Here is a 72089-nt window from a genome sequence, read left to right as displayed (position 1 = left end):
CTATGGGGCAGTACTGAACGGCACACAGCACTATATGGCAGCTATGGGGCAGTACTGAACGGCACACAGCACTATATGGCAGCTATGGGGCAATACTGAATGGCACACAGCACTATATGGCAGCTATGGGGCAGTACTGAACGGCACACAGCACTATATGGCAGCTATGGGGCAATACTGAATGGTACACAGCACTATATGGCAGCTATGGGGCAATACTGAACGGCACACAGCACTATATGGCAGCTATGGGGCAGTACTGAACGGCACACAGCACTATATGGCAGGTATGGGGCAATACTGAACGGCACACAGCACTATATGGCAGCTATGGGGCAATACTGAACGGCACACAGCACTATATGGCAGCTATGGGGCAGTACTGAACGGCACACAGCACTATATGGCAGCTATGGGGCAGTACTGAACGGCACACAGCACTATATGGCAGCTATGGGGCAATACTGAACGGCACACAGCACTATATGGCAGCTATGGGGCAGTACTGAATGGCACACAGCACTATATGGCAGCTATGGGGCAGTACTGAACGGCACACAGCACTATATGGCAGCTATGGGGCAGTACTGAACGGCAAACAGCACTATATGGCAGCTATGGGGCAATACTGAACGGCACAGAGCACTATATGGCAGCTATGGGGCAATACTGAACGGCGCAGAGCACTATATGGCACAGCTATGGGGCAATAATGAACGGCGCAGAGCACTATATGGCATAGCTATGGGGCAATAATGAACGGTGCAGAGCACTATATGGCACATCTATGGGGCAATAATGAACGGTGCAGAGCACTATATGGCACAGCTTTATATGGCACATCTATGGGGCAATGATGAACGGTGCAGAGCACTATATGGCACAGCTTTATATGGCACATCTATGGGGCAATAATGAATGGTGCAGAGCACTATATGGCAGAGCTTTCTATGGCACATCTATGGGGCAATAATGAACAGTATGGAGCATTATATATGGCACAGCTTTATATGGAACATCTTATGGGGCAATAATGAACGGTATGGAGCATCTATTTTTATTTTTGAAATTTACCAGTAGCTGCTGCATTTCCTACCCTAGGCTTATACTCGAGTCAATAAGTTTTCCCAGTTTTTTGTGGCAAAATTAGGGGGGTCGGCTTATACTCGGGTACTTAATTTTTCACAACTTCTACATTACACCACATGAAGACAAAAAGGCGATATAGTGTCACTCTGCACAGTAACAGGACTGCCCCCCCATTTAAAACAGTATACTCAAAAAATAAAGTAAATACATCACTGCAGTAATGATATCCCTTAATTAGCCCCTATGGTAATACTATTCCCCACCCTGGCCCCGTGTATCTCATTCCTCACTCCAGCCATATGTTCTCCCATCCCGCCCCATATGATCTCCCCATCCTGCCCCATCTGTCTCTATCGTATCCATCCTGCCCCATGATCCAATCCTGCCTTATGTCTTTCATTCTACCCCGTGTCTCCAATCATGCCCCGTGTCTACATTCTGCCCATGCCTCCAGTCCTGCCCCCAGTGCGTCCAGCAATCTGCCCCAGTGTGTCCAGCATATTACCCCCAGTATGTCCAGCATATTACCACCAGTGTGTCCAGCAATCTGGCCCAGTGTCTCCAGCATTGCCCCAGTGTCTCCAGCATTGCCCCAGTGTCTCCAGCAATCTGCCCCATTGTCTCCAGCAATCTGCCCCAGTGTCTCCAGCAATCTGCCCCAGTGTCTCCAGCATTGCCCCCAGTGTGTCCTCCAGCAATCTGTCCCACTCTCTCCAGCATTGCCCCACTGTCTCCAGCATTGCCCCACTGTCTCCAGCAATCTGCCCCACTGTCTCCAGCAATCTGCCCCGCTGTCTCCAGCAATCTGCCCCACTGTCTCCAGCAATCTGCCCCACTGTCTCCAGCATTGCCCCCAGTGTGTCCTCCAATCTGCCCCAGTGTCTCCAGCATTGCCCCCCAGTGTGTCCTCCAGCATTGCCCCCCAGTGTGTCCTCCAGCAATCTGCCCCACTGTCTCCAGCATTGCCCCCCAGTGTGTCCTCCAGCATTGCCCCCAGTGTGTCCTCCAGCAATCTGCCCCACTGTCTCCAGCATTGCCCCACTGTCTCCAGCATTGCCCCACTGTCTCCAGCATTGCCCCACTGTCCCCAGCATTGCCCCACTGTCTCCAGCATTGCCCCACTGTCTCCAGCAATCTGCCCCACTGTCTCCAGCAATCTGCCCCACTGTCTCCAGCAATCTGCCCCACTGTCTCCAGCATTGCCCCACTGTCTCCAGCAATCTGCCCCACTGTCTCCAGCAATCTGCCCCACTGTCTCCAGCATTGCCCTACTGTCTCCAGCAATCTGCCCCACTGTCTCCAGCAATCTGCCCCACTGTCTCCAGCAATCTGCCCCACTGTCTCCAGCAATGCCCCCAGTGTGTCCTCCAGCAATCTGCCCCAGTGTCTCCAGCATTGCCCCAGTGTGTCCTCCAGCATTGCCCCCCAGTGTGTCCACTGTTAACTGATCAAAAAAAAAAAAACAAACAGTCTCCTTACCTGTCCGTGCTCCAGGCGGCGAGCTCCCTTCAGCAGCGCACACTCGCCGGCGACTGACAATGATGTCAGACGCCGGCGACGTGTGTGCTGCGGCCGACTTCAGCTGCCAGCCTCCAATTGGCTGGCGGCTGTTGTTGTTAACTATTGACGTGCGGGCGCGTGCCCGCACGTCAATAGGAAACCGCCCCAGCGCCGGAAAGGGCCCGGTGAGCAGATGAGAAGGGGCCCAATGCGGGCCCCCTCTCTCTGCCCACCGGGTCCGAGGGCACATAAACGCCGCCCGGCGGGCATTCACAGACGATTATCAGAGGGTTAATCTGTGCAGTAGCCCAGGTCCCCCCCAGACCACTGGGCCCTGGGCTACCGCCCATATTGACCCTCTGATAATCCGCCCCTGCCCCCAGTTTCCATATTAAAGTCATGATGCGATGGTGGATGGTGTCCTGGAGATATCCACGGAGTCGTGGATCAGGGACCAAGTGAGCTTTTGGACAATCTTTATCTCTACTTGACTGCATTGGATGCGCTGATACATAATACAGGTACCATCTTACGCTACCAGAAGTATCAAGGACAATAGGAAATCACAAAATTAGAGAAGAACAAGTCAAGAAGGACAAGGCCAAAGCCTGAGACCACCAGTTGAAAAAAAATTCCTTTTGGGTATTTTTTTGCTGTTCCTCTCCAGTGCTCCTGTTGTCACTTTCATTTTCACTATAGAAGGTGACAGTAATTCACAATTATTTACACTTTCAAACTCAACAGATCAAAATCCTTGAGTGTAATTAACTTTGGGTTATACTTCTATGATTAAGGGTTCGTGCCAACGATCAGGAAATAGCATATTATCGCTGCGTTCAATCACGCAGTTAAATCAGCATGTGTTTTGGACGCAACGGAGGTGGCCTGTGTCCAAAACACTGCTATTCCGGATTGTGGGCACATATCCTTAGTGTTCCCTTCAGAGCAATAGATACATTGAATATATATATATATATATATATATATATATACACACACACAGTGTTTAACTTAAATTAGTACACCTCTTTTGAAAAGTAAGATTCGAACAAATATCTCACTTAACACAACAATTTCCAAAACTTTGACAAGACTGAGTTTCCTTAAACATTTTCTGCACCCTTTAATGCCCAATGACGAATATATCCGTCATAGGGTGCCTCCCACTTTTTGGTGCTGGCTCTGGTGCTGAGCCACCACCTTTTCCGGCACATTACAGCTGATGTGACCAGCTGTCATGTGCCCCTAACAGCTGCAGGTGGAATCGCGATCCATATGGCCCTAACATTGTCATATTGATAGATAAATAAAAAAAGTTATGGCTCGAAGAAGGGGAGCAAAAAATGGAAACGCAAAAATGGAAATACCCCTGGTCCTTAAAGGGACACTGTCACCTGAATTTGGAGGGAACAATCTTCAGCCATGGAGGCGGGGTTTTGGGGTTTTTGATCTTGCCTTGCGCAGGCGTGTACTATGGAGGACAGAGAATGAACTTCAATCCAATATTGCAGCCAGCATGCAGCCAGCGGGTAAGGAAAGGGTGAATCAAAAAACCCAAAACCCCGCCTCCATGGCTTAAGATTGTTCCCTCCAAATTCAGGTGACAGTGTCCCTTTAAGAGGTTAATTAAAATAAGCTTAATTATATAAATTCAATTACAAAATCTTCAGTTTTACTGAAATTAGTCGATGAAAAAGTGAGTACACCTCACAACAAAACTACTACATCTAGTATTTTGTACGGCCTCCATGATTTTGAACCCCTTTCCGCCATCGGGCGTAATAATAGTATGCCGATGTTGGATTCCCTCCCTTTGATGTGGGTTCCGGAGGTGACATGTGCCTCTAACAGCTGTGGGTGGAATCGCAATTCACCTCTGGCTGTTAACCCATTAAATGCTGATGTCAATCTCTGATAGACGCATTTAACTCGCGCTTCCAGCGTTAAAATAATATAAAAGTTCAAATCACCGAACATTCCCCTATTCAAAATAATAACAATAAAAAAATCAAACATACACATATTTGGTATCGTTGCGTGCAGAGTCGCCCGATCTATCAATATAGAAAAAGAATTAACCCGATCGCTAAACGGCGTAACAAGAAAAATAGTACAAACGCCAGAATTACTTTTTTTTGGTTGCCGCAACATTGCATTAAAATGCAATAACAGGCAATCAAAGGATCGTATCTGTACCAATATGGTATAATTAAAAACGTCAGCTCGGCGCGCAAAAAATAAGCCCTCAACCAACCAGAGATCATGAAAAATGAGGACACTACGGGCATTGGAATATGTCGCAATTTTTTAAACAAATTTGGAAAAAAATTTCACCACTTAGATAAAAAAGAACGTATACATGTTTGGTGTCTATGATTTCATAATGACCTGGAGAATCAAAATAGTAGGTCAGTTTTAGCATTTAGTGAACATGGTATAAAAAAAACAAAAAAACAACCGTGGGATTGCACTTTTTTTGCAATTTCACCGCACATGGAATATTTTTCGTGTTTTCCTGTACAAGTTATGTTAAAACCAATGGTGTCATTCAAAAGTAAAACTCGTCCCACAATAACAAGCCCTCACATGGCTATATTGACAGAAAAAAAAGTTATGGCTCTGGGAAGAAGGGGAGCAAAAAATGAAAACACAAAAGCGAAAATTTCCTCCCGGGGTGGTTAAGGACAGCACCAAGTCTTTTCGGTGTGGAATGAACAAGTTGGTGACATATTTCAACATCTATCTTTTTCTATTCCTCAAGAACGAGTTATTTTAGAGCCTGGATGCTGGATGGAGAGAGATGACAACTTGTCTCTTCAGAATTCATCCTAGGTGTTTGGTTGGATCAGGAGACACTTGGACACGGAATCACTTTCACCCTGTTATTTTTCAAAAATGAGGCAGATGTGTTTTGGATCATTTTGGAAAAGTGCACGTCTGCCAAGGGCACATAGTGATGGTGACATCTTTCAATATAGAGCAGTACATCTATTAATTTATACCATGAATTAAATGTAGCTCCCTGACACCAGCAGCCTTCATGTAACCCTACATTAATACACTACCCCCACCATGTTTCACTGTATGTATTTTTCTAACTTCATTTTTCCAACTGCAGGCTCCTGCTGTCATGGAGCTATATTTCATTGATTGGGGTGTACTCGTTTATGCTGAGCACTCTATACGTAAACACATATAAATATATATATCCATGATGAGGAGACAAGAAAAGCAACAACATCCAAATACCATCAAAGGGTAAGACAGGTCCCGAAGAGCCAGCTCAATGGGAAGAATAAAATCTGTGTCATTAATACATATGCCCTGCCAGATATCAGATACCCTGCTGGCATAGTGAGCTGGCCAAAAGAAGAGATGGAAGCTGCAGATGTGAAGGCACGAAAGCTCCTCACAATGCATGGAAGTCTCCAGCCTAAGTCTTTTTTTTCTTTTTAAATTCTTTTGTATTAAATTTTCAAGGAATTAAACAGTGAAAAATAGATGATGGAGCCATGTATATGAACATAACATTGACAATATGCCTGCATATACTCATAATGTACACATATCTAAATGGATACCAAATCAACATCTCTGAACAGTGTGTTTTGTAAGATACAGACAATTGTATACAACATAAACTTACGAAAACTTTATGAAAAAAGAGGGGATAAAGATAGAGGTGGGGGAAGAAGGAAGAGGAGTGTGTGTAGGATGGAGCCTTTGAGTAGCGTTAGAGTTTGGCTCCGAGAGGGATGGTGGTCACTGTGAAGAGAAACTTATGGTATATTAGCTTATTGCTTTATCGCTTGTACATGTCTTGAGTAGTGATGAGCGAATATACTCGTTACTCGAGATTTCTCGAGCATGCTTGGGGGTCCTCTGAGTATTTTTTAGTGCTTGGAGATTTAGTTTTTCTTGCCGCAGCTGAATGATTTACATCTGTTAGCCAGCATAAGTACATGTGGGGGTTGCCTGGTTGCTGTACTTATGTTGGCTAACAGATGTAAATCATTCAGCTGCAGCAAGAAAAACTAAATCTCCGAGCACAAAAAAATACTCAGAGGACCCCCGAGCATGCTTGAGAAATCTTGAGTAACGAGTATATTCACTCATCACTAGTCTTGAAATTTAGACATTGCAGGCCTCTTTAGTAGTTAGTATATGGTTAACATGTGAGTAAGGTGTTTTGGTTTACATAACTCAAACATTATAGGGCAATAGTTTCCGATATAAGTTATAAGTGTTTTTATAGGAGTACATCCCCAATGTTATGACTTTGCTCCCTCTATATACCTGAGGCATCTTTGTAAGGCTACGTTCACATTAGCGTCGCGTCGCCGTTGCGTCGGCGACGCAGCGGCGACGCAGCGGCGACGCGCCCCTATGTTTAACATAGGGGACGCGTGCGTCTTTTTGCACGCGTTTTCCGACACGTGCGTCGTTTTAGACGCTAGCGTCGGACGCAAGAAAACGCTACAAGTTGCATTTTTCTTGCGTCCGATTTCGTCAAAAAACGACGCGTGCGTCGCGCGTTGCGTCGCCGACGCAGGGCGGCGCAACGCTAGTGTGAACGTAGCCTAAGTGCGCCATGGGGACCATATCTCCTTAAACTGCAGATGTCTCCTGTTTTCCCAACTAGTTAGCTCCTCCAGCCTATAGAGCTGTTCCATCTTATGCTCCCATAGGGAAATTCTAGGGGCCTCGGCTGATTTCCACTCAGTTGGAATCAGTATTCTGGCTGAAGCCATTAAATGCCTGAGAAGAGAGAGCTTATTTTTAGGTAATGTTCTTGGGAATAAATGAAGAAGGCATATTTCTGGAGAAGCTGTTAAAGGGGTCTTTAAAACATGTGAAATATGCTTAACGATTTCTGACCAGTATTTTTGGATTTTCGGACAGGTCCACCACATGTGCAAGTATGTGCCATTATTTTTTTTGGCAGCTCCAGTCGATTTGAACTATAAGCTTTGTTGTCTCTGTGGAGTTTATTCGAGGTGTTGTGCCATCTAGTGATCAGTTTGTACCCACTTTCTTGTATGCAGATGCATCTAGAGGAGAGTTGGTGTAATTTCAATAATTTATCCAAATCTGGGGAGGAAAGGGATATGTTCAAGTCTCGTTCCCATTTTTTTGATAAATAGGAGGGATTTTGGTCCTCAAAGGGTTATAAATCTGTCTGTAAGAAGTGGCCACAAGGCAAGTTAGCTGTCTGTCTTTGCCAGTCGTGCATATTATGGGTTTAGAAGGGAAAAGGTCTCTAATCTGCAATACACGCAGGGTATGGGGTGCAAGATTCTCCTATGTGAGACTGTGACCATATTTTCTTCATAATGGACGTAAAAGGGTTTAGAATATGGGGACTAGCCATCGCCCTCATTTCAGAACATATTAGTTGTCCAAATGGGAAAGATAATGTCTCCTCCTCAATCTGCACCCTCCACCCTAAGTCTAACAACCAAAGATTGTATACCAACAGAAAGGAGGGTGGTCAAGGCTTGATAAGCATCCAAGCCTCCATCACGGATGAAAAAAGGAGTATCCAGGAATACATCAGGAAAATGGCACCAAAAGATGAGATGCTGAGAGAAAGCCTAATGCAGCAACAACAGCAGATCTGGAAGGAAGAATAGGAACATGAAGCGCCATGGCAAGACAAGTCGCTGCATAGAATGTACCATCAACAGATAATGGAGGTGACTGGCATGGAGAAATCCTACCAATGGCTGGAGAATACACAAAAGAGAATAGTAAAACCAAAAACACTCAGTTTGAAAAAATGTTGCAGTAATCCGCAAGTGCTAGTAAAAGATGTAAAAAACAGGGTATTTGGTTGATACGTTTTTTGCAAAAAATGTATACTAAGCTGCTCTACCAATCTTCACGGTATACCCTTATCAGAGCAGTCCTAACTAATGTATGCAATCCCTATCTGATGTATTTAAAAACCTGATCATCTGTATATAACCTGTGTGAACAGGGTTCAGAGAGGAAAAATCCATGTGTGCATACAGGGTAGAACAGCTTTTGTGCAGATAGCCCAAGAGGAGTGGCGGAACTCCCCAGTCTTGTAGACACAAGAGAACAATTATGGAAACAGGAACACATGGGCTACTTGCACAGTGAACAAGTCTGTATGATCATGTTCACACACCACCAAGAAACCTGAAGACACAAAAGAGAATAGTAAAACCAAAAACACTCAGTTTGAAAAAATGTTGCAGTAATCCGCAAGTGCTAGTAAAAGATGTAAAAAACAGGGTATTTGGTTGATACGTTTTTTGCAAAAAATGTATACTAAGCTGCTCTACCAATCTTCACGGTATACCCTTATCAGAGCAGTCCTAACTAATGTATGCAATCCCTATCTGATGTATTTAAAAACCTGATCATCTGTATATAACCTGTGTGAACAGGGTTCAGAGAGGAAAAATCCATGTGTGCATACAGGGTAGAACAGCTTTTGTGCAGATAGCCCAAGAGGAGTGGCGGAACTCCCCAGTCTTGTAGACACAAGAGAACAATTATGGAAACAGGAACACATGGGCTACTTGCACAGTGAACAAGTCTGTATGATCATGTTCACACACCACCAAGAAACCTGAAGACACAAAAGAGAATAGTAAAACCAAAAACACTCAGTTTGAAAAAATGTTGCAGTAATCCGCAAGTGCTAGTAAAAGATGTAAAAAACAGGGTATTTGGTTGATACGTTTTTTGCAAAAAATGTATACTAAGCTGCTCTACCAATCTTCACGGTATACCCTTATCAGAGCAGTCCTAACTAATGTATGCAATCCCTATCTGATGTATTTAAAAACCTGATCATCTGTATATAACCTGTGTGAACAGGGTTCAGAGAGGAAAAATCCATGTGTGCATACAGGGTAGAACAGCTTTTGTGCAGATAGCCCAAGAGGAGTGGCGGAACTCCCCAGTCTTGTAGACACAAGAGAACAATTATGGAAACAGGAACACATGGGCTACTTGCACAGTGAACAAGTCTGTATGATCATGTTCACACACCACCAAGAAACCTGAAGACACAAAAGAGAATAGTAAAACCAAAAACACTCAGTTTGAAAAAATGTTGCAGTAATCCGCAAGTGCTAGTAAAAGATGTAAAAAACAGGGTATTTGGTTGATACGTTTTTTGCAAAAAATGTATACTAAGCTGCTCTACCAATCTTCACGGTATACCCTTATCAGAGCAGTCCTAACTAATGTATGCAATCCCTATCTGATGTATTTAAAAACCTGATCATCTGTATATAACCTGTGTGAACAGGGTTCAGAGAGGAAAAATCCATGTGTGCATACAGGGTAGAACAGCTTTTGTGCAGATAGCCCAAGAGGAGTGGCGGAACTCCCCAGTCTTGTAGACACAAGAGAACAATTATGGAAACAGGAACACATGGGCTACTTGCACAGTGAACAAGTCTGTATGATCATGTTCACACACCACCAAGAAACCTGAAGACACAAAAGAGAATAGTAAAACCAAAAACACTCAGTTTGAAAAAATGTTGCAGTAATCCGCAAGTGCTAGTAAAAGATGTAAAAAACAGGGTATTTGGTTGATACGTTTTTTGCAAAAAATGTATACTAAGCTGCTCTACCAATCTTCACGGTATACCCTTATCAGAGCAGTCCTAACTAATGTATGCAATCCCTATCTGATGTATTTAAAAACCTGATCATCTGTATATAACCTGTGTGAACAGGGTTCAGAGAGGAAAAATCCATGTGTGCATACAGGGTAGAACAGCTTTTGTGCAGATAGCCCAAGAGGAGTGGCGGAACTCCCCAGTCTTGTAGACACAAGAGAACAATTATGGAAACAGGAACACATGGGCTACTTGCACAGTGAACAAGTCTGTATGATCATGTTCACACACCACCAAGAAACCTGAAGACACAAAAGAGAATAGTAAAACCAAAAACACTCAGTTTGAAAAAATGTTGCAGTAATCCGCAAGTGCTAGTAAAAGATGTAAAAAACAGGGTATTTGGTTGATACGTTTTTTGCAAAAAATGTATACTAAGCTGCTCTACCAATCTTCACGGTATACCCTTATCAGAGCAGTCCTAACTAATGTATGCAATCCCTATCTGATGTATTTAAAAACCTGATCATCTGTATATAACCTGTGTGAACAGGGTTCAGAGAGGAAAAATCCATGTGTGCATACAGGGTAGAACAGCTTTTGTGCAGATAGCCCAAGAGGAGTGGCGGAACTCCCCAGTCTTGTAGACACAAGAGAACAATTATGGAAACAGGAACACATGGGCTACTTGCACAGTGAACAAGTCTGTATGATCATGTTCACACACCACCAAGAAACCTGAAGACACAAAAGAGAATAGTAAAACCAAAAACACTCAGTTTGAAAAAATGTTGCAGTAATCCGCAAGTGCTAGTAAAAGATGTAAAAAACAGGGTATTTGGTTGATACGTTTTTTGCAAAAAATGTATACTAAGCTGCTCTACCAATCTTCACGGTATACCCTTATCAGAGCAGTCCTAACTAATGTATGCAATCCCTATCTGATGTATTTAAAAACCTGATCATCTGTATATAACCTGTGTGAACAGGGTTCAGAGAGGAAAAATCCATGTGTGCATACAGGGTAGAACAGCTTTTGTGCAGATAGCCCAAGAGGAGTGGCGGAACTCCCCAGTCTTGTAGACACAAGAGAACAATTATGGAAACAGGAACACATGGGCTACTTGCACAGTGAACAAGTCTGTATGATCATGTTCACACACCACCAAGAAACCTGAAGACACAAAAGAGAATAGTAAAACCAAAAACACTCAGTTTGAAAAAATGTTGCAGTAATCCACAAGTGCTAGTAAAAGATGTAAAAAACAGGGTATTTGGTTGATACGTTTTTTGCAAAAAATGTATACTAAGCTGCTCTACCAATCTTCACGGTATACCCTTATCAGAGCAGTCCTAACTAATGTATGCAATCCCTATCTGATGTATTTAAAAACCTGATCATCTGTATATAACCTGTGTGAACAGGGTTCAGAGAGGAAAAATCCATGTGTGCATACAGGGTAGAACAGCTTTTGTGCAGATAGCCCAAGAGGAGTGGCGGAACTCCCCAGTCTTGTAGACACAAGAGAACAATTATGGAAACAGGAACACATGGGCTACTTGCACAGTGAACAAGTCTGTATGATCATGTTCACACACCACCAAGAAACCTGAAGACACAAAAGAGAATAGTAAAACCAAAAACACTCAGTTTGAAAAAATGTTGCAGTAATCCGCAAGTGCTAGTAAAAGATGTAAAAAACAGGGTATTTGGTTGATACGTTTTTTGCAAAAAATGTATACTAAGCTGCTCTACCAATCTTCACGGTATACCCTTATCAGAGCAGTCCTAACTAATGTATGCAATCCCTATCTGATGTATTTAAAAACCTGATCATCTGTATATAACCTGTGTGAACAGGGTTCAGAGAGGAAAAATCCATGTGTGCATACAGGGTAGAACAGCTTTTGTGCAGATAGCCCAAGAGGAGTGGCGGAACTCCCCAGTCTTGTAGACACAAGAGAACAATTATGGAAACAGGAACACATGGGCTACTTGCACAGTGAACAAGTCTGTATGATCATGTTCACACACCACCAAGAAACCTGAAGACACAAAAGAGAATAGTAAAACCAAAAACACTCAGTTTGAAAAAATGTTGCAGTAATCCGCAAGTGCTAGTAAAAGATGTAAAAAACAGGGTATTTGGTTGATATCAACCAAATACCCTGTTTTTTACATCTTTTACTAGCACTTGCGGATTACTGCAACATTTTTTCAAACTGAGTGTTTTTGGTTTTACTATTCTCTTTTGTGTTTAAAAGATGTAAAAAACAGGGTATTTGGTTGATATCAACCAAATACCCTGTTTTTTACATCTTTTACTAGCACTTGCGGATTACTGCAACATTTTTTCAAACTGAGTGTTTTTGGTTTTACTATTCTCTTTTGTGTCTTCAGGTTTCTTGGTGGTGTGTGAACATGATCATACAGACTTGTTCACTGTGCAAGTAGCCCATGTGTTCCTGTTTCCATAATTGTTCTCTTGTGTCTACAAGACTGGGGAGTTCCGCCACTCCTCTTGGGCTATCTGCACAAAAGCTGTTCTACCCTGTATGCACACATGGATTTTTCCTCTCTGAACCCTGTTCACACAGGTTATATACAGATGATCAGGTTTTTAAATACATCAGATAGGGATTGCATACATTAGTTAGGACTGCTCTGATAAGGGTATACCGTGAAGATTGGTAGAGCAGCTTAGTATACATTTTTTGCAAAAAACGTATCAACCAAATACCCTGTTTTTTACATCTTTTACTAGCACTTGCGGATTACTGCAACATTTTTTCAAACTGAGTGTTTTTGGTTTTACTATTCTCTTTTGTGTCTTCAGGTTTCTTGGTGGTGTGTGAACATGATCATACAGACTTGTTCACTGTGCAAGTAGCCCATGTGTTCCTGTTTCCATAATTGTTCTCTTGTGTCTACAAGACTGGGGAGTTCCGCCACTCCTCTTGGGCTATCTGCACAAAAGCTGTTCTACCCTGTATGCACACATGGATTTTTCCTCTCTGAACCCTGTTCACACAGGTTATATACAGATGATCAGGTTTTTAAATACATCAGATAGGGATTGCATACATTAGTTAGGACTGCTCTGATAAGGGTATACCGTGAAGATTGGTAGAGCAGCTTAGTATACATTTTTTGCAAAAAACGTATCAACCAAATACCCTGTTTTTTACATCTTTTACTAGCACTTGCGGATTACTGCAACATTTTTTCAAACTGAGTGTTTTTGGTTTTACTATTCTCTTTTGTGTCTTCAGGTTTCTTGGTGGTGTGTGAACATGATCATACAGACTTGTTCACTGTGCAAGTAGCCCATGTGTTCCTGTTTCCATAATTGTTCTCTTGTGTCTACAAGACTGGGGAGTTCCGCCACTCCTCTTGGGCTATCTGCACAAAAGCTGTTCTACCCTGTATGCACACATGGATTTTTCCTCTCTGAACCCTGTTCACACAGGTTATATACAGATGATCAGGTTTTTAAATACATCAGATAGGGATTGCATACATTAGTTAGGACTGCTCTGATAAGGGTATACCGTGAAGATTGGTAGAGCAGCTTAGTATACATTTTTTGCAAAAAACGTATCAACCAAATACCCTGTTTTTTACATCTTTTACTAGCACTTGCGGATTACTGCAACATTTTTTCAAACTGAGTGTTTTTGGTTTTACTATTCTCTTTTGTGTCTTCAGGTTTCTTGGTGGTGTGTGAACATGATCATACAGACTTGTTCACTGTGCAAGTAGCCCATGTGTTCCTGTTTCCATAATTGTTCTCTTGTGTCTACAAGACTGGGGAGTTCCGCCACTCCTCTTGGGCTATCTGCACAAAAGCTGTTCTACCCTGTATGCACACATGGATTTTTCCTCTCTGAACCCTGTTCACACAGGTTATATACAGATGATCAGGTTTTTAAATACATCAGATAGGGATTGCATACAATAGTTAGGACTGCTCTGATAAGGGTATACCGTGAAGATTGGTAGAGCAGCTTAGTATACATTTTTTGCAAAAAACGTATCAACCAAATACCCTGTTTTTTACATCTTTTACTAGCACTTGCGGATTACTGCAACATTTTTTCAAACTGAGTGTTTTTGGTTTTACTATTCTCTTTTGTGTCTTCAGGTTTCTTGGTGGTGTGTGAACATGATCATACAGACTTGTTCACTGTGCAAGTAGCCCATGTGTTCCTGTTTCCATAATTGTTCTCTTGTGTCTACAAGACTGGGGAGTTCCGCCACTCCTCTTGGGCTATCTGCACAAAAGCTGTTCTACCCTGTATGCACACATGGATTTTTCCTCTCTGAACCCTGTTCACACAGGTTATATACAGATGATCAGGTTTTTAAATACATCAGATAGGGATTGCATACATTAGTTAGGACTGCTCTGATAAGGGTATACCGTGAAGATTGGTAGAGCAGCTTAGTATACATTTTTTGCAAAAAACGTATCAACCAAATACCCTGTTTTTTACATCTTTTACTAGCACTTGCGGATTACTGCAACATTTTTTCAAACTGAGTGTTTTTGGTTTTACTATTCTCTTTTGTGTCTTCAGGTTTCTTGGTGGTGTGTGAACATGATCATACAGACTTGTTCACTGTGCAAGTAGCCCATGTGTTCCTGTTTCCATAATTGTTCTCTTGTCTCTACAAGACTGGGGAGTTCCGCCACTCCTCTTGGGCTATCTGCACAAAAGCTGTTCTACCCTGTATGCACACATGGATTTTTCCTCTCTGAACCCTGTTCACACAGGTTATATACAGATGATCAGGTTTTTAAATACATCAGATAGGGATTGCATACATTAGTTAGGACTGCTCTGATAAGGGTATACCGTGAAGATTGGTAGAGCAGCTTAGTATACATTTTTTGCAAAAAACGTATCAACCAAATACCCTGTTTTTTACATCTTTTACTAGCACTTGCGGATTACTGCAACATTTTTTCAAACTGAGTGTTTTTGGTTTTACTATTCTCTTTTGTGTCTTCAGGTTTCTTGGTGGTGTGTGAACATGATCATACAGACTTGTTCACTGTGCAAGTAGCCCATGTGTTCCTGTTTCCATAATTGTTCTCTTGTGTCTACAAGACTGGGGAGTTCCGCCACTCCTCTTGGGCTATCTGCACAAAAGCTGTTCTACCCTGTATGCACACATGGATTTTTCCTCTCTGAACCCTGTTCACACAGGTTATATACAGATGATCAGGTTTTTAAATACATCAGATAGGGATTGCATACATTAGTTAGGACTGCTCTGATAAGGGTATACCGTGAAGATTGGTAGAGCAGCTTAGTATACATTTTTTGCAAAAAACGTATCAACCAAATACCCTGTTTTTTACATCTTTTACTAGCACTTGCGGATTACTGCAACATTTTTTCAAACTGAGTGTTTTTGGTTTTACTATTCTCTTTTGTGTCTTCAGGTTTCTTGGTGGTGTGTGAACATGATCATACAGACTTGTTCACTGTGCAAGTAGCCCATGTGTTCCTGTTTCCATAATTGTTCTCTTGTGTCTACAAGACTGGGGAGTTCCGCCACTCCTCTTGGGCTATCTGCACAAAAGCTGTTCTACCCTGTATGCACACATGGATTTTTCCTCTCTGAACCCTGTTCACACAGGTTATATACAGATGATCAGGTTTTTAAATACATCAGATAGGGATTGCATACATTAGTTAGGACTGCTCTGATAAGGGTATACCGTGAAGATTGGTAGAGCAGCTTAGTATACATTTTTTGCAAAAAACGTATCAACCAAATACCCTGTTTTTTACATCTTTTACTAGCACTTGCGGATTACTGCAACATTTTTTCAAACTGAGTGTTTTTGGTTTTACTATTCTCTTTTGTGTCTTCAGGTTTCTTGGTGGTGTGTGAACATGATCATACAGACTTGTTCACTGTGCAAGTAGCCCATGTGTTCCTGTTTCCATAATTGTTCTCTTGTGTCTACAAGACTGGGGAGTTCCGCCACTCCTCTTGGGCTATCTGCACAAAAGCTGTTCTACCCTGTATGCACACATGGATTTTTCCTCTCTGAACCCTGTTCACACAGGTTATATACAGATGATCAGGTTTTTAAATACATCAGATAGGGATTGCATACATTAGTTAGGACTGCTCTGATAAGGGTATACCGTGAAGATTGGTAGAGCAGCTTAGTATACATTTTTTGCAAAAAACGTATCAACCAAATACCCTGTTTTTTACATCTTTTACTAGCACTTGCGGATTACTGCAACATTTTTTCAAACTGAGTGTTTTTGGTTTTACTATTCTCTTTTGTGTCTTCAGGTTTCTTGGTGGTGTGTGAACATGATCATACAGACTTGTTCACTGTGCAAGTAGCCCATGTGTTCCTGTTTCCATAATTGTTCTCTTGTGTCTACAAGACTGGGGAGTTCCGCCACTCCTCTTGGGCTATCTGCACAAAAGCTGTTCTACCCTGTATGCACACATGGATTTTTCCTCTCTGAACCCTGTTCACACAGGTTATATACAGATGATCAGGTTTTTAAATACATCAGATAGGGATTGCATACATTAGTTAGGACTGCTCTGATAAGGGTATACCGTGAAGATTGGTAGAGCAGCTTAGTATACATTTTTTGCAAAAAACGTATCAACCAAATACCCTGTTTTTTACATCTTTTACTAGCACTTGCGGATTACTGCAACATTTTTTCAAACTGAGTGTTTTTGGTTTTACTATTCTCTTTTGTGTCTTCAGGTTTCTTGGTGGTGTGTGAACATGATCATACAGACTTGTTCACTGTGCAAGTAGCCCATGTGTTCCTGTTTCCATAATTGTTCTCTTGTGTCTACAAGACTGGGGAGTTCCGCCACTCCTCTTGGGCTATCTGCACAAAAGCTGTTCTACCCTGTATGCACACATGGATTTTTCCTCTCTGAACCCTGTTCACACAGGTTATATACAGATGATCAGGTTTTTAAATACATCAGATAGGGATTGCATACATTAGTTAGGACTGCTCTGATAAGGGTATACCGTGAAGATTGGTAGAGCAGCTTAGTATACATTTTTTGCAAAAAACGTATCAACCAAATACCCTGTTTTTTACATCTTTTACTAGCACTTGCGGATTACTGCAACATTTTTTCAAACTGAGTGTTTTTGGTTTTACTATTCTCTTTTGTGTCTTCAGGTTTCTTGGTGGTGTGTGAACATGATCATACAGACTTGTTCACTGTGCAAGTAGCCCATGTGTTCCTGTTTCCATAATTGTTCTCTTGTGTCTACAAGACTGGGGAGTTCCGCCACTCCTCTTGGGCTATCTGCACAAAAGCTGTTCTACCCTGTATGCACACATGGATTTTTCCTCTCTGAACCCTGTTCACACAGGTTATATACAGATGATCAGGTTTTTAAATACATCAGATAGGGATTGCATACATTAGTTAGGACTGCTCTGATAAGGGTATACCGTGAAGATTGGTAGAGCAGCTTAGTATACATTTTTTGCAAAAAACGTATCAACCAAATACCCTGTTTTTTACATCTTTTACTAGCACTTGCGGATTACTGCAACATTTTTTCAAACTGAGTGTTTTTGGTTTTACTATTCTCTTTTGTGTCTTCAGGTTTCTTGGTGGTGTGTGAACATGATCATACAGACTTGTTCACTGTGCAAGTAGCCCATGTGTTCCTGTTTCCATAATTGTTCTCTTGTGTCTACAAGACTGGGGAGTTCCGCCACTCCTCTTGGGCTATCTGCACAAAAGCTGTTCTACCCTGTATGCACACATGGATTTTTCCTCTCTGAACCCTGTTCACACAGGTTATATACAGATGATCAGGTTTTTAAATACATCAGATAGGGATTGCATACATTAGTTAGGACTGCTCTGATAAGGGTATACCGTGAAGATTGGTAGAGCAGCTTAGTATACATTTTTTGCAAAAAACGTATCAACCAAATACCCTGTTTTTTACATCTTTTACTAGCACTTGCGGATTACTGCAACATTTTTTCAAACTGAGTGTTTTTGGTTTTACTATTCTCTTTTGTGTCTTCAGGTTTCTTGGTGGTGTGTGAACATGATCATACAGACTTGTTCACTGTGCAAGTAGCCCATGTGTTCCTGTTTCCATAATTGTTCTCTTGTGTCTACAAGACTGGGGAGTTCCGCCACTCCTCTTGGGCTATCTGCACAAAAGCTGTTCTACCCTGTATGCACACATGGATTTTTCCTCTCTGAACCCTGTTCACACAGGTTATATACAGATGATCAGGTTTTTAAATACATCAGATAGGGATTGCATACATTAGTTAGGACTGCTCTGATAAGGGTATACCGTGAAGATTGGTAGAGCAGCTTAGTATACATTTTTTGCAAAAAACGTATCAACCAAATACCCTGTTTTTTACATCTTTTACTAGCACTTGCGGATTACTGCAACATTTTTTCAAACTGAGTGTTTTTGGTTTTACTATTCTCTTTTGTGTCTTCAGGTTTCTTGGTGGTGTGTGAACATGATCATACAGACTTGTTCACTGTGCAAGTAGCCCATGTGTTCCTGTTTCCATAATTGTTCTCTTGTGTCTACAAGACTGGGGAGTTCCGCCACTCCTCTTGGGCTATCTGCACAAAAGCTGTTCTACCCTGTATGCACACATGGATTTTTCCTCTCTGAACCCTGTTCACACAGGTTATATACAGATGATCAGGTTTTTAAATACATCAGATAGGGATTGCATACATTAGTTAGGACTGCTCTGATAAGGGTATACCGTGAAGATTGGTAGAGCAGCTTAGTATACATTTTTTGCAAAAAACGTATCAACCAAATACCCTGTTTTTTACATCTTTTACTAGCACTTGCGGATTACTGCAACATTTTTTCAAACTGAGTGTTTTTGGTTTTACTATTCTCTTTTGTGTCTTCAGGTTTCTTGGTGGTGTGTGAACATGATCATACAGACTTGTTCACTGTGCAAGTAGCCCATGTGTTCCTGTTTCCATAATTGTTCTCTTGTGTCTACAAGACTGGGGAGTTCCGCCACTCCTCTTGGGCTATCTGCACAAAAGCTGTTCTACCCTGTATGCACACATGGATTTTTCCTCTCTGAACCCTGTTCACACAGGTTATATACAGATGATCAGGTTTTTAAATACATCAGATAGGGATTGCATACATTAGTTAGGACTGCTCTGATAAGGGTATACCGTGAAGATTGGTAGAGCAGCTTAGTATACATTTTTTGCAAAAAACGTATCAACCAAATACCCTGTTTTTTACATCTTTTACTAGCACTTGCGGATTACTGCAACATTTTTTCAAACTGAGTGTTTTTGGTTTTACTATTCTCTTTTGTGTCTTCAGGTTTCTTGGTGGTGTGTGAACATGATCATACAGACTTGTTCACTGTGCAAGTAGCCCATGTGTTCCTGTTTCCATAATTGTTCTCTTGTGTCTACAAGACTGGGGAGTTCCGCCACTCCTCTTGGGCTATCTGCACAAAAGCTGTTCTACCCTGTATGCACACATGGATTTTTCCTCTCTGAACCCTGTTCACACAGGTTATATACAGATGATCAGGTTTTTAAATACATCAGATAGGGATTGCATACATTAGTTAGGACTGCTCTGATAAGGGTATACCGTGAAGATTGGTAGAGCAGCTTAGTATACATTTTTTGCAAAAAACGTATCAACCAAATACCCTGTTTTTTACATCTTTTACTAGCACTTGCGGATTACTGCAACATTTTTTCAAACTGAGTGTTTTTGGTTTTACTATTCTCTTTTGTGTCTTCAGGTTTCTTGGTGGTGTGTGAACATGATCATACAGACTTGTTCACTGTGCAAGTAGCCCATGTGTTCCTGTTTCCAATGGCTGGAGAATGCTGGAATTTGAGACAGCATAGAGGCACTAATCATAGCGGCACAGGAGCAAACACTAAAGAAGCAGGAATATACCACAAAAGACAAGACCCAAAGTGCAGATTATGCAAAGAAACCTCAGAAACAGTCCAACACATAGAGGCAGGATGCAAAATGCAAGCAGGAACAGCGTATTCCGAATGCCACAACCAAGTAGCAGGAATTGTGTACAGGAACATCAGCACAGCATATGAGCTGAGTCCTACTAAGTACAGGTGGGAGACCCCCCAAAAAAGTGGTTGAGAATGAAAGGGCTAAAATCCTGTGGGACTTCAAAATCCAGACGGATAAGCAGGTGTTGGCTAACCAACCAGACATTGTGATAGTAGACAAGATCAGAAGACAGCAGTGATATGTGGCAGTGCCAAGTGACAACAACATCAGAAAGAAGGAATATGAGAATCTGGAGAAATACCAGGGCCTCAACGGAGAACTGGAGAAGATGTGGAAGGTGATGGCAACAGTGTTTCCAGTGGTGATAGGAGCACTTGGAGCAGTGACCTTTAAGTTGGGAAAATGGCTACAACAGGGAAACAACTTAGGAACATCTGGGAACAACTAAGATCCTACGCAGAACCCTCAAACTCCCAGGCCTCTGGTAGAGGACTCAAGAATGAGAAAGGACAAAAAAACACTCCCATTGGGAGATGAGAAGGAAGTATATACATATACTGTATATATACATATATATATACTATATAATTGTCTAAGGGTCACTTCCGTCTTTCTGTCTGTCCTTCTGTCACGGATATTCATTGGTTGCGGCCTCTGTCTGTCATGGAATCCAAGTCGCTCATTGGTCTTGCCAGCTGCCTATCATGGCTGCCGCGACCAATCAGCGATGGCCACAGTCCGTTAAGTCCCTCCCTACTCCCCTACAGTCAGTGTCCGGCGCCCCCTCCATACTCCTCGCAGTCACCGCTCACACAGGGTTAATGCCAGCAGTAATGGACCGATTTATGCCACGGGTAACTCACTCCGTTACCGCCGCTATTAACCCTGTGTGACCAAGTTTTTACTATTGATGCTGCCTATGCAGCGTCAATAGTAAAAGGATCTAATGTTAAAAATAATGAAAAAATAAAAAATCATTATATACTCACCTTCCGCTGCCTTTCCCGCTCCTCGCGACACTCAGGTTACCACTCCATGCAAGCGGCAGGTTCCGGTGGCAAGGATGGTATGCGACAAGGACCTGCCATGACGTCACGGTCATGTGACCGCGATGTCATCACGGGTCCTGCGCTAGCAACCTTGGAGCCGGAAGCTGCCAAGTGCACCACACACAGGCGACATGACTACAAGGGCTCCCTCGGAAGGTGAGTACATGCTTATTTTTTATTTTTTAACCTGTGACATACGTGGCTGGGCAATATACTACGTGACTGGCCAATATACTACGTGGCTGGGCAATATACTACGTGGCTCTGTGCTGTATACTACATCACTGTGCAATATACTACGTGGCTCTGTGCTGTATACTACTTCACTGTGCAATATACTACGTAACTGGGCAATATACTACGTGACTGGGCAATATACTACGTGGCTGGGCAATATACTATGTCACTGTGCAATATACTACGTCACTGGGCAATATACTACGTGACTGGGCAATATATTACGTGGCTGGGCAATATACTACGTGACTGGGCAATATACTACGTCACTGGGCAATATACTACGTCACTGGGCAATATACTACGTGACTGGGCAATATATTACGTGGCTGGGCAATATACTACGTGGCTGGGCAATATACTACGTGGCTGGGCAATATACTACATGGACTGTGCAATATACTACGTGGACATGCATACTCTAGAATACCCGATACGTTCGAATCGGGCCACCATTTAGTATATACGTATATATATTGTGGTGCAGTTACCCATGTTAGTGACTCTATAGCGACAGGGTCTGTTCCGCAGGACTGGCGCATAGCAAATGTGGTGCCAATATTCAAAAAGGGCTCTAAAAGTGAACCTGGAAATTATAGGCCAGTAAGTCTAACCTCTATTGTTGGTAAAATATTTGAAGGGTTTCTGATGGATGTTATTCTGGATTATCTCAATGAGAATAACTGTTTAACTCCATATCAGCATGGGTTTATGAGAAATCGCTCCTGTCAAACCAATCTAATCAGTTTTTATGAAGAGGTAAGCTATAGGCTGGACCACGGTGAGTCATTGGACGTGGTATATCTCGATTTTTCCAAAGCGTTTGATACCGTGCCGCACAAGAGGTTTGTACACAAAATGAGAATGCTTGGTCTGGGGGAACATGTGTGTAAATGGGTTAGTAACTGGCTTAGTGATAGAAAGCAGAGGGTGGTTATAAATGGTATAGTCTCTAACTGGGTCGCTGTGACCAGTGGGGTACCGCAGGGGTCAGTATTGGGACCTGTTCTCTTCAACATATTCATTAATGATCTGGTAAAAGGTTTACACAGTAAAATATCGATATTTGCAGATGATACAAAACTATGTAAAGCAGTTAATACAAGAGAAGATAGTATTCTGCTACAGATGGATCTGGATAAGTTGGAAACTTGGGCTGAAAGGTGGCAGATGAGGTTTAACAATGATAAATGTAAGGTTATACACATGGGAAGAGGGAATCAATATCACCATTACACACTGAACGGGAAACCACTGGGTAAATCTGACAGGGAGAAGGACTTGGGGATCCTAGTTAATGATAAACTTACCTGGAGCAGCCAGTGCCAGGCAGCAGCTGCCAAGGCAAACAGGATCATGGGGTGCATTAAAAGAGGTCTGGATACACATGATGAGAGCATTATACTGCCTCTGTACAAATCCCTAGTTAGACCGCACATGGAGTACTGTGTCCAGTTTTGGGCACCGGTGCTCAGGAAGGATATAATGGAACTAGAGAGAGTACAAAGGAGGGCAACAAAATTAATAAAGGGGATGGGAGAACTACAATACCCAGATAGATTAGCGAAATTAGGATTATTTAGTCTAGAAAAAAGACGACTGAGGGGCGATCTAATAACCATGTATAAGTATATAAGGGGACAATACAAATATCTCGCTGAGGATCTGTTTATACCAAGGAAGGTGACGGGCACAAGGGGGCATTCTTTGCGTCTGGAGGAGAGAAGGTTTTTCCACCAACATAGAAGAGGATTCTTTACTGTTAGGGCAGTGAGAATCTGGAATTGCTTGCCTGAGGAGGTGGTGATGGCGAACTCAGTCGAGGGGTTCAAGAGAGGCCTGGATGTCTTCCTGGAGCAGAACAATATTGTATCATACAATTATTAGGTTCTGTAGAAGGACGTAGATCTGGGTATTTATTATGATGGAATATAGGCTGAACTGGATGGACAAATGTCTTTTTTCGGCCTTACTAACTATGTTACTATGTTACTATGTTACTATGTTACAGCCAGGGGGCGCTGTGTGTGGATGCCACTCTGCACTGTTAGTCTGAAGTTAGGTTGGTGTGCTGGGACCTGTAGTCCCACAAGTAATTGCGTAATGCTAAAGGGAGACTGGCAGGGCTAGTTAAGAGAGATGGGAGGGTCAAACTAGCCACACACACCCACACTCCCACCCAGGGAAGTGGTTACAGGTATGTAATGTGACCAGGGTGTGGGTCACATTGGTTCCTGTGTTTGGATCTGAATGGTCCAAGTGCAAGGCCCTGGAAGACTGTGTTGGAAGTCCTGGGAATAGGATTCCTGAACAGCACATGGTTGGGCTTTGGCACTGAGTGGCCTCTGAGCTGTAGGTCCTGGACGATCAGTTTTGGAGTCTCCTGGGAGTGGAGATGTACTGGAAGCACTGAGAGACCGTGGACCTGGATGGTCAGTGTTGGAGTCTCCTGGGAGTGGAGATGTCCTGGAAGCTCCTGGAGACCGTGGACCTGGACAGTCCGTGTTGAGGACCTGGGACTGACGTGGAGTCAACCTGTGGAGCAGGAGCTCCTGAGAAGTAACCCCTGATATGGGGAAAAGAACTGTGTCCGCTAACCTATGACAGTTGCTGAACTGTGCAGTCACCAGGTGACTGGAGAGATAAGGCGTGACTATTGAATGCTTTGTAAAGCCACACGTGTTAAAGTAATGGACTATGTGTAAGCTGGTGATGTGTAACCTGGCTTACGGTGTGGTTTATGACAAATAAATGAACCATTTGGACTGATTTTTGTGACGAACCGTGCCTAAGTGCTTGAATCCTATGCCAAGTGAGTGTCCCCAACACACTCTGGTAGCGTATCACCAAAATATATATATATATACATATATATATATATATATATATATATATATATATACACTGCGGATGCAGAAAGTATTCAGACCCCTTTAAATTTTTCACTCTTTGTGTCATTGCAGTTATTTGGTAAATTCCAAAAATTTCCTTTTTTTCACATTAATGTACAATCTGCACCCAATATTGACTGAAAAAAACAGAAATGTAGAATTTTTTTGCAAATTTAATAAAAAAGAGAAACTGAAATATCACATGGTCATAAGTATTCAGACCTTTTGCTCAGACACTCACATTTAAGTCACATGTAGTGATGAGCAAGTGTACTCGTTGCTCGGGTTTTCCCGAGCATGCTCGGGTGATCTCCGTGTATTTGTTTGTGTTAGGAAATTGAATTTTCATCGCGGCAGCTGCATGATTTACAACTACTAGCCAGGCTGAGTACATGTGTGTGGGTTGCCTGGTTGCTAAGGAATCCCCACATGTGTTCAAGCTTTCTAATAGTTGTAAATCATTCAACTGCCGCAATGAAAACTAAATCTCCGAACACTAACAAATACTCGGAGACCACCCAAGTGTTATCGGGAAAACCCAAGTGACGAGTATACTCGCTCATCACTAGTAACGTGCTGTCCATTTCCTTGTGATCTTCCTTGAGATGGTTCTACTCCTTCATTGGAATCCAGATGTGTTTAGTTAAAATGATAGGACTTGATTTGGAAATGCACACACCTGTGTATATACGACCTCGCAGCTCACAGTGCATGTCACACCAAATGTGAATCGTGAGGTCAAAAGAACTGACCAAGGAGCTCAAAGAAAGAATTGTGGCAAGGCACAGATCTGGCCAAGGTTACAAAAGAACTTCTGCAGTACTCAAAATCCCTAAGAGCACAGTGGCCTCCATAATCCTTAAATGGAAGAAGTTTGGGACCACCAGAAGTCTTCCTAGACCTGGCCATCCAGCCAAACTGAGCAATCGTTGGAAAAAGAGCCTTGGTGAGAGAGGTAAAGAAGAACCCCAAGATCACTCTGGCTGAACTGCAGAGATACAGTAGGGAGATGGGATAAAGTTCCACAAAGTCAACTATCACTGCAGCCCTCCACGAGTTGGGCCTTTATGGCAGAGTGGCTCAACGGAAGCCTCTCCTCAGTGCAAGACGTATGAAAGCCCGCATAGAGTTTGCTAAAAAACAGATGAAGGACTCCCAGACTATGAGAAATAAGATTCTCTGGTCTGATGAGACGAAGATAGACCTTTTTGGTGATAATTCTAAGCGGTATGTGTGAAGAAAACCTGGCACTGCTCATCACCTGCCCAATACAATCCCAACAGTGAAAAATGGTGGTGGCAGCATCATGCTATGGGGGTGTTTTTCAGCTGCAGGGACAGGTTGACTGGTTGCCATTGAAGGAAACATGAATGCGGCCCAGTATAGAGATATCCTGAATGAAAACCTCTTGCTGAGAGCTTTGGACCTCAGACTTGGCTGAAGGTCCACCTTTCAACAAGACAATGAACCTAAGCACACAGCTAAAATATCAAAGGAGTGGCTTCAGAACAACACTATAAATATTCTTGACTGGCCCAGCCAGAGCCCTGACCTAAACCCAATTGAGCATCTCTGGAGAGACCTGAAAATGGCTGTCCACCAACGTTCACCATCCAACCTGACGGAACTGGAGAGGATCTGCAAGAAAGAATGGCAGGGGATCCCCAATTCCAGGTGTGGAAAACATAATTCCCAAGAAGACTCCTGGCTGTACTAGCTCAAAAGGCTGCTTCTACTCAATACTGAGCCAAGGGTCTGAATACTTATGACCATGTGATATTTCAGTTTTTCTTTTTAAATAAATTTGCAAAATGTCTACATTTCTGTTTTTTTCAGCCAAGATGGGGTGCAGAGTGTACATTAATGAGAAAAAAATGAACTTTATTGAATTTACCAAATGGCTGAAATGAAACAAAGAGTGAAAAATGTAAAGGGGTCTGAATACTTTCCTTTCCCACTGTATATACAGTGTGTGTGTGTGTGTGTGTGTGTGTGTGAGTGTGTGTGTGTGTGAGTGTGAGTGTGTGAGTGTGTGCGTGTGCGGGCGTGTGTGTACAGCACATATCTCCTATGATATATATTTAGTCCTTTTTTATTTCGCCATCTATAGACTAATGTCTGAAGGGAGTCTTGCTCGTCAGGTAATTGTGAGCTTTTGGGCAACAAAGTCACATAAAGCTCTCTGAGTACCCCTCAACTTGGCGGAATAGCTTTCTTGAAGTGAGTTTACAATTGACATTAGCCCCTTAGAGCAGGGAGTCCTTGTATCTTCCCAGGATTGCCTGAAGACTCTGACTTAGAAATTAAATTTTTCCACATTCTATAAGACTTTTGAATATCCAGAATATATAATATTTTGGTGCACTTCCCATGCTGCTCATATGGAATAGAAATAATACATTGCTATAAGTATGTGACCACCCGTTTAAATGAGGCCAACTTCAAACTACTATATTACAACTGGAACACTCAAAGTCGGATTGCTTTTTCTGGATGGAACAAAGGCCAGCAATCTAACTGGAGTAAACTAAAACTGTTCTTTGGAGTGACAACCCAAACTTCACCATCACCGGCAGGCATAGGGGTTCAGCTGCACAAGGGACCACAGAGGATGTCCATAGGGGGTCTCAAGCACAGAGGAGGGCAACCCATCCCATCCAGATGGGCCACCATCATGACAGATTAAACAGTGCTGAGATAAGGGTTCCTGCGCCAATAAAACATGATATCTGGCCATTATTAAAAAAGCACTCATCAAAGTTTTATATATAATACAGCACTGTGTACTTACAATTGCTCATTTTGCCTTTCTACCTGGTAAATTCTTCTTTTTTTCTCTGCTGAATGTAAAAACAGAAAGTCTCGTTTCTCTGCAAAAATCATTCCCATCTTCAACTCCTGAACTAGCTGCTACCTTCTGTCCTCCCCCCTTCCCCCCCATCCAGGGACTTTTGCAGTGAGTTATGTTTCATACAGGAAAAATTGACTTCCTGTTTCTACATAAAGCCGAGATGGATTCAGCTAGTCAGTTTTTAATCACATGAAGTTATAAACCCAGTAGTGCAGCTACCGGGGTGGGGGGGCTCAGAGGTACCCACCCTGAGCTACAGCTTTCCCTAACTGTATCGGAGTGAGCAGCTCTGCAGTAGAGCAGGGAGACTCAGTCTCTTGATGACAGCAGGATGATGCCATGGCCGACGCTCGCATAGGACGTCAGAGTCCCGTTGAAGTCGCAGCTCCGCATTCGGACTCTAACATTCTGTGCGTGTGTTAGCGCTGGCTCCTCGGCCAATGCATCATCCTGCCATGTCAGAGAAGCTGATAGGCAGGACAGTGACAGCAACACCTTGATTCACCCGGGGAACTCCCAGGATCCACTTTTGGTGTGAGATGGGGGCTCTCTTACATTTTAGGGGCTACTGTTCTTTTATTCTGGAAAACAGTTTTAGGGTCAAAATAGTCACTGCCCCTTTAGATGAATTCATCAAGGAGTTTATGCATACAGGCAGCTCACTGTATACATGGAGGCAGCCTGACTACATGCCGCATGGTGAGAACACATAGCACGTAAAGCAGTAGCTGTAAAGACTTCAGCCTCAAACCTTTCTTCTTGTTCTTACTGTAGTATCACCTAATTCCAGTACCTCCTTCCTTCCTCGGCTCCCCTGCCTGCCTGCAGATAACCAGTAGCTTATTCATAACTTTTTCCTTCCGTCTCCTGATTGCAAAAACATGGTACCACATGTTTAAAAGACTTATCTAACTTTTTCAAAAACAGCTGTAAATGTAGGAAAACAGGAAAAAATCTGTTCTTTGCTCTGACATTATAGTGCTGACACTTTGGCAGTTTTCCTGGCGATTGTTTGCGTATGTTCAGTATGTGACTGCTGCAGCCAATCCATAGTCTCAGCAGCCATGTACCATGCTAATGGAATTGGCTACCAACGCTGATTTACGATTTTTTATTTTAAATCCTCTTCCTCCCCTGTCTCATATTTAATTTATTTACTTTACCCCTCTATATAGAGTCATTAATCCCTTCACAATATATGACATATATTTACGTAATGTATTGTGTCCCTACCTTTGATAAGGGCTCAAACACTGAACATCCTTCCCCGCACACGATGGCTGATTTTATCAGCTGTCATTTTCATTTAACAGCTGCAGCTGGAATAGTGTTCCACCAGGTTCGAACTGGGGCTGAAATTCAGTCCTGGCATTTGAAATCACACAGTCCCATGTTGTCCCCGTTCCCAAGCACCAGATGGGATATATTACTAATATTACCCTGGATGGAGGAAAGGAAGATTTACTACAAGCCCAATATTTCTAATGATACCCATGGCCTGCTGGGGTAAGTGACGGAGTCAGCAACTTTGTGCTTCATCACAACTCTTAACAGTATGGGTGTCTTGAGAAAACTGATTCTGTTAAAAACGTAGCAGACAAAGCAGCCCATGACCAGACAGGCCTTTCTGGCATTTGCCAGAATTGCCAGATGGCCAGTACGGCCCTGTGCTCCACCCACAGTAATTAACCTGTTAAATGCTGCTGTCAATCTCTCACTGTGGAATTTAACCCCTTCATGACCTTGGAATTTTCCGTTTTTCCGTGTTCATTTTTCGCTCCCTTCCTTCCCAGAGCCATAACCTTTTTACTTTTCTGTCAATATGGCCAACAAAACAAAACAAGTTGTACTTTTGAACGACGGTTTTTAGCATGTGTTGTACTAGAAAACGGGAAAAAAATTCCAAGGGTGGTGAAATTGCAAAAAAGTGCAATCCCACCCTTGTTTTATGATTGGCTTTTTTGCTAGCTTCACTAAATGCTAATACTGACCTGCCATTATGATTCTCCAGGTCATTACTAGTTCATAGACACCAAACATGCCTAGGTTATCTTTTATCTAAGTGGTGAAAAAAAATTCCAAATTTTCCTAAAAAGAAAAAATTGTGCCATTTTTCGATACCCATAGCGTCTCCATTTTTCGTGATCTAGGGTCAGGTGAGGGCTTATTTTTTGCGTGCCGAGCTGGTATTTTTTTTTACACCATTTTGGTGCGGATACGTTCTTTTGATCGCCCGTGTCGTGGCGATCAAAAAAAAGTAATTCTGGCGTTTTGAATTTTTTTCTCTCTATACAGTCTAATTTCTTCTCTTACCCTTGGGAAAATAAAAAGTTGGGGGTGAAAAGATCATTTTTTGTGAAAAAAAATATTTTATTTTTACGGCTCTGCATTATAAGCTTCTGTGAAGTACTTGGTGGGTCAAAGTGCTCACCACACATCTAGATAAGTTCCTTAGGGTGTCTACTTTCCAAAAACGTCTCACTTGTGGGGGGTTTCAATGTTTAGGCACATCAGTGGCTCTCCAAACGCAACATGGCGTCCCATCTCAATTCCAGTCAATTTTGCATTGAAAAGTCAAACGGCACTCCTTCCCTTCTGAGCTCTGCCATGCGCCCAAACAGTGGTTTACCCCCACATATGGGGTATCAGCATACTCAGGACAAATTGTACAACAACTTTTGGGGTCCAATTTCTTCTCTCACCCTTGGCAAAATAAAAAATTGGGGATGAAAAGATCATTTTTGTGAAAAAATATGATTTTTATTTTTACGGCTCTGCATTATAAACTTCTGTGAAGCACTTGGTGGGTCAAAGTGCTCACCACACATCTAGATAAGTTCGTTAGGGGGTCAACTTTCCAAAGTAGTGTCACTTGTGGGGGGTTTCAATGTTTAGGCACATCAGTGGCTCTCCAAACGCAACATGGCGTCCCATCTCAATTCCTGTCAATTTTGCATTGAAAAGTCAAACGGCACTCCTTCCCTTCTGAGCTCTGCCATGCGCCCAAACAGTGGTTTACCCCCACATATGGGTCATCAGCGTACTCAGAACAAATTGTAAAACAACTTTTGGGGTCCAATTTCTCCTGTTACCCTTGGCAAAATAAAACAAATTGGAGCTGAAGTTAATTTTGTGTGAAAAAAGTTAAGTGTTCCTTTTTATTTCAAAAAATTCCAAAAATTCCTGTGAAACACCTGAAGGGTTAATAAACTTCTTGAATGTGGTTTTGAGCACCTTGAGGGGTGCAGTTTTTAGAGTGTCACACTTGGTTATTTTCTATCATATAGACCCCTCAAAATGACTTCAAATGAGATGTGGTCCCTAAAAAAATGAGAAATTACTGGTCAACTTTTAACCCTTATAACTCCCTAACAAAAAAAAAGTTTATTCCAAAATTGTGCTGATGTAATGTAGACATGTGGGAAATGTTACTTATTAAGTATTTTGTGTGACATATCTCTGTGATTTAAGGGCATAAATATTCAAAGTTGTAAAATTGCGAAATTTTCAAAATTTCCACCAAATTTCTGTTTTTTTCCGCAAGTCTTATTGAAGAAATTTTACCACTATCATGAAGTACAATATGTCACAAGAAAACATTGTCAAAATCATCAGGATCCGTTGAAGAGTTCCAGAGTTACAACCTCATAAAGGGACAGTGGTCAGAATTGTAAATATTGGCCCGGTCATTAACGTGCAAGCCACCCCTGGGGCTTAAGGGGTTAATGCAATGTCGTGGCGACCAAAAAAAAGTATTCTGGCATTTCAAATTTTTTTCTCGCTACGCCGTTTAGCGATCAGGTTAATCCTTTTTTAATTGATAGATCCGGTGATTCTGAACACAGCGATACCAAATATGCGTAGGTTTGATTTTTTTTATTGTTTTATTTTGAACTAGATGGTGGCCCGATTCTAACGCATCGGGTATTCTAGAATATGCATGTCCACGTAGTATATAGCACAGCCATGTAGTATATTGCCCAGCCACGTAGTATATTGCCCAGCCATGTAGTATATTTCCCAGCCACGTAGTATATTGCCCAGTGACGTACTATATTGCCCAGCTATGCAGTATATTGCCCAGCTATGTAGTATATTGCCCAGTGACGTAGTATATTGCCCAGTGACGTAGTATATTGGCCAGCTACGTAGTATATTGCCTAGTGACGTAGTATATTGACCAGCCACGTAGTATTTTGCCCAGTGACGTACTATGTTGCCCAGCTATGAAGTATATTGCCCAGCTACGTAGTATATTGCGCAGTGACGTAGTATATTGCCCAGTCACATAGTATATTGCCCAGTCACGTAGTATGTAGTATATTGCCCAGCCACGTAGTATATTGCCCAGCCCTGTAGTATATTGCCCAGTCATGTAGTATATTGCCCAGCCACATAGTATATTGCCCAGTTGCGTACTATATTGCCCAGCTATGTAGTATATTGCCCAGCCACGTAGTATATTGCCCAGTCACATAGTATGTAGTATATTGCCCAGTCACATAGTATATTGCCCATCCATGTAGTATATTGCCCAGTCACATAGTATATTGCCCAGCCATGTAGTATATTGCCCAGTTACGTACTATATTGCCCAGTGAGGTAGTATGTAGTATATTGCCCAGTCATGTAGTATATTGCCCAGCCACGTAGTATATTGCCCAGTCATGTAGTATATTGCCCAGTTACGTAGTATATTGCCCAGCCACGTAGTATATTGCCCAGTAACCTAGTATATTTTCCAGTGACGTAGTATATTGCCCAGCCACGTAGCATATTGCCCAGCCACGTAGTATATTGTCCAGTTACAAACTATATTGCCCAGCTATGTAGTATATTGCCCAGCTACGTAGTATATTGCCCAGTGACGTAGTATATTGCCCAGTCACGTAGTATATTGCACAGTCACGTAGTATATTGCCCAGTCATGTAGTATGTAGTATATTGCCCAGCCACGTAGTATATTGCCCAGCCCTGTAGTATATTGCCCAGTCATGTAGTATATTGCCCAGCCATGTAGTATATTGCCCAGTTGCGTACTATATTGCCCAGCTATGTAGTATATTGCCCAGCCACGTAGTATATTGCCCAGTCACGTAGTATGTAGTATATTGCCCAGTCACATAGTATATTGCCCAGCCATGTAGTATATTGCCCAGTCACATAGTATATTGCCCAGCCATGTAGTATATTGCCCAGTTACGTACTATATTGCCCAGTGAGGTAGTATGTAGTATATTGCCCAGTCATGTAGTATATTGCCCAGCCACGTAGTATATTGCCCAGTCATGTAGTATATTGCCCAGTTACGTAGTATATTGCCCAGCCACGTAGTATATTGCCCCGTAACTTAGTATATTTTCCAGTGATGTAGTATATTGCCCAGCCACGTAGCATATTGCCCAGCCACGTAGTATATTGTCCAATTACGTACTATATTGCCCAGCTATGTAGTATATTGCCCAGCTATGTAGTATATTGCCCAGTGATGTAGTATATTGCCCAGTCACGTAGTATATTGCCCAGTCACGTAGTATATTGCCCAGTCACGTAGCATGTAGTATATTGCCCAGCCACGTAGTATATTGCCCAGCCCTGTAGTATATTGCCCAGTCATGTAGTATATTGCCCAGCCACGTAGTATATTGCCCAGTTGCGTACAATATTGCCCAGCTATGTAGTATATTGCCCAGCGACGTAGTATATTGCCCAGTCACGTAGTATGTAGTAACATAGTAACATAGTAACATAGTTAGTAAGGCCGAAAAAAGACATTTGTCCATCCAGTTCAGCCTATATTCCATCATAATAAATCCCCAGATCTACGTCCTTCTACAGAACCTAATTGTATGATACAATATTGTTCTGCTCCAGGAAGTAGTATATTGCCCAGTCACATAGTATATTGCCCAGCCATGTAGTATATTGCCCAGTCACATAGTATATTGCCCAGCCATGTAGTATATTGCCCAGTTACATACTATATTGCCCAGTGAGGTAGTATGTAGTATATTGCCCAGTCATGTAGTATATTGCCCAGTCATGTAGTATATTGCCCAGTTACGTAGTATATTGCCCAGCCACGTAGTATATTGCCCAGTAACTTAGTATATTTTCCAGTGACGTAGTATATTGCCCAGCCACGTAGCATATTGCCCAGCCACGTAGTATATTGTCCAGTTACGTACTATATTGCCCAGCTATGTAGTATATTGCCCAGCTACGTAGTATATTGCCCAGTGACGTAGTATATTGCCCAGTGACGTAGTATATTGGCCAGCTACGTAGTATATTGCCCAGTGACGTAGTATATTGCCCAGCCACGTAGTATATTGCCCAGTGACGTATTATATTGCCCAGCTATGTAGTATATTGCCAAGCTATGTATTATATTGCTCAGTGACATAGTATATTGCCCAGTGACGTAGTATATTGGCCAGCTACATAGTATATTGCCCAGTGAGGTAGTATATTGCCCAGCCACGTAGTATATTGCCCAGTCACGTAGTATATTGCCCAGCCACGTAGTATATTGCCCAGTTACGTACTATATTGCCCAGCTATGTAGTATATTGCCCAGCCACGTAGTATATTGCCCAGTCACGTAGTATGTAGTATATTGCCCAGCCACGTAGTATATTGCCCAGCCACGTAGTATATTGCCCAGTCACATAGTATATTGTCCAGTCACATAGTATATTGCCCAGCCACGTAGTATATTGCCCAGTTACGTACTATATTGCCCAGCTATGTAGTATATTGCCCAGCCACGTAGTATATTGCCCAGTCACGTAGTATGTAGTATATTGCCCAGCCACGTAGTATATTGCCCAGCCACGTAGTATATTGCCCAGTCACATAGTATATTGTCCAGTCACATAGTATATTGCCCAGCCACGTAGTATATTGCCCAGTTACATACTATATTGCCCAGCTACGTAGTATATTGCCCAGTTACGTAGTATATTGCCCAGTGAGGTAGTATGTAGTATATTGCCCAGTCATGTAGTATATTGCTCAGCCACATAGTATATTGCCCAGTCATGCAGTATATTGCCCAGCCACGTAGTATATTGCCCAGTTACGTACTATATTGCCCAGCTACGTAGTATATTGCCCAGCCACGTAGTATATTGCCCAGTAACGTAGTATATTGCCCAGCCACATAGTATATTGCCCAGTCATGTAGTATATTGCACAGCCCACGTAGTATAAAGCACAGCCCATGTAGTATATTGCACAGCCCATGTAGTATATTGCCCAGCCCACGTGATCCCTACAGCTCCTGTATCTTCTGTATGGCTGCCTAACCCCTGATGAACCCCTGTCATCCCCAATAGGGGGGAAACGCGTCGGGTATTACCTGGGGATTTTCTGACAGACTGTGGTCAGCATGACATCTACTTAATTATATGGACTTCTGGGTATATTGGAAAAGACTATGGAACACCTCAGTAAACAGATGAGTATAGCGGTGGCATTTTCTTGATTATCTGTATGGGCAAGACGATTGTGTCTTTGTTTCTTGAAACTGCTATCCTGTGTATTCCTGTTAAATCATTTCCCATAAAGGGGATTTTTGTATTACCTGGTAGATCCATGTATGAATATCTTGAACTTCTTGTCTTGTGACTACGAGAATATGATTGAGTGCCATATTGTCAATTATTGGAGTATAATCAATGCCTAGAGGTGTATGTTTTTCCAGTGACATCTGAGTGGCTATATCTTGACATTGAGTACTCGTATGCTACTAGAGATTATGTCATAGGATAAGATGGGATGTTCTCGGCAGATGGGGGAGTGCGTATGAATTATATTTGTTATCGTACAGTATTTATACCTACACATTGATGCACTCCTGTGCTGTTCAAAAAACCTAATTTGGACAAAGCGTATCTTTGCACTCTGTTTACCCGGTTATCTTTGAGGGTTCAGTTATAGTACTCTGTATTATCACTTTGAATTAGAGTCATAGTACTCTGTATCACTATTTTGAGTTGTACTCATAACCATTTTTTCTTTTTGTTTTATTGATTTTTTACATTTATTTTTTTGATTTTTTTCTGTTTTTTCACAGGTATCGGAGGTGTATTTGGGACATTATCCTTTGTCTTTCCTTATTATAGGAATTGTGAGGGACCCTAGGGTCAGCCGCCGGTGAGTGGGGGCGCCTACCGCAGTAAATTAGGGTGTCTACCTCCACTGTCAGGTAGTTGACAGTATAGGATTGTACTTTAGGGCTCACTAGGTTTCCTGTATCGCAGGTTCAGTTAGGGATTTAAAGGGTGAGCCGTCAAGGAGTGGGGGCGCCTACCGTGGAAAATTAGGGTGCCAACCTCCACTGGCAGGCAGGATTCATAGTAGTCCGATATAGGGTTCTCTAGGTACTTTACGTACTTTTTATTATATTGATAAATAGAGTCTTTTTAAACTGCTAATATTAATGCAACCAAGGCTCTGTTTATCTGTATTGGCACTTGATAAATGCTTCTTCTACAGGCATTATCACCATTTAATCAGGTACCTTGGGTTGAGTGATAGGACACTGGACCACTGCCAGCGTCTGCACAAAAATCTTGTATAAGTACTAAATTTTTTATGGCACGTCCCCTGACAGGGTATACCCAGTAGTACTTTTTTATCGACACACTTTTTTTTGGGTGACAGTTTATTTAATATATTCCTTTATTATTTTTAACATTAGATCTTTTTACTATTGATGCCACATAGGCAGCATCAATAGTAAAACGTTGGTCACACAGGGTTAATAGCAGCGTTAACCAAGTGTGTTACACCGCGGCATAGCGCGGTCGGTTAGCACTGCCATTAACCTTGTGTGAGCAGTGACCAGAGGGGAGTATGGAGCGGGCACTGACTGCGGGGAGGAAGGAGCAGCCATGTTGCTGCCGGACTGTGCCCATCGCTGATTGGTCATGGCTGTTTTGCCGCGACCAATCAGCAACTTGGATTTCCATGATAGACAGAGGCCACGACCAATGAATATCTGTGACAGACAGACAGACAGACAGAAGTGACCTGTAGACAATTATATAGTAGATGGGGCGAAAGGGGGGTGATTTAAACTTTTATATTTTTTTCATATTTTTTAAAACTTTTTTTTGCTTTTGCCATGCTTCAATAGCCTCCATGGGAGGCTAGAAGCTGGCACAACTCGATCACCTCTGCTACATAGAGCGAAGCTCAGCTCGCTCCTATGTAGTAGAATTGTGGCATTGCTATGAGCGATGATCACAGGGTGGCACTCATAGAAATCAGGCATCAACAACCATAGAGGTCTCAAGGAGACTTCTGGTTGTCATGCCGACGCATCGCTGACCCCCGACTACGTGACGGGGGTCAGCGATGAGCGCATTTCCAGCTGGATGGCCGGAAGCGCTAGTTGAATGCTGCTGTCAGCATTTGACAGCGGCATTTAACTAGTTAATAGTGGTGGGTGAATCGCAAATCCACCCTCCACTATTGCGGGCACATGTCAGCTGTTGAAAACAGCTGACATGTCCCGGCTTTGATGCGAGCTCACCGACGGAGCCCACATCAAAGCGGGCATTCTGACCTCGGATGTACTACCCCGTCCGAAGTCAGAAAGGGGTTAAATACAGTAAGAAAATAAGAAAAAAAATTTAAATATGAAAAAGATAAAAACCCACAAAAGTTCAAATCAACCCACTTTTGTCCCATTGAAAATAAAACAAATGAAACATAAAATGAAAAATATATACGGTATATAAAATATTGCCTTTGTTCAGAAATGTCTGATTTATCAAAAAATTAATCTGACCAGTAAATGGTGTAATGAGTATGATGATGGTAATGATGGTATACAAAGGATGTTCCTGTCAGCAGTGTATGTATGGCACGCAACCCAACGGGCGTTCCCTTGACAAAGGACGCTTGTCCGAATCCACCCACCTTTTCCCTCATTAACAGTAAAGAAAGTAAAAAGAATAAACATATTTTGTACCGCTGTGTCTGAAAAAGTCCAATCTACCAAAATACAGAATTATCTGAACCCTACAGTAAAAACTGTAGAGAAAAATAATCAAAACGCCAGAACTGAACTTTTGGGGGCACCTCATCTACCTACAAAAATGCAATGTAATAGGATCAAAACATCATATATACCCCAAACTAGTGTCAATAAAAGTATCAACTCTCCACACAGAACTCCCTCAACAGAAAAATAAAAAAGTTCCGTACATTGAAAAATAGAAACACAAAGCAAATTTGATTTTTTTTAGAAAATTCAGAACTTGTCGATTGTGAGCCCTCGCGGGCATGGTCCTCTCTCCTCCTGTACGAGTCATGACTTGTATTGTTTAAGATTATTGTACTTGTTTTTATTATGTATACCCCTCCTCGCATGTAAAGCGCCATGGAATAAATGGCGCTATAATAATAAATAATAATAATAATAACTATATTTCATCATTTCAATAGAAAAATATTGATGCCAGTTTAGTATCGCCATAATCACATTGACCTGGACAATCATGTTTCCAAGTCCTTCTTACAGTACAATGAACACCATAAAAGTAAAATCTAAAAAACAATGTTGAAACTGTATTTTTGTCACCATGTCAACCCACTTTTTTCACATGATTTCAGTACATTATATGGCAAGATGAATGGTGTCATTCAATGCTACTGCTTTTCCCAGAAAAAAAGCCCTCTGTCGACAGAAAAAAAAAGTCATTTTTACAATTAAAATGAACGCTGCAAAAACAAAACATATGTTTCACCCCAATTTAACTTTTCTTCTTGTTTTTCAGTAAATTATATAGTAAAATGAATGCTGTCTTTCAAAACTACAACTCATCCCCCCACCAAAATAAAAAAAAAACAAGCTCTCACTCGGTTATGTTAAAAAAGTTCTAACTCTTGTAAATAGGAAATGCAAAAATGAAAACTTAAAAATGAAATATCACCTGGTCTTGAAAAGATGAATCTGTTAGCTAGAAGCAGTAATGCAAGTATGCTGCAGGAGAGAGGGCACGATCTGAGTGTAGTATGCGAGAATTGATTACAAGGATGATAAAAAATGATTACAGCTAAAGTTCGGAGTCTGAACCACACACCTACTGTTCGGTCACGAACCCCAAACAGAGACTTCACCATAAAGTTCATTTTACTGTTCGGGTTCTGCCACCCGAACACCTGGTATTTCTCGTGCTGTCATCTGCATGAGAAAGCAAGAAACACTGGCGGCTCTGATCAGCAGTAAAATTAATACCACCTGACGGAGCGGTGCGGCTCTCATGCTGTCAGATGACAGCGTCAGCCCGCAGCTGTGACCGGAGGAAAATAGTTTACTTCCGGTCACAGGCGTCTGCTGATGGGAGAGTCTACTACCGTCAGCTGCCGCTAATACCAGTGAGAGAGGGTTGTGGTTGATGGGACAATTCATCAGCCAGGGCCTGCAGTATAAATAAATACATTTTAACCCTGCTGTTCTGTTTAGATTTCACATACACTTGTACTGTTCCCGGTCATTTTTGACCGTCCTTATAAAATAATCATTTTTAGCTAATCTAAGTGGTTTTTTTAAACAGTTTTTGCACTATTATATTGCTTGTGAAGATGGTTGTTCAAATACCAGAAAAATAAATAAATACAAAGCTTGTTTTATATTTTTTTTATATCCAAAAGGGAACATGGTATTTTTTCGATTTTTGTAAAAATTGATTATTTTTGTAGATAAAAAAAAAATCTTGATCTAAATGTTAACTATAAGTAATAATATCAAACATTATGTAGATATACTTTTTTCAAAGGCAAAAAAAAAAAAAAAGCTTTTTTCTCTATAAAATGGCAAAAAACGTTGTTTTTTATACACTTATACTGTTCCCGGTCATTTTTGACCGGACCTAACATCCTCGTCTGTATCGGAGTCGTTTATAAACTCCTCCAATTCAGCTTGGGTGAAGTGTCTTCTTCTCATGCTGTAAGGCATCACTGTTGAATGAAAAAATAAAATATATCCATAAACAATGAATGAAAAAAAAAATCAAAACAATTTCGCAACAATACACACAATAACGTCCCGTCACACATTGAGATATGCCCTGTGATTATGGTGCTGGAGCGTCGCAAACAAAAATGAGGCATGCACTCATTCTATCACAGCAGTGAGAATATGTACTCATAAGCAGACATTGAGTCTACACAACCCTAATGCTAACCCCCTATCATCCATTCTATCACAGCAGTGAGAATATGTACTCATAAGCAGACATTGAGTCTACACAACCCTAATGCTAACCCCCTATCATCCATTTTATCACAGCAGTGAGAATATTGAATAATTTTAGAATAAAAGAATAATTTATCTGTAACATACCTGTAAAAATGGGACTTCAGAGCTCTGACGTCTGAACCTCTGCTCACTCTGTGTTGTCTCCAGCTGAACTGAAACTCTACACTGCTATGTTATCTGTCTACAGATAAGATCAGAGCAGACACCACCCTGCAGCAGGAAAAAGCTCACAGTACAACACTTTAGGTGAATTCTGCTTAGGACAGCATTGCACAGTGTAATACTGTACAACCAGCAAACACATGGAAAATCAGAAAATCATGATTTACAATATGAAATGTTGACAACTGAATGGAACTAGATCTATATGAACAGCAGGGTAAATAAAAACCAGTGAAATAAATTGCGCATAGCTATACTGGAAGCGAATCCGTCGGCTGTATCGCAACTTGAAAATGTTGGTATGTGTAAATCTTTTCTGACCAAAAGTAGTCAGATACATTGATAAATAGTAGTAGATGCAATATATAGTTCAAAATGAGGTGATAGCACCTTTATTTTTGTCAAAAATTGTCTGGAGAGCTGAATAAAGGCCTATCGGTCATTTTTGACCGAACAGTACAAGTGTAAAAAAAATTGTACCAAATAAAGTAAACAAAAATTAAAAAAAAAAAAATTCCCACAGAGAGTACCCCCCTAATGACGAAAAGTCAGGGAGCCTCAAGTCTCAGAATCACACGCTGAATTTTTATAACATTATAGAATTTCAAAAACGGTCATTTTTGACCTAACAGAACAGCAGGGTTAAAAAATGGTATGGGTTCCCCTGTATTTTTTATAACCAGCTTGGCAAAACTGCCAGCTGCAGGCTACAACCCTCAGCTGTCAACTTTAGCAAGGCTGGTTATAAAGAACAGAGGGGACCCCATGCCATTTTTAAAAATATTTAAACAAATCATTTTTAAAAAATGGCGTGCGGTCCCCCCCATTTTTGACAACCAGCCAAGCTAAAGCAGACAGCTGAGGGTTAGCATTCTCAGTTTGGTAAGAGACCATGGATATTGCCCCCCACAGCCTAAAAATAGCAGCCCACAGCCAATTCTGTATCTTCCCACTTGCCCTGTAGCGGTGGCAATTGGGGATCATATTTGTGGGGTTGATGTCACCTTTGTATTGTCTGATGACATCGGGACCATGGATTAGTAATGGAGAGGCGTCTATAAGACACCTAACCATTACTAATCTTTTAGGTATATTGTAAATAAACACACAGCCAGAATAAAGTCTTTTATTTAAAAAAGAACATACTTTTACTTTTTTTATTTAAAATACAAAACACAGTTATACTTACCTAACGCCCATGTGAATGGGGTTTGGGTTTGAGTACTGTTCTGGTAACTGAACTTTTTTTTTTAACTGTTCAGCTAAACCTGCCGGAGCCAGAGGTCCAGGGAACGTCCAGGGGTTCACCCATCACTAAAAATTAAGAGGTATTACTCTCATCTTGTTATGCTGCGCAATGATTGGTCACAACTCCCCAGTGTGCGATGAAAAAAATGGGGGGCTTCAAGCCACTATAGGCTGACTGAGGAAATCGTCCAATTCAACCTCCAATCTGAGTGTGGTCCAAAACTAAGAAGTGTGGTCCAAAACTAAGAAAAATGGTTATCTTAAAGAGGTTGTTCTACCCTAAGCTACAAGTCTGCAGTCACTCTATGTACCTGCAGATTTGTGAATCCTCACATCACATGACGGTGCTGTGAGAGGCAGATGACTACCTGTATGCGATTTGTATGCATGCGGTCATGTGCCGACTAGACGTGCCTAGCCTCACTCAATACAAGTAAGGCCAGATAAGACTAGTTGTAATGTGTCTGTAAGTATGCAAATTGACGTCTTCCGGCAGAATCCTCACAGCATGCAGTGCGTACAATGTTAGGATTCACAAGTCTGCAGTCACATAGAGTGGCTGCAGACTTGCACCCCCTTTAGGCGGTGATGTCGAGATGCGAGGAAGCTTTGATCCCAGAGGTATAGACATGAAGTGGGTAAAACAATAAATGCAGGTTAATTTGAATGCTCACAATGGATGGAACGATTGACCTACTTATTATCTAGATATTGCCAAGTATTGCATTTGCCTATCTTGGGGTCTTAGCAGTGGGAACCCCACCAATCAACAAGTTACGACCTATTCTGTCCATAGGAGATACTGTGGCTTTATGGTTCAACAAAAATAGCTGGGTCATGGAGGGGTTAAGCAAATTCAGCTCAAAATTGCCAAAAGGGAACAAAATCAACCGAAAATTATATCGAACCTTCCAGATAATGTATGGAAATGGTTGTTACTTTATATACCGTAATCGCTGCAGTGATTGTCTGCATGGAAGGTGCATTTGTGAATCAGGTAAGACAATATCGCAGAATGGCGTGCTTTTTTTTCGGTCTGGTTCATCAGCGGCAAGTTATTTTAAACTCTTTGATGAAAAAAGTCTCCAGAATAACACACAGCGGTAAGTGATTCTATCTCACGTGAGATAATATCGCCTGTTTGATGAATATACCTTATGGTTCTTTTCAAAGATTCTGCTTGTTTGTATCTTATTGCTAAGCGAGGAAATATGATGCATAATTTATTATGTGCATATTCCTACATTTTCTTTTAAGCACTTTCCCTATAAGAATGCAATGTTGAAATTCTTATCTTTATTCAAACAAATTGTGTTCTCTCGCTCAGTTCATAAATAAAACAAAAGAATGAAAAAGAGCATTGTAAACTCGTTTAACCATCATCATCAAGAGCTAAACATTCCCTGTGCTCTCTGATACCGGATTTCACAGAACGCTGTTCTTGAAAAGTGTTGGGAAAACAGAGCTCGAATTTGGGACGACGAATGCAGGGAATCAGAATACGACTTGGTGCCCGCTACGTACGGCACATGTGCCTGGAAGACCTCATGAAATTATATATGCTGGATGTATGCAGACACCTATAGCCAAACAACCCCTGGCAGAGTAAAACACTTTTCTTTTTCTAAGCTGGATATTTTATAGCATTTTTCTAGGGGTATTTCGAGGTATAAGGAAAATTAAAGTAGGAAACCTCTGTATCCAACTATGTGGCATACATATGGGCAATACATGGCATGAGAAAATTAACCCTGCTGTTGTCTCCGGTATGGGGAGACCTATTTTGAACTTTGGTATTTTTTGGGGTGTTCAAGATGCGGTTCTGAAGAATATTGAAGTTCAAGGTCGGTCATTTTTGACCGAAGACAACAGCAGGGTTAAGGAGTTCAAAGGGAATCCGTCAGCAGGATTTTTCTATTTAATCTGAGAGAAGTGTAAGCAGAGACAATGATTCCAGTGATGTGTCACTCGTTGGTCTACATGCTGATGCAATCACAGTTTTTTTCTTGCTGCAGTTCTAGAAGTGCTCAGAATGCTGAGCATAATATAGGGCAAGAGAGCCTGATTCCAGGGATGTGTCCCTTATTAGGTGTGCTGTAACTACAATACTATCAGCAGCAGGTTATCACTGCCTGACTAGTTCTCACATGTGTTATGACCTGGTGGTCAGGACAATAATAGACCTGGTGGATAAGAGCACACGGAATGACCTGATAGTTACTGATAATATAGGACGAGCTCTGGGACGTGGGAACTCTGCTGACCGCAATCCCTAATCCTATCACACACACTAGAAATAGCCATGGATTGCTCCTAACGCTCCCTATGCAACTCAGCACAGCCTAAGGAACTAGCTAGCCCTGAAGATAGAAAAATAAAGCCTACCTTGCCTCAGAGAAATTCCCCAAAGGAAAAGGCAGCCCCCCACATATAATGACTGTGAGTAAAGATGAAAATACAAACACAGAGATGAAATAGATTTAGCAAAGTGAGGCCCGACTTACTGAACAGACCGAGGTTAGGAAAGGTAGCTTTGCGGTCAGCACAAAAACCTACAAAAGACCACGCAGAGGGCGCAAAAAGACCCTCCGCACCGACTCACGGTGCGGAGGCGCTCCCTCTGCGTCCCAGAGCTTCCAGCAAGCAAGACAACAAACAAAATAGCAAGCTGGACAGAAAAATAGCAAACCAGAGAAAAACAAGCAGGCAACTTAGCTTCTGCTGGGAAGACAGGTCACAAGAACGATCCAGGAGTGAACAAGACCAATACTGGAACATTGACAGGTGGCATGGAGCAAAGATCTAAGTGGAGTTAAATAGAGCAGCCAGCTAATGAATTAACCTCGTCACCTGTGGAAGGAAACTCAGAAACAACCACAGCCACCAGAGGAATTCCATGGACAGAACCAGCCGAAGTACCATTCATGACCACAGGAGGGAGCCCGACAACAGAATTTACAACACACATGCAAGCCAGTCAAGCTAATCTGGGTAACCCCACCCCCAGCTCTGATTGGTTCAGAAGAACACATGGATCATATAACCTGGAGCAATTGAGTCCACGTCATCTTATATGGCAAAGAACATAAAGGGGCTGGAAAGAGGTGAGGTGAATAGCACAATCATTGCTTTTTGCCTGCATGCTCAGGCATGGACTGGCCCACCAGAGAAAAGGAGAATCCTCCGGTGGGCCCCACTGCAAGAGTGGTCACCACCCTCTTATATGAGCAGTACTCGGCACTATATACTTGAATCACTATGTACAGACAAAGGCGTCATCTCATTCATTTATCGATCTACCCAGTTAATTGTTATAGAAATTTGTGATTGAGGATAATGTCCGATTTGCATGCAGCCGAAAAATGGGGCCCTGGAGGTGGTTACTGGTGGGCGTTTGGCTACCTAGTCTGACACTGTGCATGCTATACTAGTGAAGAAGTCTTATGATAGGATTTCCTCACCGAATTGACCCTTGAAGAGCATACTTTGTAAGTAGCACACTGTTAAATGAGTCAGATCGGCAATCCTGTCTCTAAAAAACGCTGAGCATAAAGAGTATATTCATTTCTAAGGCAGTGCGCAATGAGTCCTAGGGTCCAGCTATAGTGACAGATATCAGTAGAGCATCTATAACAAGGCACTTAAGTTCCTTTCCACAAAGCAAAGTGTGCTAACACCAGACCTTTTGTTAGACGAATTAAAGGTCATGAAATGCCAGTATGTAAATTGTGCAACGGGCTTCCAGAATGCTGACTGTATTTGACGTCATTGTCACTTTCCATCAAGAGTGCTGAGCTCCGCTATGTAAATCCACGATACGGTCTGTACATCTTAATGCGAGCAGACAGGCATGTCAGGTGCAGTCAATACTGTACGGAGACCGGGACGGTGAAAGGAAGAATAGCACATTTTGCTTCTTCCGCTTATTGAAAATGACAGTGACGTCAGGTTTAGTCAGAGGTCCTTCCTTCACATGGTTCCATTATTTCTGCACTGATAGATCCAAACCTGAGCTACGCCTTCTATTGATTGCAAATAGATTTCATGTATGTGGACTGTGAAACACAGCATTATCTGAGTAGATGAAGGCGACATACTGAATACTTCTATATCATTGATAAAAAGGTAAGACGCGGCTGCACAAAATGCCTTAACTGCAGATAAAGACATGGAGCACACATCCAAAAATCACACACTGATTTATTGCGGAGAAGCAAAAATTTACAAAACCGAACATGAGGTTCTTAATTTAATACTCTGATCAGACTGTATGAAAAAGTCCACTGCCACATCACAGTGAACCTCTAGGTGAGTCCTTGACCTTAAAGGTGCAGCGCCATGAACCGACCACCGTTAGATGACAGCACACCAGCAGGGCAAGTGAGTTGGGGCCTCACAGGACTCATGCTGCAAGGCTCAGCGCCCATGGCTCCAAGCCACATGTTCCCACAGGCACAACTTCACAGCAGCCGTGGCCACCATACAGCACCAACACCAAGTGAAAGGAGCTAAAAAGAACCCTCACCTTCTACATGTTCTCAGGAAGAGTTTTGCTTGAAACAGCATTCCTCTCTGGTGGCCAAGGTAGTTTTAGTAGAAGACTGCAAAAGGGGTTTTGCTTATTTTTTGCTCTGAGCTCACAGTCTGAGAACATGTGGAAGGTGAGGTTTTCTTTAGCTTTGTTCACTTGGTGTTGGTGGTTTGTGGTCACCATTAGGGTTGAGCGACTTTTACTTTAATAGGATCGGGTCGGGTTTCACGAAACCCGACTTTCTCAAAAGTCGGGTCGAGTGAAATCGGCCGATCCTATAGAAAAGTCGGGGTCGGGGTCGGCCGAAACACGAAACCCAATGCAGTGCAATGGGATACTATGGTTCCCAGGGTCTGAAGGAGAGGAAACTCTCCTTCAGGCCCTGGGATCCATATTTAAGTGTAAAATAAAGAATTAAAATAAAAAAATATTGCTATACTCACCCTCTGACGCGCCCTGGTACTAACCGGCAGCCTTCCTTCCTTAGAATCAGCGCGTGAAGGACCTTAGATGACGTCGCGGCTTGTGATTGGTCGCGCGACCGCCCATCTGACTGCTCACGCGACCAATCACAAGCCGCGACGTCACCGAAGGTCTTTCAAGCGCTGATTCTTAGGAAGGAAGGCTGCCCGAAAGAAGCAGGGCGCGTCCGAGGGTGAGTATATTCCTATTAGCAATATTTTTTATTTTAATTCTTTATTTTACACTTAAATATGGATTCCGATACCGATTTCCAATATTGCAAACATATCGGAACTCGGTATCGGAATTCCGATACCAGATTCAGAAGATCGCCAACCTCATGGCCGACCCCATACAGGGGTCGGGTCGGGTTTCATGAAACCCGACTTTGCCAAAAGTCGGCGACTTCTGAAAATGGCCGACCCATTTCGCTCAACCCTAGTCACCATTGATGCCTGTGGGGTTGTGCGACCTGGAACCATTGGGGCTTTTTCTTGCGCATGGATGCTGTGGGGCACCTGGTTGCTCTACCTGCTGGTGTGCTATCACTTCAGCAGTGGTCAGCACATGATGCAGCACCTTTTAGGTCATGGACCCACAGAAAGGTTCATAGCAGTGGGCTTCATACAGTCTGATCAGAATCTTAAACTAAGAACCTCATGTTCAGTTTTTAAATTTTTTTGCGAAACCACAATAGATCAATGTATGATTTTTTGCATGTGCGTTCCATGTCTCTATCTACAGTTAGGGCTCTCCCACATGACCATATAAATCAAACTAATAAAAAATATATTGTACGCAGACTAATGTTATTAAAAGAGTCGGTGCAGATCTGCGTATTTTTTCTCATCTGTATACTGCATGAGTAAAAAATTGCAACATGCTACGATTTGACTCCGAAATCGGATGGGTGTGAGAAAACAAATCGGCTGCTATACGGATCATTTTATGGATACATTGGGAAACTGTAAGTGATCATGTAAAAGATTAATAACTGCTGTGTAAAAAAAACAGACAGCACACAGGACAAGTGAGAAAAAAATCATCCCACTCTCCTGGATGAGAATGGGACTGGTATTTTATATTCTTATGTGACCCAAACCTTATATCGAGGCTGTAGAAATTGGGCAACCTTGCCTTAAAAATGTGATCAGGTTAAACTTTAGAGATTGGTTAAATAACAGTGCCTTGCGACAGTATTCGGCTCCCTGGAACTTTTCAACCTTTTCCCACATATCATGCTTCAAACATAAAGATTCCAAATGTAAATTTTGGTAAATATTGCACGCCCCACTTTTCAGTTTTTGATTTTCCACAAAAATTTAAAATAACCATTACATTTCGTTCAACTTCACAATTGTGTTCCACTTGTTGTTGATTCTTCACCAAAAATTTACATTTGGTATCTTTATGTTTGAAGCATGATATGTGGGAAGAGGTTGAAAAGTTCCTGGGAGCCGAATACTTTCACAAGGCACTGTAATTTTGTAAAGACGTAGCCAATTTTCGTTTTTGAGTTTTAATTTTTTTCCTCCCCCTTTTTTCAAATAACTACAACTTTTTAATTTCTCCATCAACATAGCAATACAATCGCTTGTTTTTTTTGTGGGATGAGTGATGAGTTGTAGTTTTGAATGCCCATACCATATAGAATAAGGTAAAATGGCAAAAAAAATTCTGAGCGAGGTGAAATAGTGGGAAAAAAAGCAATTCCGACATTGTTTTTTGGGTTATATTTTTACGGCATTAATTGCGCAGTGAAAACAACCTGACAAAATAATTCTACACAACAGTAAGATTACAGCAATTCCAAAGATATATACATTTTTTTTATTTATTTTAGTTACAGTGCTTTAAAAAATTAAGATCTTTCTAAAAAAAAATAAAAGAAAAATTTAGTTAGTGACACCATTTTTCAAGACATAACTTTTTTATTTTTCCATCAATGATGGAATTGTTTTTAACGTAGCAAGCTGTTTTTATTGATACCATTATAAGGCAGATTTGGTGTTTTAATCGCTTCTTATTACATCTTTTTGTGGTGCTGAGATGACCAAATAACCACTTTTCAATGTTTTCCTTTTTTCAGTGTCTACCAGTTGGGTTAATGAATTTAATATTTTGATAGATTGTACATTTTATTGATGCAGTGATACCAAATATATATGTTTTTTATTTTAACATTTGTTATTTTTTTACTTGGGAAAAGGAGGTGGTGGTTTGATTTTGTTTTATTCATTTTTCTTTATATTCTTATTTTTTTTTTCTTTTTTTACTTTTCATTTATTTTTTCAGTCCTCTTAGGGGACTTTAACCTGCAATCTTGTGATCACTTGGAATTTAAAACAGCAATAATTGCAGTATTGTTGATTATACTAAAAATCAATGTCTCTTATGCAGCGCAGCCTGCAGCAAGGATGGAGGTAACAGGAGAAATAACATGACAGACAGGGGGACCTGCAGCAGGTCCCAGTCAGTCATAATGTAAGAAGAAGGACCAGACCGGCGGTACTTGTCTTGTGCTGGGTCCGGAACTGTTGGGGCTGTCTCCTCTGTTGTTCAGGGAAAAGCTTAGAGACCCGGACCGACCTTTGCACTACAGAGCAGGGGCATAGCGAATAGGGGGAGCCTCAGCGCACCTGTAAGCAGACAGACTTGACGGGAAGAAGCAACACGCGGCAGGGACAAGTGAGTGCTCTGACTCCTGAGTACCGGAATAGCGCAGGTCCGCGCTCTAGCTTCCATGCGGTAACTCACAAAAACTGTGACCACTATCTTGCCGTGTGCCCAATGAGTCCTGCGACGTGAGATGCCATACCCTCCAGGCCCATGAGTAACACGAGCGCACCACTTAGGAAGGACCGGGTGACTCACTGTGAACTGTGCTCTTACTCCCTGGTGTACATCTTTCAAGCCACATTGGACTCCTTTGGTGTTGTGGACTGTACTGCACCCTGCGCAGCAAACCCCGGACCAAGGAACTTGTTGAAGATGCTGAGGAAAACCTCCGGATGACACTGGATCCACCCCGCTGTGACTGTGTTGGCGCCAGCATACCCACTGTAGACTCTTCAGTTAGGAAGCCGTCGGACTGATAAGTTAAAGGGAACCTGTCACCCCCAAAATGGAAGTTGAGCTAAGCCCACCGACATCTGGGGCTTATCTACAGCATTCTGTAATGCAGTAGATAAGCCCCTAATGTAACCTGAAAGATGAGAAAAAAGAGGTTATATTATACTCACCCAGGGGCGGTCCTGCTGCGGTGGGTGTCGCGGTCCGGGGACTCCCATCTTCTTATGAAGACGTCCTTTTCTTGTCTTCACTCCGCAGCTCCGACGCAGGCGTACTTTGTCTGCCCTAGTGAGGGCAAAGCAAAGTAATGCAGTGCGCAGGCGCCAGGAAAGGTCAGAGAGGCCCGACGCCTGCGCACTGCAGTACTTTGCTCTGCCCTCAACAGGACAGACAAAGTACACCTGCACTGGAGCCACAGCATGAAGACAAGAAGAAGATGGGAGGCCCCGGACCGCGACGCCCATCGGACCCGGACCGCAGCAGGAACGCCCCTGGGTGAGTATAATATAACCTCTTTTTCTCATCTTTCAGGATATATCGGGGGCTTATCTACAGCATTCCAGAATGCATTCCAGAATGCTGTAGATAAGCCCCTGATGCCGGTGGACTTAGCTCAACTTCCATTTTAGGGGTGACAGGTTCCCTTTAACCATTGAGAACTGTTGTTATCTCTGTTACATACTTTACCCCATCCCGTATACCAATTGTTAAACCTCAGTTTTATCCTATCTCCTCCCTGCGTGAAGTATCCCTTTGTTCAAGTAAAACTATGTTAACTCTTGTTCTGTCTCCTGTCCATTACTGCATCCCACTACCTGCTCACAATAGGAACCTATCAGCTCTCTGCGATCACTTAGCACAGGGGGCGATGGACATAAAAAAGAATTGCAGGGCTAAACTGTGACGTTTAAATGCACTGTCAGTGATTGACAGCAACATTTAAGAGGTTAACATCAGTGATAGATAGTGGTGGCACTGATCACTGCTGTTAAAGGGAAATTCCTGCTATGTAATATAGCTGGGATCTGCCCTGCATGCAGCTTCTGAGTCAGTTCCATAGAATAATAGCATATCATATAAACAACCTTTGCATGACAGTCAGCAGGTGTAGTAATGAGCCAAAGGCTGCAATGCCACGTAAAGGAGAATTTTCTTTGCTTGAATGCAGCTAGTATTCTTCACTACTGGAACATTTTACAGGTAAAAAGATCTACACCTCTATATACCAGTGCATTTCTATCTATGTGCATGTTTTGACAGTACAGCAGCAGGATCCATGTTAGGATCAAAAAATATGAGGCGCACAATAATGTCACGCTGTGACCTTATGAATGGTAGGGAAGAGGGACCCTATACTGTCCCTTAATCTAGGGGAGCCCTAGTCTATCCCAAATCCTAGGGTTACCCCTGAAGGTGGAGATAGGCATCTCTTGTACCTCTCTGTGCTTCTATAAAATCCTATGCTGCTCCTACCCTCCCCCCAGGGAGGAAAGGTGCAGGAGAAAAAGAGTAACATCTACTGGACAGACAATGGGAAACCAAGGTACAATCAAGCAACAGACACTCGGGATAAAATACAAAGGGAAAATGTGTGCAGATGGGTGTATGAATCTTGTAGATTGTGAGCCATCATGGGCAGGGTCCTCTCTCCTCCTGTACCAGTCGTGACATATATTGTTTAAGATTATTTTATTTGCTTTTTATTATGTATACCCTTTGTAAAACGCCATAGAATAAATAATAATAATATTTACTAACCAGTTTATAAAGCAAATGAAAGAATGGTAGGTAAACAGTGTATAAGTAACAAATACAATGACAGCAGTTACTCTCAATAATACCGATTAAGAGTACGCACAGGTACACATAAACAGAACTGACAGTTATATGGGTTCAAAATACAACGCAATTAACCCTTTCAATTTATAAATCAATAGAACAACAGTATTGTGCTGGTATTTTAGTATTTGCCTACTCATAGCAGTTTTTGAAGTGTCTTTTAGAGAAGAGGCCTTTTATCCTAACTAACTGGACCTCTTTAAGTCTATTTATACTGTATATTATTATTATTTATTGTTATAGCGCCATTTATTCCATGGCGCTTTTCATGTGAGGAGGGGTATACATAATAAAAACAAGTACAATAATCTTAAACAATACAAGTCACGACTGGTACAGGAGGAGTGAGGACCCTGCCCGCGAAGGCTCACAATCTACAAGGGATGGGTGAGAATACAGTAGGCGACGATAGAGCTTGTCATGCAGTGGTTTGGTCGATCGGTGGTTACTGCAGGTTGTAGGCTTGTCTGAGGAGGTGGCTCTTCAGGCTCTTTTTGAAGGTTTCGATGGTAGGCGAGAGTCTGATGTGTTGTGGTAGAGAGTTCTAGGGTAGGGGTGATACGCGAGAGAAATCTTGTATACGATTGTGGGAAGAGGAGATAAGAGGGGAGTAGAGAAGGAGATCTTGTTAGGATCGGAGGTTGCGTGTAGGTAAGTACCAGGAGACGAGGTCACAGATGTATGGAGGAGACAAGTTGTGGATGGCTTTGTACCTCATGGTTAGGGTTTTGTACTGGAGTCTCTGGGCAATGGGGAGCCAGTGAAGGGTTTGACAGAGTGGAGAGGCCGGGGAATAGCAGGGGGACAGGCGGATTAGGGCAGCAGAGTTTAGAATAGATTGGAGGGGTGCGAGAGTGTTAGAGGGGTGGCCACAGAGCAGGAGGTTGCAGTAGTCAAGGCGAGAGATGATGAGGGCATGCACTAGGGTTTTTGCAGATTCTTGGCTGAGGAATGTACGGATTTGTGAAATAATTTTGAGTTGAAGTCGGCAGGAAGTGGAAATGGCTTGGATATGTGGTTTGAAGGAGAGATTAGCGTCGATTACCCCGAGGCAGCAAGCTTGTGGGACTGGGAGAGTGGGCAGCCATTTACAGTAATGGATAGGTTCGTTGGGGGGGTCGCGTGAGATGGGGGAAAGATGATGAATTCTGTTTTGTCCATGTTAAGTTTCAGAAATCTAGCGGAGAAGAAGGATGAAATAGTGGACAGACATTGAGGGATTCTGGTTAGTAGGGAGGTGATAACTGGTCCAGAGATGTAGATCTGTGTGTCATCAGCATAGAGGTGATACTGAAAGCCATGAGATTCTATGAGCTGTCCAAGGCCAAAGGTGTAAATGGAGAAGAGCAGGGGCCCTAGGACTGAACCTTGTGGGACTCCGATAGATAGTGGGCGAGGTGAGGAGGTGGTGTGTGAGTGGGAGACGCTGAATGTCTGGTCTGTTAGGTATGATGAGATCCAGGATAGGGCCAAGTCTGTGAAGCCAAGGAATGAGAGGGTCTGTAATAATAGGGAATGGTCCACTGTGTCAAAGGCAGCCGACAGGTCGAGGAGGAGGAGGACAGAGTAGTGTCGCTTGCTCTTGGCGGTTAAGAGGTCATTGGTGACCTTAGTTAGGGCAGTTTCAGTGCAATGGTGTGACCGGAAGCCAGATTGTAAGCGGTCAATGAGGGAGCAAGAAGATAGATGAGAGGACAGTTCAAGGTAGACGTGTTGTTCCAGTAGTTTGGAGGCATAGGGGAGAAGTGATATAGGGCGATAGCTAGATACAGAGGATGGGTCAAGAGAAGGCTTTTTGAAGATAGGTGTGATGGAGGCATGTTTAAAGCATGAAAGGAAAACACCAGTTGTTAGTGATAGGTTGAAGAGATGGGTTAGGGTTGGGATGAAGACTGTGGTGAGGTTTGGGATGAAGTGGGATGGGAGCGGGTCAAGTGCACAGGTATATTCGCATGTATATTCATTCTGAAACTGAAGTAGAAGGGTCCTTGCTGGGTTGAGTCACAAATAGGGTTGAGCGAAACGGGTCGGCCAGATTCAGAAGTCGCCGACTTTTGGCAAAGTCGGGTTTCATGAAACCCGACCCGACCCCTGTGTGGGGTCGGCCATGAGGTCGGCGATCTTCTGAATCTGGAATCGGAATTCCGATACCGAGTTCCGATATGTTTAAGATATCGGGAATCGGTATCGGAATTCATATTTAAGTGTAAAATAAAGAATAAAAATAAAAAAAATATTGATATACTCACCCTCGGACGCGCCCTGGTTCTCACCGGCAGCCTTCCTTCCTAAGAATGAGCACCTGAAGGGCCTTTGATGACGTCGCGGCTTGTGATTGGTCGCGTGAGCAGTCACATGGGCGGTCACGCGACCAATCACAAGCCGCGACGTCATCTAAGGTCCTTCAGGCGCTAATTCTTAGGAAGAAAGCGTCCGAGGGCGCGTCTGTTGTGAATTCTGTGGCCAAGCTCCCTCCTGTGGTCGTGAGTGGTACTTCGGCTGGTTCTGTCTATGAGCTTCCTTTGGTGGATGAGAATGGTACTGCGGCTTCTGAGTTTCCTTCCTCAGGTGATGAGGTTAAGTCGTTAGGTGCTGCTCTATTTAACTCCACCTAGTGCTTTGATCCTGGCCTCCAGTCAATGTTCTAGTATTGGTCTTGCTTTCTCCTGGATCGTTCCTGTGGCCTGTCTTCCTGCATAAGCTAAGTTTTGCTTGTGTTATTTTTGTTTGCTATTTTTTCTGTCCAGCTTGCTATATTGGTTTTTCTTGCTTGCTGGAAGCTCTGGGACGCAGAGGGAGCACCTCCGTACCGTTAGTCGGTGCGGAGGGTCTTTTTGCCCCCTCTGCGTGGTTGTTTGTAGGGTTTTGTGTTGACCGCAAAGCAATCTTTCCTATCTTCGGTCTGTTCAGTAAGTTGGGCCTCACTTTGCTAAATCTATTTCATCTCTGCGTTTGTATTTTCATCTCAACTCACAGTCATTATATGTGGGGGCTGCCTTTTCCTTTGGGGTATTTCTCTGAGGCAAGCTAGGCTTATTTTTCTTTCTTAGGGCTAGCTAGTTTCTCAGGCTGTGCTCGAGGCGCATAGGTCTGGTCAGGAGCGCTCCACGGCTACCTCTAGTGTGGTTGGATAGGATTAGGGATTGCGGTCAGCAGAGTTCCCACATCTCAGAGCTCATCCTATGTTTTTGATAATTGTCAGGTCACTTTGTGTGCTCTGAACTTCAAGCTCCATTGTGGTTCTGAATTACCTGTTCATAACAGTACTGGAGGCCCAAAGTACTAATGCTTCTCAATAGAGGGAAAAGAGAAGTTCTGAGACCATTTTTTTTTCTTTGCACTGTGTTCTGTCTTTCTTTTCCCCTTTACATCAGGGTGGTTCAGAACACAGGTGTGGACATGGATATTCAGGGTCTGTTCTCTTTGATGGATAATCTCGCTATAAATGTACAGAATATTCAAGATTTGGTGGTTCAAAATCCTATGTTAGAACCTAAAATTCCTATTCCTGAGTTATTTTCTGGAAATAGAGATTTATTGTCAGAAGTTTAGAAAGTGGTCCGTGCTCACTCAATGGAATGAATGTGCGCTGGCAGCTATTTTCAGAAAGGGTCTCTCTGAAGCCCTTAAAGATGTCATGGTGGGATTTCCTATGCCTGCTGGTCTGAATGAGTCTATGTCTTTGGCCATTCAGATCGGTCGACGCTTGCGTGAGCGTAAATCTGTGTACCATTTGGCGGTATTATCTGAGCATAAACCTGAGCCTATTCAGTGCGATAGGACTTTGACCAGAGCTGAAAGGCAAGAACACAGACGTCAGAATGGGCTGTGTTTCTACTGTGGTGATTCCACTCATGCTATCTCCGATTGTCCTAAGCGCACTAAGCGGATCGCTAGGTCTGCCACCATTGGTACGGTACAGTCGAAATTTCTTTTGTCCATTACTTTGATCTGCTCTTTGCCTTCCTATTCTGTCATGGCATTTGTGGATTCAGGCACTGCCCTGAATTTGATGGACTTGAAGTTTGCTAGGCGCTGTGGGTTTGTCTTGGAGCCCTTGCAGTGTCCTATTCCATTGAGAGGAATTGATGCTACGCCTTTGGCCAAGAATAAGCCCTAGTATTGGACCCAGCTGACCATGTGCATGGCTCCTGCGCACCAGGAGGATATTCGCTTTCTGGTGTTGCATAATATGCATGATGTGGTCGTGTTGGGGTTGCCATGGCTACAAGTCCATAACCCAGTATTAGATTGGAAATCAATGTCTGTGTCCAGCTGGGGTTGTCAGGGGGTACATGGTGATGTTCAATTTCTGTCTATCTCATCATCCACCCCTTCTGAGGTCCCAGAGTTCTTGTCTGATTACCGGGATGTATTCGATGAGCCCAAGTCCAATGCCCTACCTCCGCATAGGGATTGTGATTGTGCTATCGATTTGATTCCTGGTAGTAAGTTTCCTAAGGGTCGACTGTTTAATTTATCTGTACCTGAGCACGCCGTTATGCGGAGTTACGTGAAGGAGTCTTTGGAGAAGGGTCATATTCGCCCGTCATCGTCGCCATTGGGAGCGGGGTTCTTTTTTGTGGCCAAGAAGGATGGTTCTCTGAGACCTTGTATTGATTACCGCCTTCTAAATAAAATTACGGTCAAATTTCAGTACCCCTTGCCGCTGCTGTCTGATTTGTTTGCTCGGATTAAGGGGGCTAGTTGGTTCACCAAGATAGATCTTTGTGGTGCATATAATCTTGTGCGTATTAAACGGGGCGATGAATGGAAAACAGCATTTAATACGCCCGAAGGCCATTTTGAGTACCTGGTTATGCCATTCAGGCTTTCTAATGCTCCATCAGTGTTTCAGTCCTTTATGCATGACATCTTCCGAGAGTACCTGGATAAATTCCTGATTGTATACTTGGATGATATTTTGGTCTTCTCGGATGATTGGGAGTCTCATGTGAAGCAGGTCAGAATGGCGTTCCAGGTCCTGCGTGCTAATTCTTTGTTTGTGAAGGGGTCAAAGTGTCTCTTTGGTGTTCAGAAGGTTTCATTTTTGGGGTTCATTTTTTCTCCTTCTACTATCGAGATGGACCCTGTTAAAGTTCAGGCCATTTATGATTGGACTCAGCCAACATCTCTGAAGAGTCTGCAGAAGTTCCTGGGGTTTGCTAATTTTTATCGGCGCTTCATCAATAATTTTTCTAGTATTGCTAAACCGTTGACTGATTTAACCAAGAAGGGTGCTGATGTGGTCAATTGGTCTTCTGCTGCTGTGGAAGCTTTTCAGGAGTTGAAGCGTCGTTTTTCTTCTGCCCCTGTGTTGTGCCAACCAGATGTTTTGCTTCCGTTCCAGGTCGAGGTTGATGCTTCTGAAATTGGAGCAGGGGCTGTTTTGTCGCAGAGAAGTTCTGATTGCTCGGTGATGAAACCATGCGCCTTCTTTTCCAGGAAATTTTTGCCTGCTGAGCGAAATTATGATGTTGGCAATCGAGAGTTGCTAGCCATGAAGTGGGCATTCGAGGAGTGGCGTCATTGGCTTGAAGGAGCTAAGCATCGCGTGGTGGTCTTGACTGATCACAAGAACTTGACTTATCTCGAGTCTGCCAAACGGTTGAATCCTAGACAGGCTCGTTGGTCGCTGTTTTTCTCCCGTTTTGACTTTGTGGTTTCGTACCTTCCTGGCTCTAAAAATGTGAAGGCGGATGCCCTGTCTAGGAGTTTTGTGCCCGATTCTCCGGGTTTGCCTGAGCCGGCGGGTGTTCTCAAAGAGGGGGTAATTTTGTCTGCCATCTCCCCTGATTTGCGGCGGGTGCTGCAAAAATTTCAGGCTAATAGACCTGACTGTTGCCCAGCGGAGAAACTGTTTGTCCCTGATAGGTGGACGAATAAAGTTATCTCTGAGGTTCATTGTTCGGTGTTGGCTGGTCATCCTGGAATCTTTGGTACCAGAGATTTGGTGGCTAGATCCTTTTCGTGGCCGTCTCTGTCGCGGGATGTGCGTTCTTTCGTGCAGTCCTGTGGGATTTGTGCTCGGGCTAAGCCCTGCTGTTCTCGTGCCAGTGGGTTGCTTTTGCCCTTGCCGGTCCCGAAGAGGCCTTGGACACATATCTCTATGGATTTTATTTCGAATCTCCCCGTCTCTCAAAGAATGTCGATCATTTGGGTGGTTTGTGATCGCTTCTCTAAGATGGTCCATTTGGTGCCCTTGTCTAAATTGCCTTCCTCCTCTGATTTGGTGCCATTGTTTTTCCAGCATGTGGTTCGTTTACATGGCATTCCAGAGAACATCGTTTCTGACAGAGGTTCCCAGTTTGTTTCGAGGTTTTGGCGAGCCTTTTGTGCTAGGATGGGCATTGATTTGTCTTTTTCCTTGGCTTTCCATCCTCAGACAAATGGCCAGACTGAACGAACCAATCAGACCTTGGAAACATATCTGAGATGTTTTGTTTCTGCTGATCAGGATGATTGGGTGTCCTTTTTGCCTTTGGCTGAGTTCGCCCTTAATAATCGGGCCAGCTCGGCTACTTTGGTTTCGCCGTTTTTCTGCAATTCTGGGTTCCACCCTCGTTTCTCTTCAGGGCAGGTTGAGTCTTCAGACTGTCCTGGTGTGGATACTGTGGTGGATAGGTTGCAGCAGATTTGGACTCATGTAGTGGACAATTTGACTTTGTCCCAGGAGAAGGCTCAACGTTTCGCTAACCGCAGGCGCTGTGTGGGTCCCCGACTTCGTGTTGGGGATTTGGTTTGGTTGTCATCTCGTTATATTCCTATGAAGGTTTCCTCTCCTAAGTTTAAGCCTCGTTTCATTGGTCCATATAGGATTTCTGAGGTTCTTAATCCTGTGTCTTTTCGTTTGACTCTTCCAGCTTCTTTTTCCATCCATAACGTGTTCCATAGGTCATTGTTGCGGAGAAACGTGGCACCTGTGGTTCCATCTATTGATCCTCCTGCTCCGGTTTTGGTTGAAGGGGAGTTGGAGTATATTGTGGAGAAGATTTTGGATTCTCGTGTTTCGAGACGGAAACTCCAGTATCTGGTTAAGTGGAAAGGTTATGGTCAGGAAGATAATTCCTGGGTCTTTGCCTCTGATGTCCATGCTGCCGATCTGGTTCGAGCCTTTCATGTGGCTCATCCTGGTCGGCCTGGGGGCTCTGGTGAGGGTTCGGTGACCCCTCCTCAAGGGGGGGGTACTGTTGTGAATTCTGTGGCCAAGCTCCCTCCTGTGGTCGTGAGTGGTACTTCGGCTGGTTCTGTCTATTAGCTTCCTGTGGTGGATGAGAGTGGTACTGCGGCTTCTGAGTTTCCTTCCTCAGGTGATGAGGTTAAGTCGTTAGGTGCTGCTCTATTTAACTCCACCTAGTGCTTTGATCCTGGCCTCCAGTCAATGTTCTAGTATTGGTCTTGCTTTCTCCTGGATCGTTCCTGTGGCCTGTCTTCCTGCATAAGCTAAGTTTTGCTTGTGTTATTTTTGTTTGCTATTTTTTCTGTCCAGCTTGCTATATTGGTTTTTCTTGCTTGCTGGAAGCTCTGGGACGCAGAGGGAGCACCTCCGTACCGTTAGTCGGTGCGGAGGGTCTTTTTGCCCCCTCTGCGTGGTTGTTTGTAGGGTTTTGTGTTGACCGCAAAGCAATCTTTCCTATCTTCGGTCTGTTCAGTAAGTTGGGCCTCACTTTGCTAAATCTATTTCATCTCTGCGTTTGTATTTTCATCTCAACTCACAGTCATTATATGTGGGGGCTGCCTTTTCCTTTGGGGTATTTCTCTGAGGCAAGCTAGGCTTATTTTTCTTTCTTAGGGCTAGCTAGTTTCTCAGGCTGTGCTCGAGGCGCATAGGTCTGGTCAGGAGCGCTCCACGGCTACCTCTAGTGTGGTTGGATAGGATTAGGGATTGCGGTCAGCAGAGTTCCCACGTCTCAGAGCTCGTCCTATGTTTTTGATAATTGTCAGGTCACTTTGTGTGCTCTGAACTTCAAGGTCCATTGTGGTTCTGAATTACCTGTTCATAACACGCGTCCGAGGGTGAGTATATTCCTAATAAGTATATACTCACCCTCGGACGCGCCTTGGTTCTAGCACGCAGCCTTTCTTCCTAAGAATCAGCGCCTGAAGGGCCTTAGATGACGTCGTGGCTTGTGATTGGTCGCGTGACGCCCATGTGACCGCTCACGCGACCAATCACAAGCCGCGACATCATCGAAGGTCCTTCAGGCGCTCATTCTTAGGAAGGAAGTCTGCCGGTGAGAACCAGGGCGCGTCCGAGGGTAAGTATATCAATATTTTTTATTTTGATTCTTTATTTTACACTTAAATATGGATCCCAGGGCCTGAAGGAGAGTTTCCTCTCCTTCAGACCCTGGGAACCATTAGAAACCCAATGCACTGCATTGGGTTTCGTGTTTCGGCCGACCCCGACCCCGACTTTTCTATAGGATCGGCCGATTTCACTTCGACCCGACTTTTGAAAAAGTCGGATTTCGTGAAACCTGACCCGATCCTATAAAAAGAAAAGTCGCTCAACCCTAGTCACAAATAATCAGAAACGCCATCTTGGAGCTCCTAGGGAATACCAATCTCTCCTATGCAAGACTTCACCAAGTTCTTAGAGATAAGGCCTCAAGTGGCCTAGCCCAAGTTGCTGTGTACTAGGTTGTCCTCACCGAGTCAGTTCCTGTCAAGTCGAACAACATGTCCCAGAGTCCATAACAGCAGGTCCAGAGTTAAATCTCCCTATCCAGACTTTCTCCAAGAATCTGCAGCTTCACTTCCTCTCAGACTCTCCTTAGACTCCTCCCAACCAACCACCAATATGCAAAACCCCCCGCTCCGACTCCAGCCTCTCATCGCTGCCCTCTACTGTCCATATCATATATTACATCACAAATCTCCAACATTAAATTAAACTGTGATTAACTCTTACACATGTACCCTCTAAAATGTATGCTTCCTTTCAGCCCCAAAACATTGATGGGTTGTTTCACTAATTTTGTATTGATGAATTATCCAAAGCAAGCAGCCAGCTGCAGCTCTGACTTCCTCTTGAGGCCTGAAGGCTGGGACTGGGAAAGTGAAGCCAGCACTGACTGGCTGCATGGCTTCCATGATGAAACAATGTGATTCAAACCAGTGAACAGCGATTGCCGACATTGCTGGAACCACGTTGGCACCAACAGTGAGTATAAGTGTTTTTATTTTATAAGGACCAAATGGAACACCCCCTCGTCAGGGCAATGGGGTACTCGGAGCCGGGCCCTTCGGTTCTCGTCAGGGATGTCACAGTGGCTGACCCAGTCCGTGGCCCTTTTAGGGGCGTCCAATAAAAGGACAAAAGTTAATAGGATAATGTTCGTGACGCCACCTGTGGTATTCGGTCTGGGTGACTGATGCTGCTTAGGGGTCCGCTGGGGTGATGTAATGGCAGCTAGATGGTGTACCTTCCCACAGTTGAAGTATGTCCCCAGGGCTTCCCAGAGTGTAGATGTGAATGGTGGGTGCTGTAAGGCGCAGTGAATAATGAGGACACAAGGTTGCAGTCTCTTTACCTTTACTGAAGGCTTCAGCATCCACAGTCCAGAGCACCAGATCACAGGGCAGGCAGAGTCCGGCCGGTTCGAAGGCAACTTCAGAGTCCCCTTATCCAGGTGGAAATTGGTAGTCTTCCTCTAGCGCCTGAGTGTTGTAGTACCTCCCTGCTAAGCTTCTCGGTGAGGTCCTCACAAGTGATGTCGGCGTTCTAGGTGTTCTGCCTCTTTCTCTCTCTCTGTCCCCCAGATGGTATGGATAGGACAAACCCGTATGACTGATGGTCTGAGGCTTTTTACAGGGACCCTAGTGATGCCCCAGCCCCCACAAGTTGCCACCTTGCCTCCTGGGTGTAAGGTCGGGCAGCTAACGTGGAATTAACTGTCCTGCCAGTCTCTGAAGTAAAGCATAGAGTTCCTTACTCCCTCGGTGTTCTGGCTACTGGCTTCTGCGCCTCAGAGGGAGGCAGCCTATTGCAGGGCAGAACTCCCTCTCGATTCCTCTCCTTGTGCTATGACTTTGTTTCTCACTCTCAACAACGCAATTCTCTTCATGTCCTTTCTTAGGATGCTGCCGCACGTGGGGCAGGTGCAGCTCCGTAACCCTCTAGCTAGGCCTCTGACAGGATCCCACCGCTGTCAGGGACCACTCTGTCTGCAGCTGTTTGATGTTCCTCCTTCCCCCTGTCTGCCTCACAGGTGCTGCCTGGGTGAAGTCCTGTCAGCTTCTCTATAACTTCCTATCCAGACCACCAGTTTTACCCAACTGTGAGGAGTGCCCAACTATATAGGAGCATAGCTCCCCCTGGTGGACTGGAGTGTGAAGTGAGTTGTGTGGTTTGTGATAACTGGTAAGGTGACCTCCTTTATTGCCATCAGACGTAACATCACTCCCCCTGGTGGAAGAATGACATTACTGCAATGACCAGGACCCTGGGGCGCTGCAAAAACATGCTGATTGGTTGTCTGAGTAGTGGACAATCTCTTTGCAGAGGTGAAGTGTATAATGGCCGCAGCAAGATATTGAAGATATATTCATTCATTCAAATGTAGGCAGTAGCTGGCCACAGCCACTGCACAGCTGACGGACCTGTACTGTTCAGCTCCTCAGTTGCTAACATCCAGCACCACCAGCACCAGGAGCAGTTGATTGGTTGTGGAGCCGAGTGCTAGACTCCCCAATCTGTTATTGATAAACTATCCATGAAATAGGTCATCAATATAAAGGTACTGGAGCACCACTTTCATGTTTTCTGGTTAAAAGGCAGCATGCTTTCTAGTCGGCAAGTGGAGAGCATTATCCCCCTCTAAAGGACGTGAGGTCTTCAATATAAAAGTAGCAGAGCAACCCTTTAATACTTATCTTATTTGTGCCCCACAATATAATGCCTACTTTTCCCCCCTTAATTAGTAATATTTCTGACCCCCAGAAAATAATAAGATGTATACTCACCTAACCGTAATCTCACCACGACCAGAGCAGCTGAAGAACCATGTATACTGTTAACGTGACTACGTGCGCTGGCATGCCACTATCCCTTGTGATCCTGACATTTTGTTGGATGTAGCACTAAATAATTAGGTGGCCTAGAAAGAAGAATATCTATTGCATAAAGATCACATTAGCTTATCAAAGAGCTTTACTATTACTTCACTACATTACTACTGTCTTTCCCATTTTTACTATGAATGTTTATTACGTCGAAATCAATAGAAAACGTTTTTCTCTAATAATAGAGCATGAAGAATATACAGAACTCAGTCACAAGAGTGAAAGAAGATAGTATAATTCTCCCTGACTCTAACTACGGTATAAAGGCTTTGTAATCTACCGATGATTGAAAAATATTTCTCCACGCTGTAAAATTCTCATTATTGTTGCCATCTTTACCTTTATCAACTCAACAGTGAGCCTATGATAGATATTAAAGACACAGGAACTCCATATTATAGTAATTACATTTATACTGGATAAGCGATCCTTACATGTCTCAGAACAGTACCTGATTATTTGGAAACAATTACCTTCTGATGTCAATAAAGACGCACAACGTTCTCAGCTTCCCGGGGAAATTAGCTGGGGTCAACAAGTTGGACTGGCAGATGAAATACGTAATTATTTTTATGTTTTTTAATGTATCTATCACAGGGCGGCAGCAGCATGACTTACGTCTTTTCAATTAAACTTGATTTCAGACACCTGTGTAATGTATAATGAATAATAAAGACATCAGCGGAACTTGGTTATGTAAGTTACCAATACTACACAAATCAGCAGCTTCATTACTCATATCGCTTCCCAGGCGTAATTCACTGTTATCATACGAGATTGTTGGATTAATCTTTGAAATGCGCAAAACTATTCTTTCATTTTAATATTAATATTATTATTATATCCATAAACATTTTTTATTTCCTTTTGCCTTTCAATATTCTTTCAGCCATAACTTTTTTTTCCCCATAATTTATATAGCTTGTCTGGCAAAAACAAGTGATCACCTATTGATAGAATTGGTCAGTGTGAGTCTTACTGCTGGATCCCACACTGATCAGCAGAATCAGGCACTTTTATCCCCATCAGTGGGCATGCCTGGCCTCCGCTTCATTCATTCCTGCATTCATTTTTTTTCTGGCATTTCTAAAGAGGTTGAATAGAGCTGTGGTGGCTCATGTGCACTGCTATTGTGCCACTATTGTCCTTGTGCACCCCCACGCCATTCTAACAGGGATGAAAGTGCCCTGTTGGGATAAAAATCCTTCCTCCAGCCGATCGTTCCCACAACTGTGCTACTCCCAGGATGTGAACCCAGTTATCACATATCCTATTGATAGTTGATAACTTATTTTCACCGGGCAACCCCTCTACAGCTATGTAGCAATTCGAGGTCTTGTCTTTTGTCTACCATACACATTGCAGTTTTAAGGCATAATTTTTGGTACATATATATGGAAGGGTTCAATTTATATTAATTTATTAAAATGGCAGAATGAACAGTATGAATGCAATTCCACTTTTTTTTAATTAACTGCTATTTTAAAGGAATTGTCCAGGGAATGAAATGTTCTACTATGGGCTTCAGAGTTTCTGAACTTGTCTACCATCGAGTAGATCTGGGAGGGATGTCATTGGTCGGCAATTATAAAATAGCTGCCAGCAGCGGATCTTGAGGATTTACCCAATCGCATTCAGCACGGCAGAACATTTCTCAGACAACTATTCATAATCTCACTGATAGCAGCCAAGGATGTAAGAGTGGGGATTTCTGAGTATGGCGCTCATACTCGATACTGAATATATTAAGGTGTTTAGAAAACATTTTTTCCATTTTAACCCCTTCACCCCCGGAGCTTTTTCCGCTTTTTCATTTTCGTTTTTTGCTCCCCTCCTTCCCAGAGCCATAACTTTTTTGTTTTTCCGTCAATATGGCCACGTGAGGGCTTATTTTTTGCGGGACGAGATGTACTTTTGAACGACATCATTGATTTTACCATGCCATGTAACAGAAAACGGGAAAAAAATTCCAAGTGTGATGAAATTGCAAAAAAAGTGCAATCTCACACTCTCCAGGTCATTACGAGTTCATAGACACCAAACATGTCTAGGTTATTTTTTGTCTAAGTGGTGAAAAAAAATTCCAAATTTTGCTAAAAAAAAAAAAAAAAAATGCGCGATTTTCCGATACCTGTAGCGTCTCCAATTTTCGTCATCTGGGGTCAGGTGAGGGCTTATTTTTTGTGTGCCGAGCTGGCGTTTCTAATGATACCATTTTGGTGTAGATACGCTCTTTTGATCACCCGTTATTGCATTTTAATGCAATGTTGCAGCGACCAAAAAAACGTAATTTTGGCGTTTTGATTTTTTTTCTCGCTACGTCATTTAGCGGTCAGGTTAATCCTTGGTTTTTATTGATAGATCGGGCGATTCTGAACGCGGCGATACCAAATATGTGTATGTTTGATTTTTTTTTAATTGTTTTATATTGATTGGGGCGAAAGGGGGGTGATTTGAACTTTTATATATTTTTTATTTTTTTTATATTTTTAATCACTTTTTTTTTTAAATTTTGGCATGCTTCAATAGCCTCCGTGGGAGGCTAGAAGCTTGCATAACTCGATCGGCTCTGCTACATAGAGGTGAAGTACAGATCACCTCTATGCAGCAGAAATGCAGGGTTGCTTTGAACGCCGACCACAGGGTGGCGCTCAAAGCAATCGGCCATCAACAACCATAGAGGTCTCAAGGAGACCTCTGGTTGTTATGGCGATGCACTGCTGACCCCCGATCATGTGACGGGGGTCCGCAGTGCGAGCAGTACCGGCCGCGCGGCCGGGAGCGCTAGTTAAATGCCGCTGTCAGCGCTTGACGGCGGCATTTAACTAGTTAATGGGCGCGGGCGGATCGCGATTCCGCTCGCACTCATTGCGCGCACATGTCAGCTGTACAAAACAGCTGACATGTCGCGGCTTTGAGGTGGGCTCACCGCCGGAGCCCACCTCAAAGCAGGGGATCTGCCAGCTGACGTACTATTCCGTCAGCTGGCAGAAAGGGGTTAAAATTATTTGCATCGAAATTGTGATTTTCATAATTCTGGGATTTTTACTTCTTGGTGTTGCAATTTCAATGTTGAGGAGTGTTTTTGTACTTGCATATACCTGCGCAAGTGTGTCTGTGTGTATATATATATATATTTGTAAAATGTACTAAGCCTGTTTATATATGTGCATTTACAAGCCTTCCTATAGGTGTATATCTATAGGTCACACTCAGATTGATCCATCTGGGAATCAGTAAATCCCTTGATGCACCAAATGACTGCACCATATAGGCAGACCCAGCTCCAAGAAGTGCTATTGCTACACTTTCAATTGAATGTTTTTGATTAATAGTTGGTCTTCAAGTGTGACCACCTCTATAGCAGTTTGCTGATCTAGAGCATTCAAGCTTTTATTAAAACAACGCTAAGAAGGAAAATATCAGCCTTGATCTTAAACAAGAAATTGTTGCGGACCATGAGTCTGGAAATACTTATACAGCCAATTTAAAGTTCATCATTCTATAGTGAATAAGATTATTCATAAGTGGAAAACATGCAAGATAGTTGATTGCATTCTCATGAGTCAACGTTCCAGCAAATTCACCCCAGGGTGAGACCGTGCAATGCTCAGAGAAATTACAAAGAAAACCAAGAGCTACTGCTCAGACTCTACAGGCTTCATTTAGCATATTGAATGCTCCAGTCCATTTTGGATAAAAATAGACTGAGAAAGCGTAGCTCGTTTGGAAGAGTTGGAAGGAGAAAGTCTCTTCTTTCTAAGAAAAGAACATGGAAGCATTACTAAAGTTTGCAAAATTGCATCTGAACAAAGTACACTTCTGGAGTAATATCCCTTAGACAGTTGAGACCAAAGTAGAGATTTTTGGCCATAATTTGCTACACCGTGTTTGGTGAAAGCGAATCACAGCGTATTCACAAACACGTCATATCAACTGTCCAGTGCGATGGTGGAGAGGAGATGATTTGGGCCTGTTTTCGGCCACAGGACCTGGACACCTTGCAGTAGTTCAGTCAACCATAACAGGTCAGTTTACCAAAGTATCCTAGAGTTAAATGCGAGGTCATCTATCCAAAATCTAAAGTTTGGGCAAAACGTAGTCATGGCATAAGACAATGATCTCAATCACAGCAGTAAATATACATCAGAATGGCATAAAAATAAAATCAAGGTGTTGAAATTGTTCAGACGTCAACCCAACTGAAATGCTGTGACAGGACCTTAAAGGGACTCTGTCAGCACAGAATGACTGTCCAAACCAAGCAAAGGCGCTCAGAGTACTGCATTTTAAATGCATCCTCCCACTGACTTATTTTTCTCTATCTTCATCTTTCTCTGGCTCTATAAAGCTAGAGCTTTTAATCAAGTAAGAGGGGGGATAGGGGAAAAAAAGTAGGTGGGAAGGCGCACTCAAATGTTTGGCTATGCCAAGGATGTGCTCTGTTTGAACAGTCAAAATTCCTAAAGAACGATGTGAGAGATTGATAAAGTCATAAAGTAATTAGTTTCTGTAAGATATTGCTGCTATACATTTATGGGGTGAACTTAATTTTTCCACACTGCGTCTGCATTTTTGCCTAGTTTTTGATAAATAAATAATGACATATATCATGTGTTTTTCATCTGAGATTGTATTTACCTAATTTTCACAACTTTTAATGGCCAGGTTTTTTTATGTTGTCTTGTTATGTAAAACCATAGAATGTAATGAGGGTGTACTTAGTTTTCTCATCACTATAGCATTCAAAGATGGCATTGTCCTTTACTTTTCAAAGAATTGTTTAGTGCATTCTGAATAAATGCAAGGCAAAGGCTGCATCTTTGCCCGAGTATCTTACACAATACTTAGGATGATTATCGTTGAGTCTTAGGAACAGATCCATTTAAAGAACGATTCAGGTGAGCCGAAATTAGACATTATCTAGAAAAACCACACTATTTGCGCATAGAAATAAAAGAAATGTCTTTATCTTTCACTTCCATTCTTTCACATTTTGGAAAGTTGTTTAAAGGAAAATCACATTGTATGTGAATGTAATTCAAATACATTCTGATGTATTCAAATATATGAGCAACTTTTTTGCATATGTAAATACATTTGAATACATTTGGCTTTTTATTTTTTATCAATCATAACAAAAATAAGAAAATAAACTACTCTCGCAGCTGACTTTTTTGAGTACAAAATACATTGTGAGATGATTATTATTATTATACTGATTTAAATTGTAATTCTCTAAATTTTAAGAAATAGAAAAGTTAAAAAACGAGGCTCAGGCTGATGCCCTGTTACTCCCGTAAAGTTTCCCCCTGTGTTACATGTAATGCTTTTTTAAAAGTGATCAATTATTTTTTCATATCTTTATTGACAAACCTGGTTATCCTGCGGTTTTCACCCTGGTCACTGGGGCTATTTTAGATGTTTTCTCCCTTTCCTTTTAAGAAAAGTTTTCATCAATCTCCTTAATATCAGATGCAGGATTACAATGATAAGTATTTGTAACACCCCAGGAAACCGGTTGTTACAGTGATGTAGCCTTCCTTTCGGGGAGAGTGATGTCATGCCTGGAAGCAAGGAAGATCCCTTTAACAGGTGGTACATCTACATGCAACACATTCTGACTCCAGGCCAGAAGGGGGAGCTCTAAACTCAGTTTCAGGGAAGCTTCCCTAGGTAGATTTACATTCTGGTCTGGAGGAGGAGTTAGTTAGTCTGGAGGAGACAAGGGACAGGTGCTTCTCACAAAAGTATAATATCATCAAAAAGTTAATTTATTCCAGTTCTTAAATACAAAAAGTGAAATTCATTTATTATATAGAGTCATTACAAACAAAGTGATCTCTTTCAAGTTTTTATTTCTGTTAATGTTGATGAACTCCTATCACTCTCCATACACTACTTTCACTTAATCTATGCTCTCCCTATGCTATTTCCGGCTGCAATGTGTGCAAGATGGTGCCTATGATGCTGGAAGGCCAGCCAATCACAGTAACGCTACACCAAAGATAGAGCCGGCATTACTGTGATTGGCAAGCCAGCCCAGCATGTTTATTGTCTGCAAATAAAGCGCCAACATGAGCGGGTCACTCGAGGCGAATACCAAATTACTCGCTGAGCAACAAATAGTGCCGAATGTATTCGCTCATCACTAATAAAAAAACAATATAAATCTGTTATCACTGTAATCGCACCGACCCGAAGAATAAAGTCATCTAATCACTTATACCGCATGAGGAATGGCATAATTAAAAAACAAATAAACCCAATTCTTCACCTGCTGTTGATTTGTTCATTTGGCCTCTCAAAATATGCAATAAGGCTATTTATCCTGCGCTCTACGCTGAGCTCTTACATCAGGGTTTCCATAAAAAATCTCTGAAATACATAATTCAGACGGAACCTCTAGCGGAAGATTCCCTATAGTGAGGCAAGTGAGGCACTGTGGACACTGTCTCACCTGTGATCCAGTGGTGTCCTTTTTTATTAGGAGTGCATAAAAGTGCCGTCGGCCACAGTTTTGTGCACCTCTTGAAAAAGGACATCGCTGAACAGAGGCAATACAGAGTCAAGAGTAACTCTGCTGCCTCATCATAGTAAATGTATCCCTCGGGGCCAGGGATTCATCTGAATTACATCACTCAGAGATTTAAAGGGAAACCCCAATGTAAGTGCTCAAGAATTTTCTGTCATATAGGCCCCTCAAAGTCACTTCAAATGTGATGTGGTGTCACGCCGTGAATGTCTTCAGTAAGGAAGAGGAGGCCTGAAACTGTCTCTAGAACTGGGACGCTAAGGCTGCTGTCACACTCGCAGTATTTGGTCAGTATTTTACATCAGTATTTGTGAGCCAAAACCAGGAGTGGGTGATAAATGCAGAAGTGGTGCATATGTTTCTATTATACTTTTCCTCTACTTGTTCCACTCCTGGTTTTGGCTTACAAATACTGATGTAAAATACTGACCAAATACTGCTAGTCTGACGGCAGCCTAAAGCCCCAGTCACACTAAGCGAGATCGCTAGCGAGATCGCTGCTGAGTCACAAGTTTTGTGATGCAACAGCAACCTCAGTAGCGATCTCGCTATGTGTGACACGTAGCAGCGACCAGGCCCCTGCTGTGAGATCGCTGGTCGTGTCGGAATGGCCTGGACCTTTTTTTGATCGTTGAGGTCCCGCTGGGTAGCACACATCGCTGTGTTTGACACCTTACCAACGACCTCATGACAGGACGTCCCTCATTGAGGTCTGTTATTAATCGTCATGAAATAGCTGCCATGTGACATCGTTGTACAGGTCGCTACAGGTCGCCGCATCGCTGCTGCGTCGTTGGGGAGATCTCACTGTTTGACATCTCACCATCGACCACATAGCGACGCAGCAACGATCCCCGACAGGTCGTATCGTTGTCGGGATCGCTTTAGCGTCACTAAGTGTGACGGGGCCTTAACTATCCCTGTGCCGGGGGTACTCATAAAGTTAGAGAGGCCTGAATCTCCATCCTTACTATGCTCTTGCTACTGTCCTAAGCTGTCCCCTCCCCCAGGAGGCCTGGGACAAAAATTTTAGTGTGTATGTAAGGAGGTGGCCTGTTCCCTCAGTACTGCCCGCTCCTCCACTCTTTTGACTCCCTGTGCACTTCAGTTATCTGTGTTTTATGTGTCATTATGCTGTATTTGTATTGTAATGTGAAGCTTGTCATGTAATGTAATGTTTGCATTGTTCCTGATGTAATATGCTGTGCTGTGTTTGCCCTGTAACCTTGTGCTATGTAAGTAATGTCACATATGTATTTCTGTTGTTAGATCAGTGAAAGCAACAGTCAAACTGGTAGGTTGGGCCAGCAGCAGAGAAGTTGGACTTGCAGCCAGGAGGGGAGAGGAAGCTGATGCTTCCTCAGAACTGCCTGTGACTCTGACCAGGGCAGACGTGATTGTCAGACGGGTCACTGCCAGACCCCCCAGATGGGAGAGGTCTGTTGCCCCTGACTCAAAGGACTTAATAGGGGTCCCAAGGACTCAAGAGGGGTCCCAAGGACTCAGAGGTCTCCAGGGAATCAAGAGGGGTCCAAAGTATCAAAAGACTGAAGATCACAACTAGGACTCTGGAAGGGCCCCCACTTCTGAAGGGGTAATCCCAGCGTGTGGACTACTGTCTATCTGTGGCTGCTATAGCTGCTGTGGGTGCAGCTGCGAAGCGTGTCCGGGAAAGATCAAGAGTCCAGTGCTGAAAAGCTGCGTTCTTTCCCTGTTGGAGAACAGCTGTCTTTCTAGAGTATTAATCGCCTGGACTGCTGCGACCAGAACAGAGAAGGTAACTCTTTTTGGAGGAAAGGTTGAATTCATCCCAGATTGTATGTACAAGGGGCCGGAGTGTCTACAGACTGTGTTTAGTGGGTGAGCTCGGTCCAGACTACCACCCCGGTGTCCCCTTATAAGGGTATGTTTCCACTGTCCGGAATCCCTGCACTTTGGACGCAGCGGATACCCCACTCTGCCCAAAGCGCCACCCCCTGTTGTATGTGTGGTGATTCTGGATGTGTTCATTGATCACATTCGGAATCACCGCATTGTATTCATAGACTTGGTCATTTATCTTGCGGAGACGGAGCATCTCCGCAAGATAAATAGCCATGCTGCAGTCTATAAAGACGCGCCGCATGTTCAGTTACGGCCCTGCATGCATAGCGGAGACGGGATTTCATAAAATCCCCTCCAATAGGGTTGAGCGAAACGGGTCGGTCATTTTCATAAGTCGCCGACTTTTGGCTAAGTCGGGTTTCATGAAACCCGACCCGATCCCTGTGTGGGGTCGGCCATGCAGTACGCGACTTTTGTGCCAAAGTCGCGTTTCAATGACGCAAAAAGCGCCATTTCTCAGCCAATGAAGGTGGACGCAGAGTGTGAGCAGCGTGATGACATAGGTCTCAGTTCCAACCATCTTAGAGAAGGGCATTACAGTGATTGGCTTGCTTTCTGCGGCATCACAGGGGCTATAAAGGGGCGTTCCTGACGACCGCCATCTTACTGCTGCTGATATGAGCATAGGGAGAGGTTGCTACCGCTTCGTCAGAAGCAGGGATAGCGTTAGGCAGGGTACATTAACCCCCAAACCGCTTGTGCTGTAGCGATTTCCACTGTCCAACACCACCTTTTGTTTGCAGGGACAGTGGAGGCTACATTTTTTTCCTCAGCGCTGTAGCTCATTGGGCTGCCCTAGAAGGCTCCCTGATAGCTGCATTGCTGTTAGTACGCCGCTGTGCAAACCAACTGCTTTTTTCAAAGCACAAATCCTGTTGCTCCTTCCTTTCTGCACAGCTATCTTGTTTGTTTGTCCACACTTTTGACTTTTTTGTGCAGCAGTCCACTCCTTGTTATTGCTGCCTTCCATACTTTGCTGAGATTACTGCAGGGAGATAGTAATTGTAGGACAGTCCTTTTTTTTTTTTTTGTTTCGTTATATCTCTTCAAGCTACTTTCTGCCACAGAAAATATACTCTAATACAGTGGCCCAGATTTATTCACTAGTCTCCCTGAAGAAAAAAAAAAAAGGGTGCAGATTAAAATTGGCAAATCTGCATCAGTGGCAGTCCTGTGTGTGGCATCTGTGTCTCATTTTCTGGCACAGAAAACATACAGTCTAACAGTGGGTCTGATTTCTTGCCAATTCTCCCATAAATATAAAAAATAGTGGGAGATTAAGATTGGCATTTCTGCTTCAGTGCCACTCCTGTGTGTGCCACCTGTCTCAAATTTTGTGCCACATTAAACCTAGTGTGTAATATTGGGCCAGATTTCTTTTCAATTCTCCCTGAAAAAAAAAATAGTGGGAGATTAAGATTGGCATTTCTGCTTCAGTGCCACTCCTGTGTGTGCCACCTGTCTCAAATTTTGTGCCACATTAAACCTAGTGTGTAATACTGGGCCAAATTTCTTTTAAATTCTCCCTGAAAAAAAAAAATAGTGGGAGATTAAGATTGGCATTTCTGCTTCAGTGCCAGTCCTGTGTGTGCCACCTGTCTCAAATTTTGTGCCACATTAAATCTAGTGTGTAATACTGGGCCAGATTTCTTTAAAATTCTCCCTGAAAAAAAAAATAGTGGGAGATTAAGATTGGCAATTCTGCCTCATTGCCAGTGCTGTGTGTGGCATCTGTC

This window comes from Ranitomeya imitator, chromosome 6 (genome assembly GCF_032444005.1).
Source record: "Ranitomeya imitator isolate aRanImi1 chromosome 6, aRanImi1.pri, whole genome shotgun sequence".
NCBI lineage: Eukaryota > Metazoa > Chordata > Amphibia > Anura > Dendrobatidae > Ranitomeya > Ranitomeya imitator.
This window is presented reverse-complemented; position numbering follows the sequence as displayed.